At 35.5% G+C, this 72,089-nt stretch overlaps 2 protein-coding genes and 2 pseudogenes across 4 annotated transcripts; 3 read left to right on the top strand and 1 right to left on the bottom strand.

The window, feature by feature from the left end:
- Positions 1 to 7,072: 7,072 nt before the first annotated feature.
- Positions 7,073 to 8,891, top strand: LOC142621977 (uncharacterized). Its single transcript, XM_075795378.1, has 3 exons — positions 7,073 to 7,231; positions 8,172 to 8,260; positions 8,533 to 8,891. Exons 1-3 carry the CDS (start codon positions 7,208 to 7,210, stop codon positions 8,678 to 8,680), a joined length of 261 nt encoding a protein of 86 aa, XP_075651493.1. The 5' UTR covers positions 7,073 to 7,207; the 3' UTR covers positions 8,681 to 8,891.
- A 10,331-nt stretch (positions 8,892 to 19,222) lies between these two features.
- LOC142630950 (protein FAR1-RELATED SEQUENCE 5-like) lies at positions 19,223 to 21,655 on the bottom strand (annotated as a pseudogene).
- A 4,029-nt stretch (positions 21,656 to 25,684) lies between these two features.
- LOC142630939 (PI-PLC X domain-containing protein At5g67130-like) lies at positions 25,685 to 44,595 on the top strand (annotated as a pseudogene).
- Positions 44,596 to 59,509: 14,914 nt separating this feature from the next.
- Positions 59,510 to 65,406, top strand: LOC142621962 (PI-PLC X domain-containing protein At5g67130-like). Of its 3 annotated transcripts, none has more exons than XM_075795357.1 (8): positions 59,510 to 59,645; positions 59,737 to 59,859; positions 61,548 to 61,685; positions 61,839 to 61,937; positions 62,134 to 62,398; positions 63,107 to 63,330; positions 64,082 to 64,168; positions 65,216 to 65,406. In XM_075795357.1, the coding sequence occupies exons 1-8, from the start codon at positions 59,562 to 59,564 to the stop codon at positions 65,267 to 65,269; spliced, it is 1,074 nt and encodes a 357-aa protein (XP_075651472.1). In that variant the 5' UTR covers positions 59,510 to 59,561; the 3' UTR covers positions 65,270 to 65,406. The 3 variants fall into 3 exon arrangements, with proteins under 3 accessions (XP_075651472.1, XP_075651471.1, XP_075651473.1); XM_075795356.1 differs by having other exon boundaries at positions 62,134 to 62,437; XM_075795358.1 differs by lacking the exon at positions 61,548 to 61,685 and having other exon boundaries at positions 62,134 to 62,437.
- The last annotated feature ends 6,683 nt before the right edge of the window (positions 65,407 to 72,089 follow it).

Genomic DNA, 72,089 nt, shown 5'->3' with positions numbered 1-72,089 from the left:
CGTTTCCTCCCTTTGAAGCCATTCTTGGAGATTTAAATAAATGCTTGCCTCTTTACTCAGATTCTCTTGTGTCCCCTTGGATTTTTACTAGCTGCTTCTAGCATTCTTTGATATTGGATTGAATGTTCCCAAGCACTCCCCGTTCCATATTTTGAATTCATTCTTTGTTTCTTTAAGTTTCTTACAAACTTTGAACATTGGGTTCCCCTCATATCCCCTCTCCCATCCTTCTCTACAACAAAATGGCATGATTCATCCCTAGTCCACGCCTCTACGAATTTAAAAGGTCTTTTATTACAACGTTGTTTCCCTTCTGTAAAGAGTACAATTGGTGAGTGGTTTGATGATGCAGCTGGTAAATTGTGAATAGCAGCTTTAGGAAGGATAAGCTTCTATCATTTGCAAAGGCTCTGTCAAGCCTTTCTTTTATATTCGCTAGGCCCTCCCTCCTATTAGACCAAGTGAAAGGGTTGCTAGAAAATTGGAGATTAATGAGCCCACTTTTGTCTATCACTTCATTAGGACTTCTGCTGGACGAATTAGCCACTGGTTTCCCACCTTTCTTATTTGCTGTGAAAAAACATGGTTAGTCTTGAATGCAAAGCCACCCTCCACTAAAGGCTTCTCCCACCTTCTCTACTGCTTCCCAAAAAAGGTCGCTATCACTTCGCTTCGGAGGGCCATACATAAAAGACATAAGCCAAGGCTCATTAATAGGATTAGAGAACATTAGAACATTTTTCATATTAAGGCATTTATATGTGACTTCCAAATCCACCCCTATTTTCCAACAAACAACAAGACCTCCTTTTTTACCCTTTGGATCAACATACTCAATATTATAAAATCCCAACGACTCCAATAATTTTCTACTTCTATTTATGGGAATTTTAGTTTCGGATAGAAATACTATATCTGAACCAATATCCCTTATTAAGGCTCTAAGAGTTCTTTTTGCCGAAACCTGAGCCAAGTCTCGGCAATTCCAAGATAATGTAATCATGGTTGAGGTGGGGGCATGATAAGGCCCACCTCCTCAGCCTTTTTGGATGTAAGGGACTCAACATCAATCAAATTTCTAGAGTTCACATGGGTTACCTCTTTTATTAGCAAACATGGAGGATGTCTAGCTTTCTCTCTGGCCAAAAATTATATTTTTCTCTTCTTATCTTGTTGCGGCTTCAGTGAGCTTAGACAATTGAGCTGTGATTTCAGTTCAAGTAAACCAGAGCCCACCTTGGTTAGTTTAAGGGCTCTACAATGGGTTGGTCTCTCCTCCTCCTCCAACTTCCTCTTTGCTCAAATACTTACCACATTTTGGGCTTTAGATAGGCTCATAATGGCTTGTTGCATTTCCTTGGTCATTAACTTTGATGGGCCTAAGCAATCAAGCCCAATTAAGTGGGGTGGGTCCGCAAGGTTCAGGTTAGTCAAAGGAATGAAGGTATGGTCTTGTGCTACTGATGTGTGTTTGGAGGTGTTATTTGTGGTGGGTATATTTAGTGGAGATGCGGTGTGATGTTCTAGAGATTTAGTTGTGAGGGATCTAGATTTTTCTTGGAGGTCAGTTTCCATAGGGGTTATGGAGTTAAGGGTTGTCAGGTTTAAGAGTTGGTTAAGAGGCTTTCGATTTTTAAGACTTGGTTGGATATCTGGTTGGGATTGGATAGGGATATTGGCTAAGTTTCCAATACCAGTTTGTTTTGACATGACATGAGCAGCCAATTCTTCAAAATTTGACAGAGTCTTTCCCAAGACACTCACTTAGGTCTCACTGGAATCACACCCATTCTCATTCTCTGAATCACCCAACACATGAAGATTACGCACCTCGTCTCTCTGACCCAGGGCCTTACTCCGCCCTTCTCCATCCTCATTTGATGTTTGAGCAGCTTCTGCAATAAATTCAACCCATCTGGTTGTTCTATTATTGATTAGTTCTGCTTTCATCCATGGACCAAATTCATATGGTTCTTTGCGCATTAATTTTTCATTAGAAGAATTCTCCCATGTACATTTAGCTTTTAAGTGCCCTAGCTTGCCACATTGAAAACGAAACTCAGCTATTCTTTCATATTTAAATTGAATCCATAAGTCTAGTTGTGGCTTTTTATCTAGAAAAAAACCACTCCAGAGAGGATTTTCTACTTTTATCTCCACCTTCACCCTTAGGAACTTGCTCATGTATCTTCTCATCTCTCGTGAGATCAACATCTAGAACCTCACCCACAAGAGCCCCAATCTCTTTTACATTTTCCTTTGACATATGCTCAATAGGGAGATCATGAACTTGGATCCAGAGTGGAATACTGGAGAAATCCATATCTTCAATAGCTAAATTCTTTTGCCACTGTTTCAAAATTAGTGGGAATCCTTCAATATTCTAAGGCCCCAATTCTAAGATGCGTTTTTTATCCCCTTCACAGGAAAATTTGATCAAAAAACACATTCTCCCTTAGATCAACGATATAAATCCCTTTTGCTGTTCTCCAAGCTTTTAAGATGATGGCCTTGACTGCTTTTTTGTTGATGATTCTATCCGCCAAAAGTTTACCCAGCAAGCTTGTATTGCATAGATCTTCAGCTGTCTTCTCACTTGCTTTCAATTTTAAAGATTTGCCCAAGCACCTGAGTTTACTGGTATCCACGGTAAACGCTTCTACCAGCTCATTTTGTTTGTCCATTTGGATTCGCACTAAGTGGTTAGGGGCAGGACCCCTAGACCACAACGAGATGGATCAATTAGGATGGGTTTTGTCGAGACTATGGTGGTTGAAGGAATCGGTTTAGGATGGGTTTGATGGAAAATATGATGGTTGAAGGAGTCGGAGTAGATGGGAAAGGCTGTACAAATTTAAAAAGGAAACTTGAGAACCAAACTTAGTGAGATTGAGGAACCTCGAGCAAAGCTCAGGTAAAGGAAACCTTGGTTCAGACCCACAGAGAGAACAGCTGCCAAAGCAATGAGTTTTTGAGGACTCTAACTAATAGTGCGCTCTTATATATTTATCTTTCCTTTTGTATATGCATGATTATATATGTCATATATCATGTTGTTACTGAATTAGTACAGTCTAAACAAGTGAACCATCCATAAGCCACTTGAATATCACTTATGGAGGGATTCATAAGATAAGATTAACCAACCCAAAACAGGAAATGTGAATACCCACTTGCAAATTAACATGCGACAAGACCTAATTATTTGTACCAATTCATGCCCCTTTGTAGCATTTTGGCTAGCTTGGAGGCCTACTCATGCGACGTGTGAATATCACTCGTCCATGGGTCTCTTGGTGTGAGACAAGTATATAAACAACGAGATGTGTGAATACCACATGTACGAATATGTGAATCAAACATACTTTCCAAAATGTTGCAACATTTCATGCATACGCTCCTTCATGCCCTCATCGACCAAACCCATAACTTTTTTCAATTTTTCAATTTTCCTCATCAAGAGTTCTTTCAAATTGTTTTCAAAAACAAAATACAACCAAGTTGACAAATGAGAGTTGTGGTGGGGGTAATAGGAAAGGCTTGCCCCTGAGTAGGGTCTGGCCCATTAGGATTTGGCTATGAGAATATGGTCCATAAAGCTGATTCAACGAAGGCCCTCACCGAGGATGATTAGCCATGTCGAGGACAAAGAATAACACAAGTATGGATGCATTGCCGAGTACAAAATTGGTGTCTGGCACAAATTACTATCTTTCCAATGTCAAGATTTAGGGTCTCACTCTTGATGAATGATTTGATATGCCGAAATAGTATTACAGACTCAAAGATCCACTTAAACCCTAAAAACGGTAGGACCCACAACATGTGTGGAATATTTTGTTATCATGTGGGATCCACCAAAGGGAGGGTATAAAAGAGGGAAGGAAAATCAAATTGGGGGTTGGAACAAAAATTAGGGGAGAAATATACAAGAAATTGAGAACATAGTTTAGGGTTCAGAGGTCTTGCTCGGACCTCAAAAGGGTAACTCAGCAGTTAGGAATCTCCTCAGCTGGGCCCAATACAAAGCAATCTAACAACAAATTGGGCTAGGGTACAATCCACCATTGAGAAAAACCACTCCAGGGGTCTCCCATTGTAGGTTGTACCCAATCAAGAACACAAATAAATTTAGGGGGCCAAATCCCATGAAGCCCAAGGTTTTTTTTTTTTTTTTTTTTGGAGTGGAGCCTCCACAAGAGATTAATGGGGTCAGTTTGGTTAGAGAGATGGAAAAGTTAAAAGATAGAAAATGGAAAGAAGATGGAAAAGTAAAAGGATATAAAAGATTTTAATTTCATTCATTTGTGTTTGGTTGGAGTGGTGAAAAAGTGGAGGGATGAAATTTTTTTTTAGTTTGGTTGAGAAGAAAAATGGGAGGATAGAAAATGTAGTTAGTATAAATTTACTCTTACATCCTTATTTAATTATATATGAAATAATTTTTTAATAAAATATTACTTATTTTATCAATTAAAATTTATAAAAATTAAAACATTATACATATTCTTTTTTTTTTTCTCTTTGTTATTAAATTTATTACATTTTTTTAATAAACCAATAGGGAAATAAAAGGAAAGCACAAAGATTGAGACTAAACAAACTCAAAGAAAGAAAAAGTAAATAAACAACATAAAATAAAATAAACAAAAGAAAGAAAGTGAAAACTGAAAAAGAACAAACCACAAAGAAAGCAAAAAACGAAAAGGACGAAAAAAGTTAAAAAAAAAAAAATCAAAAATTGAAGATATGCATGTTTAACGTTTAAGACAGGTGTAGAAAAGTAACTCACATGGTTACATTTAAATCACTTATGTTTCCCCTCCGAAATGGAGAGATCAATTTTTGGTGGATCAGGGGAGAAAAAACCTGGGCTTCACCAAAATTTTTCCATCCTTTCTCTTCTTATCAAACAACACTCACTCCTATTTTTTCTGCTTTAATTTCCATCCACTGTAGTCCACCTCCAACCAAATATACCTTAAAGAATATCTTGTTGATTAAGTTAAACCCCAAAATGTGACCGCACAAAGTTACGTCAAGATTTTGAGTGCATCATGACACTAGCTATTTGTGGGTTCAAAGATTTTCAAAATGTTTTTCACATGTCACTCTTGATGTCTTGATGCGTGTATGATATCATGGAATGCATTACAAAATTATAGAAGGGCCCAAATGGATGATCATAATTAGGTAGTGATTTCGGTTGGCCGTCATAGGTTGCCTAGGTCCTAACACATTTTTCACAAGTAACCGAACTCCCAAATTTTTGCTATTGGTTTGAGACATTGTTTGACCTATTGTAAGTTTAATAGGACCTAAGGAAAAACCAACTAAATACAGATACTAAATATAGATAGCTAATTATACTTAAAGAAATCCTAGCAATTGGCGGTAACTCCATACACTTTACACATGCACTACGTATTTGGGCACAAGTCATGACAACCCTGCAAGTAAAAGTAGTGTGGATCCGATGTTTGATATTTATAGTATAAAAACATTTGTAGGTTTTTTCTTGTTTCTATCCAATATATTTGGGCATACATGAGATTATAGACCCTAACCAATAATGAAAGTGATAATTTCTTACCCATCAAAAACAAATTATTGCTATGATGCTGTCACTAGTCTCATATAATGGCTTTCACAACAACAATTAAAGCTCAAAACATTTATAGGCAGCCAGTAATGTAAAATACTTCGTTTGATTGGAGAGAAATAAAAATGGAGTGAGTGGTGTTCCACCGGTCCCTTATTTTTTTCACCTCCCAAATATAAGCGAATTGAGAGAGAAGAGAGAGTTATCCAAGGGCTCACTTCAGATTTCCTTTTCCTTTCTTTTTCTCCCTTGAAATTTGCAGACCAAAGGCTTTGAAAGAAAAACTCTGTCTCTGTCACTCTCTCCACTTTGTCAAGCATGGTTTAAGTTAGGAGTTGATCCAAAAAATTGAATAAAAAAAAAACGTTTAGATAGAATATAAGATAAGTGTAGAGAATTTAGACCCAACCCTCCAAAACAAGATAAGTATAAAGTATTATACAGACATAAATGGGTTGCAACTTGCAATGTTTACTCCACATTAATTCCTTATTATTCAACCATTTAAGGCTTAAAGGAGAAAAATTCAAGTGATTTAAAAAAATAATAATAATAAAGTCTTCTTGTTTATAGAGATGTAAAATTATTAATTAAATTTTTATATGTACGTTTTGCTCTCATCTCTTTTTGAATTGATAATAAACAATCAACCAAATATTTTTCCTAATGTTTTATCAATTTCAATACTTAAAAAATATTACAATAAGTGGGCCTTAGGCCTTAAGCTTAGAGTTGGCGTTGTTGTGGCAGGGAATGGGCAAAGTTTTGTTATAAATACAGTAAATTTCATAATTTTTTAGCAACTTGATGAAGTAATAGATTTTGATAAGTTAACATCACTTTTTTTGTTAAAATAAATAAATGCGAATTTTGTTAAAATAATTCGATAATTACAGAAGGGGAAGATTTGAACCTTAAATGTCTTGAGAACATAAGACTCCTAGCTTATTATTATGCTATTATTTTTATTCTTTTTGATCGCCAGCTATGTTAATTTTTTTTTTTTTTTTATGAAATTCACAAGCTTAAGATAAAAAAAGAAAAGAAAAGTCAATTCACAAGAAAAGTCCAATCCATCCACGAAATATATATATATTTTTTTGGATGTGTGTTACACGGTTTAACGGTTATTGCTTTGAATGCGTCATAGTTGGAAAGCATTTTGTCATTACCATATATAACTGTCAATTTGGATATGTTTAATAGGATTAGATCATTGGAACATTCTGGTCATAGAAGCATATGCTCGAAATTACACGGTTATTGCTTTGACTATTAATAGTTTCCAATTAAGTTCCAGCGATGGAAAACAAGAGGCTTAAAGCACCTGGTTTTGGGTGGAGTCAGTCAACTGTTTAATGCAGCCCACTGTAATTTTTTCCAGTAGTTCATATCTTGCTGGTCTCATATCTCTTCCTGGGCTGAGTATTCTATTTTATCTCCCCCTATATATATATACACAAGCATGGTCATAGATATTCAATTCAGTACACTGTTCGGTAAAAATTACATAATCTTCCTGGAAATACAAACCTTTAGAGTTTAGAGTAGCATTGCAAGTTTGCAACACATTTTGAAGGGAATAGAGAAAAGAAAAAATTTCTAATGGGGCGTTGGATGAGGCCAGAGGTAAGTATTTAATACAATCATGTCATGGCCAATAATTAAATCTCAAATCATGGCTATTATTATATATTATTAATATTATTTTGATTTCATTGAGTTGATTTGACCCCTTGACCTCAAAGGCCATACCTGATTGCTGTAAATTGTAATGGCTAATACGAAAATTTTATGTTCTCTTTTTGTTGTGATTTTTAAAAATATTTTATTTTATATATATAAAATGATGGTGCATGTGAGTGAGATAAATAAATTTTCACGGCCACAAAACATCAATGCTGAAAGTTCCATTTTATGAGTTTTTGTATTGAAATTTTAATTTTAAATACATAAATATCACTGGATTCAAAATTTTATTTTTGAAATTTAGAGTATATACTATATAACATCATTCTATACCTTGTCTAAAGAGAAAGAACCAACTTACTGCTCTTTTTCTTCTATCATTTGTAGTACTTTTGATTTAAGTTTATCTTTTGCTGGTTGTGAATTTTATTGGATTAAGAAATCTTTAAATTAACTCGGCACTTATTGTTGCTCTTAAAGTAGGTTTCTCTTGTAATACTCGCAATTTGCTAGCTCCTGTTTTGGAAGCTTGTAAGCATGATTATTATACTGTTCACAATCTCCTAAACCACTATGCATCCTAAATTTTTTTATTTTTTTATTTTTTTGACAAATCAATAATTACAAAATAATAAAGAAATATGGAAGATTTAAATTCTAAATATCTTTATTATAAGTAATTAGAGATGTCAATTTCAACTAAAAAGTTCTTGAATATGCACGTGCTAATAATTGATCCTACAAGCCCTTGTACGAGGTTGACTGTCATGTGGATGTAGTCTATTCGTAGGCTATTCACAAGCCTATATTTTTATAACTTTTTTTCAGAAGTGTATATTAGCCTAAGGTAAAAATAATATTGGTTTGTTTGTGGATTCAGGTTTATCCACTATTGGCTGCAATGACCTTCGTAACTAGTCTGTGCACCTTCCAGCTTGTAAGGAACGTATTGCAAAACCCTGATGTCAGGTACAACATAAATTTTAATTGGATTTTATTAACGTTGTCACTAAGGGCACACAATAACAATAATACACTTTTTTTAAAAAAAAATTTATTGAAAATTGAAAATTTTTTACAGCATTTTTAATTTTTCATAAAATGTTTCAAAATATAGATGGACCCATTTTAATTTGCAAGAATTCGATATCAGCTCCTCAGAATTTTTTACTATATAGGATTAAAAAAAAACAATTGTTATGCAGGATTATCTATTTTCTTATGGCTTTGTTAATTTGCAGAGTGAACAAAGCTCACCGTAAAATGGCAGTGCTTGATAACACAGAGGAAGGAATGAAGTATGCCGAGCATGGCTTCCGCAAGTTCCTTCGTACCCGCCCGCCGGAAATCATGCCTTCCATTAACCACTTCTTCTCCCAAGATAACTGAACACACATAGTTTAATACATACATACAGATGAAAGAAAATAATTTAAGGGGAGATTAATGGATTTATTTGTTTTTGATGCTGATCATTTATACCTCTCTTTATATTGCTTTGAGTGTGAGCTTTAGTTCTTTGGGATTTTATGGCTATGGCCAACCTTTGTACTCGACTCACTCCATAAATAAAATTGAGTCCTGTTTTTTTTTTTCTTTTTCTTTTTTTCGATAGGAATGAGCCCCTGTTTAATTTCTTCATTTAATTTCTTTCTTTAAGCAAGCCGGCTCCACATAATAGTCTAAGACAAAAATTTAAGGGGACATTTTTTATAGCTAAATATTAGCTAATTAAATTTATTTAATAAAAACCAAATCAAAGTAAATTTGATGCATTAAATATATAATTTGATGAATTAATATAAACTAAAATAGATTTAATTATATATATATATATAATTAAATATCATGGTTGAAGCATCAAATTTAACGCAAAAAAAGAAAATTTATTATTTTATAAAAAGAGGCTTACTTTATCTTAGATATAAGATGATGCATATTTAAGTACAATTGTAATATAATTTTCTTATAATTTTCAATTTTATATCTTGGTGTTAAGAGAGAGAGAGAGAGAGAGAGAGAGTTTATTTGGTATGTGTTTATTTGAGAGATTAGATAAATAATGTTGAAATCATGTAGGATATTGATTTGCAAAATTAAAGTTTCAAATTATTTGGGGAGATTAATCATTATTGATGATCTAACACATGTATAATATATTTTCAATTGGGTTAGGTTTTTATTAATTTTATATTTTGGAGGCTTTTTTAGAACTAAGAAAGAAAATGCTAAATCTACTGCAAAATAGTCACAAATTGATATGGTAAAGATTTGGTGTTGGCGTGTGAATGTATTCCCTTATCTCATTTCCTTCCCTTATATATATATATATATATATATATATATATATATATATATATATATATATTTATGTATGTATGTATGTATGTGTGTGTGTGTGTGTGTGTGTGTGTGTGTGTGTGTGTGTTTTTCAAAAAAAAAAAAAAAAAAATTCAACAATTTTTTTTTTATGAGAACTTCAACAATTTAATTAATGAATATTTTTTTAAGAAGATAATTAATGATTTGAATTATTCTTTTTTGTCATTGGTAGCACGTCAATTTGTAAACTTATAGTAAAATTTGTGGAATTTCTAGCATTATTTATGAGAAAAAAAAAGTGTGCAAACATTTTTTTTAAAATTATTCTTATCAAATTTTGGGTATTTTTTTTAATTATATATTTTTTATAATGAGGACTTAGCCTTTTTTTTTTTTTTTTTTCCTTCTGAAAGGAGTATAAACTTTTTGGGGAGGGGGTTGCCTTGGGTTGACCCTGCTTTTAAAAATGTTTTTTTTACTCCGTATGGAGGAGTGAAATTCAAATAATGGTTCTCCACATAAAAGAAAAAATACAATAACAATGTAAGGCTCTTAGCACACAAATTCAAAATTTCAAAACTTTTTTTTCCTTTAAATCAAAACTTTTATTTTTATATTGATAATTTCGAAATTCCTTAAGAGTTTTGGTTTTGAATAGGACTGCAGGACTGAATTATATTATATATATAGAAAAAATTATATATCGAATTATTTAAAATAAATAATCAACTAGATAATTGTTTGATTTAAGAGCTTTGTAATTTTAGTGGTACTTTTTTCAGTGTTCAAATCCCTATTATTTTAATGGCAAAAAAGAAAAAAGAAAAAAGAAAAAAAGAAGGATCGTCCACATTTAGGGGTATTTTTGGTTTGGTCCAGTCAAGAGTAAGAGCGTTTTTTGGACCAAATGAGTTCGGTTGGTTTTGCATTTGATTTGGGCCTTTTTTTTGGACCTAAATGATAGAACGGGTATTTTTGTTTGCGATCTTTTTTTCTATGGGCGTAAATAGTAAATGCAGAATTAAAACCTACTAAAAAATCTTATTTTTTCAAACCCATTAAAATGGGCCTATAGAATAAATCTCCATAAATTTTGAACCTAGAAGCCATAAAAAAATCTATTACAACTCACAAATTTATTACAATAAATTCACAATGACATAAATTTCACAAATTTTACTTGGAATTGGTTGGAGGTTTAGACAATTGTTTGCAACTTACAATTCATGGAGAAAATGAGCCATTAGTCATAATTGCTCAATAATATAGTTAGTAGGTACTGTTTTGAAAGTTAATATAATACTAACATCTCTAAAAGAGTCGATTTTGGGAGCCAAAATCGAGTCTCAAAGACTCGATTTCCATGGTCTATCATGTCTGACGTGACATTTTATCCACGCGGTGTCCACCTGAAAATCGAGTCTTAGAGACTCGATTTATAAACCAAAAAAATTTCAAGTCTCTCCCAAAATTTTTTTTTTTAAAGAAATCCCAGAAACACAATAATCTCAGCACAATCAAATCAGAGCTCATCTCTCAGCACAATCTCACAACAATCAGATCAGAGCTCACCTCACCTCACCTCACTTGGGTAGCGACCTGGGTCGCACGCTTGGGTCGCGACCTGGGTCTCGCGACCTGGGTCGCGTGCCTGGGTCGCGACCTGGGTTGCGACCTGGGTCGCGACCTGGGTTGTGACCTGGGTCGCGTGCCTGGGTCGCAACCTGGGTCGCGACCTGGGTCGCGCGCCTGGGTCTTGCGGCTTGGGTCTTGCGGCCTGGGTTGCGCGCTTGGGTCGCACGCCTAGGTTGCGTGCCTGGGTCGGCGGTGATGGGCCTGTGGTGGCTGAGCTTGTGCAGGAAGCAGATGGAGAGGTAGTGAGGAAAGAGACATGGAGAACAGATGCACAGAGGAAATGAAACTCATAAAAAAAGAAGGAGAAGGAAAATAAGAAAAAACAAAGCGAAAGATATAAATCGAGTCTCAGATACTCGATTTCCAAGTGAAGTCCATGTGAAAAAAATGCCACATCAGACCTGATCCGACCATGAAAATCGAGTCTTTGAGACTCGATTTATAGGCCCAAAATCGAGTCTCTTAGACTCGAGATGTTAGTAAAAAATATAGTTTATAAACAGTACCTACTAATTATAATGTTTAAAAATTAATGTTAAATTTCCATTTTGGCCCAATTCACAATAATGACAGGACATTTGCCAAGATTTTTGTAGTTCAATTCTTTGGCTATTCTACATGCAAGCTAGGGTGGTCACCTTAATTTTCAAAAAATGGCATATATACACTTGCCAAAAAGAAAAAGAAAAAGAAAAGATTATATGTTAAACTAACTTATTGTAATCACCATAATAAAAATGTTGATCACCCTAGCTTGAGAATTACAAAAAGTTTGGTTCAACAAAAATAAGAATAATGCTACATTCATAATATTTTTACAATAATTTTACAGCAAATCTAATGTGATAAACTGTTACTAATTCTAATTTGTGCTCAATACTGATATTATTTTTTACTCACCAATAACAGCATTTTGCATAAAATTTATTGTAAAAATATTGTAGATTTAGCATTACTCCAAAATTAATTCTGCCCCCAAACATAATCCGCATTCCCTTTTATAAAAAAAAAAAAAACTTAAATAACAATAATAAATATTAGCCCAAATTGAAATGAAAACAAACATAAACCAAACAAAAACAAAATAAGATCAAACAACAACAAGTGATCTAATTATTCATCAAAAAGCCTACTATAAAACAAAAATATAAAAAATGCTAAACATTCAAATTTGTAGTTCGTTCAACATATTCAATAAAAATAATCTCTAATTTATTTTTTTTTCTAAAAAATTGTACCAAGAAAAATATTGTGGTTGTCAATTCTTCTTGATGATGATAGCAATTATATTCCTTTTAGTTTTGAAGTCACAACAATTTTACTCTCCTTAGTGACTTGACTCACAAGTATAGCAAATATTTAAGTTATTACTTTATTAGATTTTGTATAATTTAAATTTTTTAATGATCACTCTAATAAAAATTACTAGAGCTGTCACTGGTTTAATTTACACCGTTTGGTGTTTCAACAGGAGAAATCACAGAGACAAATCCATAGAAATAAGAGATAAAAAGATCAATAAATAAATCTATGATAAATGGGTCGACATAGGTGAGAGAAAAGGGGAGTGAGCCATAAAGAGATAAGAGATAAAGGATACAAAGATTAATAAATAAATAAAAGAACAGTATAAAGATTTGGCTGTGTTTGGGCATCACCTTTGAAACACAGGGAGCCGGATATCCGGAATTTATGGACTTGATTTGGTAATTAGTCTTCGTGTAGCACTTTGGAGTTGAACTATTAGAGCTAATCTTTACCATTGTATGGAGTATGTGGCACAATAGAAATGCCACTAGACATGGTACCTCGCGCTAACCTGCAACAACGAGTGTGCAGAAAGCTAGAACAATGCTTGACAAGTTTCAGATTGCCAACCAACCATACAATCAAACAACCCCCATGTGGTGTTGGATGACCTTTGGTCGTGACCACCGGCACCAAGGTATAAAGTTAATGTAGTGGGGCGTTTTTTACCCAAGCTAAGGGGGCTAATGTTGGCGTGGTGATTACGGACCATGAAGGGAGAGTTACAGCAGCTATGAGTAAGAAGATTAATCAACCACAAAGACCTTTAGACATTGAAGCGAAAGCTATGGAAGAAGGTGTTATTTTTGCTTAGGAGGTGGGTATACGATACGTAATATTTGAATGTGATTCTAAGATTATTTAAGATTGCCTTATGGGGGGTCCTGTACTTCCTCTATTGCCATGTCCTGTTAATATTTTTTCCAAGCTCGATAAAAAATTTCAAGATTTCTAGACAGTTCAAGTCTTCCACATGAAGCAACAAGAGGGAATAGGTCAGCATACATCTTGGCAAAATATGCCGAAGAAGTAAATGTTTTGGATAACTTTGTAACTTGGATAGAGAAAAATTCATCACTGATTGAGTTGGCTTTGACTTAAAATGTATTAAATTTATCTTTTTTTTTAAAACAAAGTTTTGACTGAAATGCAAATTGCACTCTTCAAAAATTTCTGGGCCCGATAAAAAATTTTAAGTTTTCAAAACAGTTCAAGTCTCCCATGTGAAGCGACAAAAGGGAATTGTTAGCACACATCTTGGCAAAATATGCCAAAGAAGTAAATGATTTGAATAACTTTGTAACTTGGATAGAGATCCACCAATGATTGAGTTGTTTTTGACTCAGGATGTACTAAATTTATCTTATTTCTAATAAAGTTTTGGCTAAAATGCAAATTTCACCCTTTAAATTTGGATGAAATTAATTTCAGTTTTTTAACTTTTCTTTTGTTCAATTGAGTTCACTAAGTTTTAAATTTATTTGATTTAGGTCTTCTATCCAATTTTGTTAAAAATTTGTCATCAACAAAAATTATTTTCACATAAAAAAATCTATAAAATTAATAAAAATATTATTTTATAGATTTTTATGTAAGAATTAAAAAAAAAATATTTTTTATTAGTTAATTGTATACTTAATGACAAAATTTTTAATAGAATTGGACAAATGACCTAAATTGAATAAATTTGAAACTTAAAAGGATGCAATTAAACGAAAATAAAATTAGAGTACTGAAATAAATTTTAACCAAACTTAGAAGATACCATTTGCATTTTAGCCTAAAGTTATAATCCTTCCATAAAAATAACGGGATAAAGTAGTGGTTTCCTTATATAGGAATGTTGCATTTAACCAAGGACATGTTAATGGGATGAAATTAGAATTTCATCTTTGGGCTAAGGTATTATAAAAGGGTAAACTATGTATTTGGTCTTTATTATTTACATCATATTTCAATTTAGTCTCTAACATTTTAATTGTATCAATTTAGTCCTTAACCTTTAAGTGTGTGTCAATTTAGAAGTTGAAACTCTCTAAAAAAAAAAACCTTTAAGTTTCGTGTCAATTTAGTTTTTATCATTGTCTCTTGGATGAAAAAGTCTGACATTTCCAATAACCTAAATTAAATAATAATAATGAAAACGTCAGTTTTTTTTTTCTATTTTTTGAACAAACACGTCAGTTTTTTTTTTTAAACCAAATCTTTTTAGTTTGATAATAAATTTTGCTTTTTTTATATTTTATTATAAGAAAACAATAGAAAATATTATTAAAACTTCAAAACACAATCAGTAGTATCCCTGAAGAGAAACGAAAAACTAAATATAAAATAAACACCAGCCCAGCACTTTGCAAGAGATAGGCCGCTAATCATTAAACAGGAGCAGACCCATCTAAAACACTATCTCTAAAAATCCAAAATCCCTAAAATCTAAACTAGTAGTTATTGATCTTGACATAGTACCCACATAACTCGTGCCGCCGGCATGTGAAATCAGCTTGATGAGGTTAAACCGCTCCGAGCCATGGTACCCACTGACTATAGCTACCACGGACTCCATGCCTTGAATTGGCCAAGCCATAGAGAGCCTCTATAATCCGCAAATACTTCAGAAACTAAAATTAAAATTTACTACATATTAAAATAAAATAAAAAATCATGTTTGAAATGCACAAAGTTATTGATGAAAACACGCATGGTTAAGTAATGAAAGAGAGAATCTAAGTAGAAACAACAGCGATTCGAATCGAGTAAAAATTTTGCTTATTGCTGGGATTTGAAGATTGAACAATGCGACCAATCAAAAACATAAAACCGTTTGATTTTTTCCAAGAAAAAAAAAATGAAAATGAGAAATCCCTAAAATCTAAAATAGTAATTATGGATTTTAGGGAGATAGTGTATGTTTTAGATAAGGAGAAATGATATGTCCACAACATTTTCACAATATTTTTACAACAAATCCTAAGTGGCAGGATGTTACTGGTTGTTATTGTTAGGGCAAAAAAGTAATCTTAGTGTTAGGTTCAAATTTGAACCAATAACAACTAACCACCTATGATTTGTTGTGAAAATGTTGTAAAAATGTTGTGGACGTAGCAGATAAGTCTGCCCCTGTTTAACAAAATAAGAAAACTTTATTATCAAACTAAAAAGATTTTTTTTTTTTTTTTGAGAATTCAAACTAAAAAGATTTGATGTGGCAAATTTATTATCAAACTAAAAAAAACTGACCTGTTAATCCATGTGCTAGTTGATGTGGCAAAAAAAAAAATTATTTTAATTTACACCGTTTGACACGTCAGACTTTTACATCCAAGAGATAACGACAAAAATTGAATTGACATGGTACTGAAAGGTTAAAGACTAAATTGACACAATTGAAAAGTTATAGACTAAATTGAAATACGATGTAAATGATATAGACCAAATATGTAATATATCCTATATTTACAATTTTACAAGACAAACAAAAGAGAATGTATAAAATAATTGTTTTTCAATATATTTCAATTAATTATATATTAAAATAGAATTCTGACATTCTTTCAAAAATTCCTGAAATAATCTAAGATTAATTATGTACTAAATTTGACAATTTCCTTTTATGAAAAAAAAGAAAGAGTACTTTAATCATCTTCAATTCTTTTGTTCATTTTTTTTAATATATATATTCACGATTGAGGATGTTTGTTGCATAGTTTAGTAAAAAGTAGAAAATAAGCACAAATACAACTTCTTAACAAACAAATTGATAGGCTATGGATATTCTAGTTCTTACCAATCATTGGCTTGAGTAAAAAAAAAAAAAAAAAACTAATTATGAGTAAAACACGTGTGCAATTCAAAATGGTAGTACTAAGATGGTAGTACTACCATCTTCAAAATTTTAACAAGAAAAAAAAACTAATATGAAATATATATATTATAAAATAAAGAATCACCTTAAAAATGAAATATAATAGTAAATTACTCGAAGGCACTTAACCTCTTAACTTAATTTCGGTTTTCCTTTAATTTCTAGGAAATTTTTTTTTTATTGAATATTTTCGCTAAATGAAACTCCAAAAATGTTTATATACATCTATATATTCCCAAGGGGCATCATAAAAATTTTTAAATTGAGGGAGAGGAGGGTGGGGAATTTAGGTATTTGTTAAGGGAGATTAAATTTAATAAGGACGGGGTGTAAACCCTTTGGTTTACACGGTTTACACCAGTCAATAAGTACATGCCACATCAGATTTTTACTTAAACTCATGGTAAAATCAATACATGCTACTTCACCTAATAACGTCTCAACAAACAAATAATCAAAATCTATTTCACGTTTCCCTAAAATCTCATATCACTTTTCAGCTCATGTGTCTCCAGCCCATCCTCGCCCGGACCAACGTTTGCCGCCGCACTACCTCACCGGACCTCCGTTTGCCGCTGTGCTATCTCGCCAGACCTCCATCCGCCGCCGCACTACCTCACCGAATCTAGGTGATTTGTTCTTATTCTCAAAATTTTTTGGGTTTTGCAATATTTAGATTGATTTGGCCGTTGTTATATTTTGATATCTTCACGGTTTGGGTGTGTTGCTCTTTTGAAATAAGGACAAATATGGGTTTGATCCTAGTAGGGACAATTTTTTTTTATTTTTTTATTCATGCTATTTTGGTTTTCCAACTTCATTATTTGAGTTCTTCCATTCTTTGGCTGCGTTGAGGCATATATGGAAATTCAAATTGATAGACATAGGTTAAGGATTGACCTCTTGAGAAACTGCTTACAAGCTGTTTGTCAAAATGCCTGACAGAAATAATTTTGTGACACGAAGACTTTGAAAGTGTATTTTTGGGATTAAACCTACAATATATTTTCTGGTTTAATATCAGTAAAAAAAAAAAAAAGGCTAGTAAAGAAGCCAAATTTCTTAAATTGTTGAGATGACAATGAGCATGCCTCTTACCACACTTGTCAAGCTAGTTGAGCAGCTTATCCTATTGTGAGTCTTTTATGGAGCTTGGATTAAGAGTATTTAGGACAAGGACTCAAGATAGTTGGCCACGACTGGCCTCAGGGTTATTGATTAATTGGAGTTGTTGGTTAGGATCCAAAGTTGAAGGATTGGCCATATAATCTTTCCAAACTCATTGAAAAGTTGTACTAGCATTTTTAGCATGTGCAATGATCTCTTTGTAAATTATAACATCATGTTTACTGTGGGTAATGCAATAGAGTTATATGTTGATAACTGATAGAGGTTGAAAATTCTGGAAATTTTCCCTTTCATCTCTTGTCCTTGGAAACCCAAATTCTATGGATAAGTAAAATAGAATACATTATTTGTTATTTTCCCACTCAAGAATATGTGGCTCATTCTGTTTTAATTTTTTGGTAATTTAGGTAATTTTATGAACAACACACAAAGAGTCTAAAGACTCATGTCAGGACATTACACTCTTTGTTACAACTCACCAGCCAATCTAATGAACAAGACTCAAAGGAGACAATACCAAACAAGGGAGAGATTACAAGCAGAGACAAGCTTGATCACTACTTAGATTAAGACAAAACAGTTATGGTTGAGCAGGGTGTTCAAATGAACCTTGCCATTGTTGTTTGTTCTAAACTTCTAAGAAGAAGAATGCAATTAAGGATAGCCCTTTGAATAAGAATCTTGATACTATTAAAGGCGGTGTCAATAGTGTTAAGGATCTACGTTTATTACAATCTTGTGTAGCCTCCTTGTTGTATGTTCCATTTTAGATTGCTTCCTTGAATTAGCAATGAAAAATTATGTTGCTAAAAAAATCAATGAAAATTTCTGTTCTGTTTGTTGCTAAGATTGTCTTCTTCATTAATTTTTTCTTCTTGTTTACACTTGTTATGACTCTAAACTAAAAAGACCATCTTCTCAAGTATGAGATTCCAAATATTTTTATATTTAAATTTAGAACCCAAAAGCAGTCCCAGTTGTTTCAAAGGCAGATTAGATACCCAAAAGCATTGGCGGATTGAATCTGAGCCAATGCTTCCGCTTCTAGTTCAGCTGCATTGTTCTATGCTTTCTATTTTTTTGCCTTAGATGGCCATTGTATATGATATCTAGTGAAACTAAATTGTTGACTATGTCGGAATGCTTAAACCAATAAGACAGTCTACTGAATTTTCAATGTTAAAGGCGCTACATATGCTGAGATCTTGTCCTGCATTTTGTGATTCTTCCCTTGGGAAATCAACATATACATTAATTAGCATTTCGGCAAAGTAAAGAAATTAATGTTTGGTTGTGTTTCCATTTCAGTTTTCACACCAGAGTAGTTGGCAGAGAAGTATAGCAACACCACATTCCTTCTAAACTGTTTGGTTTTGATCTTAGTTGTTGCTTTAATTTTTCAGGACGGTGTAATATAAAACCTGTCACAATTGAATACAATGTAACTTTAGAATTTTGAAAACATCTCAAAAAGCTTTTAATACATGTCTTCCATGTAATATAAAACCTGTTACAATTTTTCTAAAAGTTTCTAATCTAAAATGCATTCATGTGAAATAAAACCAATCAAATTCAAAATATCGGAAGCTGATTCTCTCCACCACAATTAAAATAGTATATAACCAAAAACTGTTGTTAGGTAATCCATTTTCTTTGAACAAAATCTTGTCTGTACTTCACTTCTCTTGGAATTGTTGGTGAGTGACATCTAACAATCCTGTGTAAAAGAACATATAACCAAATTAAAAACATATTAGAATGAACACAATTAAAAAGAAAAATAACAAAAGAAGAAGATAATTTATACTTTTGTGATAATTAAACAATAAATGGTTATACCATAAAAGATGAAGAGTGGGGACCTTGAGGCATAGAAGTTGACGTTGTAGGAGGATACCGCATAGATGGCAAAGAGTCCTAAGGATGTTTTACAAATAAAAGGAATGAATAAATATTGATTATAAAATCCAATTGAAAAAATATATTAATAATAAAATCAAATACATCTTGTACCTATACAGAACTGATGGATGGACAAGTTCTTCTAACATGGCCCGTTTCCTTGCAAATGCTGCATTTTCTTTTCTTTGTTGGTTGGTTTTCTTTTGGATTCTTTTGTCTTAAAGATTTAGGTCTTTCCTTAGATAGAACATACGGAGGGTCTTGTAAAGCACTTGAAAGATTTGATAATACTTGGCTGTTTAGTATAGTATTATCGGAACTTACTAAATCATCAACATCATGCATGGCTAGAAGCTCCACATGAACCTTTTGTAGAGCAAGGTCAAGATGTTCATATTTCTTCATTGACTGTGACCCTACTTCTGCAACTTCCAAAAAATGAAGCAATAAACTATTTCTCATCAAAGTGGAAGAAATTCGTGGCAGAAATTCGTGGCTCCACCTGTATAACATCACCAGATATGTCATGTATAATATTATTCTTGACCTTGATTGTCTATCTTTCTAAAATATAATACGGAGGAAGAGAGTCCACAAGAGATTTTTTCACAAAAACGGTTAGGATGTGCCTACAAAGAATTCCAACAAATTCAAACATATGGCATGTACAAATAGCTTTTTTCTCAGAAATTTCAAATAACACTTCATAAATTGGACTTTCTTTCCCATGAGGTACCACTTTATATATTTTCTACACTCCTTCACGATATTTGGATGCCTTGTATTTTTTACTACAAAATAACTCTTCTTAAAATTTTATAAACATCTTTCTTGTATAAACTTTTGCCGCCTCTCCTTCCATCTTGTAACATGTTTTCAAAATTAGCATTGAAGTTTTTGTCTTTACATCTTGCTATTTCTCTTTCAAATAACGCACATTTAAGGCTTTCTCATATTGATGCACAAAGTCACTTATCATTGTACTTGAACGAACATAACCTTTAAAGAATTTATTCATGCTTTCATTCCTTTGAGTTGTAGACATCCCAGCACAAAAACTCCTACGTAAATAAGCTGGAATCCATTTTTAATGCCGCATATAATGATTTATAAGCCAATCATTATCCCCCAACCCATACTTCTCTACCAGCTCACTCCATTCTAACTCAAACTCTTCAATAGTGATTGTATCATGAATGCAATGGTGAAATTCTCCTTGAAAAAGTGGATATTTATTATAGATATGAGCCAATTTTTTTGGAACTTTCTGTAAAATATGCCACATACATAATCTATGAATTGTATTTGGTAATATCTCTGCAATTGCCTTACCCATAGCCTTGTCATCATCTGTGATAATTGTAGAAGGAGCACGTCCAAGCATTGCCTCAAGCCAAGTCTTCAACAACCATGTCTAAGATTCTTCTGTTCCATTCACAAGCAGAGCACATCCAAACATAACAGATTGGTGATGGTAGTTAACCCTAGTAAAAGGAACAAAAGGCATCCCATAGCAATTTCTTAAGTAAGTAGCGTCAAAAGTAACAGCATCTCCAATATGTTGGTATGCAATTTTTGATCTAGCATCTGCCCAGAAGCAATTTCCCATGCGCCCTTGTTCATTAACTTGAATTGCATATACAAAACCTGGATTTTTAATTGACACTCAATAAAATGGCTATACATTCTTTGTGCATCTCCATCTTGAAGTAATTTTCTTCTTTTACTACCCAAATAATTTTGAACATCAACCGCAGCACAACCAATATTATAGTCACCACCAGATTCGTTACTCAACACTGACATTATCTTCCTCGTAGGTACACCTGACTTATTGAGTATATCTACAAGATTTTTTTGGCACGTGATATCACTCTATGTCCATGAAGCAAACTTGTACTCTTAGGAGTAAGAAGTTCATGATTATGATTGTCCACAAACTTAGTTACAATCCATGCTTCTTCTTTTTTCTTTAAACTCATCATTGCTTTGCATCCCACTCTAGTTTTTGCAGGTTTTGGAACTTTTCTTTCTTTATTTTCATAACTTTTATGACGAAACCCTTCCCTCCAACAAATGTATTCCACTCCAACCAATGATTTATCTTCTTTGGATGACCGTTTATGATTTATTCGAATGCTAAAACCCTTTCGCCTTGCATATGCTTTATAACATGCATGAGCATCTTCTGAGTCATCGAATACCATATCAAGACATAGTTCCAAAGGTCATTTAGATGCAAAAGAATTATTCAAATCATTTGTAGGCAAGTCTACATCATTTTGATCTTCTACTATTTCTTGCTCAACATGCACCAAGTCTTCTACCAAATCATCACAAAGAGAGATTATTTCAGATTCTTCATTGCTCACACTCATATTTGCAATTTGAGTAAATATTTATTTTCAATGTAACCTAGGAAAAAAGAAAAAGAGAAGAAAAATTCATAAGAACAGTTGAAGAGACATTCAAGATTTGTTCAATTACAATGAAAATCTAAAACATAATAAACTTTCCCAATTTTGGAAACCAATTTTATTACAAAACCAAAATCTAATTGGAAACTTTTAGGCTCATAATAAAATTATCGAAGCTGACTTGGTCCCTTACAGGAGGCACTCTTATTCAATGTACATATCAAAACTGACTTAATCCCTTACAAACTGATTAATGCTACTAGACACTTACTTGTTTCTGATTCATTTGTTATTTTAGATGGTTGTAACTAATACTATTTCTTGGTACAAACTGATACTAATTGAATTACATCATTAAGCCTATTCAATTACACATTGGAAATTCATATTGATGAAGCTGGACACTTAAATGATGTTGATGCATTTGTTACTTCATCAGATACTTTTTACATTAAAGAGACAAATAACAAAAAGAGAATAAAATAAGGATGGATCCACATCGTGGCCAACTATCTTGAGTCCATGTCCTAAATACTTTTAATCTAAGCTCTATAAAAGACTCACAAGAGGCCAACTATCTTGAGTCCATGTCCTAAATACTTTTAATCTAAGCTCTATAAAAGACTCACAAGAGGATAAGCTGCTCAACTAGCTAGACAAGTTTGGTCAGAGGCATGCTCATTGTCATCTCAACAATTTAAGAAATTTGTCTTCTTTACTAGCCTATTTTTTGACTGATATTAAACCAGAAAATATATTACAGGTTTAATCCTTAACCTATGTCTATCAATTTGAATTTCCATATATGCCTTAACGCAACCAAAGAATGGAAGAACTCAAATAATGAAGTTGGAAAACCAAAATAGCATGAACGAAAAAAAAAAAAAAATCGTCCCTAATAGGATCAAACCCATATCTGTCCTTATTTCAAAATAGCAACATACCCAAACTGTGAAGATATCAAAATATAGCAACAGCCAAATCAATCTAAATATAGAAAAACCCAAAAAATTTGAGAATAAGAACAAATCACCTAGGTCCGGCGAGGTAGTGCGGCTGCGGACGGAGGTCTGGCGAGATAGCGCAGCGGCAAACGGAGGTCCAGTGAGGTAGTGCAGCAGCAAATAGAGGTCTGGTGAGGTAGTGCGGCAGCAAACGGAGGTCCGGACGAGGATGGGCTGGAGACGCATGAGCTTAAAAGTGATATGAGATTTTAGGAAAACATGAAATAGGTTTTAATTATTTGTTTGTTGAGCCGTTATTAGGTGAAGTAGCATGTATTGATTTTACCATAAGTTTAAGTAAAAATCTGATGTGGCATGTACTTATTGGCTGGTGTAAACCAAAGGGATTACACCCCGTCCTTATTAAATTTAATCTCTTATTAAGGATAGGAATTGAATGATTCAAACTACATGAAAAACCCAAAATGTAAAAACTAATTATTATCTTTTTTTTTTTTCCCTTTTAAGAAAGATGGGCCAAATCAATAATAATAATAATAATAATAATAATAATAATAATAATAGGTAAAACTGAGAGAAAATCCAATTAGATTTTAAATTAGAATTCAATTAGAGTTTAATTTTGTGTCATGTGTCCTATCTAATTTAAGTTTTTAATTTTTTGTGCCAAGTGAGTTAATTTAATGTAAAAATTGGATTTCAATTAGAGTTTAATTTTTTGACCTGTATCTCATTTAATAAAAAAATTTTAATTTTTGTGCCAAATGAGTTTATTTAGTGTAAAACAAGTAGTTCAATATAAGTAAACCATAAAAAACATAATTTTTGAATGATATTAAATTTTTGAGCCTTTTTTTTATAGAACTAAAAGTAATTCAAATTTATAAGTCATCTATATATATATATATATATATATATATATTAATAGGTAAAACTGATAGAAAATTTAATTAGATTTCAATTTGAAATTCAATTAGAGTCTAATTTTGCGCCACGTGTTCCATCTAATCAAAATTTTTAAATTTTTGTGCCAAATTAGTTAATTTAATATAAAAATTGGATTTCAATTGGAGTTTAATTTTACGGCATGTGTCCCATCTAATTGAAATTTTTTAATTTTTATGCCAAATGAGTTAATTTAGTATAGAAAACGAAGAGTCTAAAATCATATATCTAACACTATATATAAAATTAGAGGAAGCGAGAGTTTGAATAATTTTATATTTATGCGCCTTTTTTTTTTGTATAACTAAAAAACAATTCAAATTTATAAGTCATATATATATATATATATATATTAATAGGTAAAGTTTAGAGAAAATCTAATTAGATTCTTCAATTGAAATCCAATTTTTGCATCGTGTGTCCTAAATTATTTATCTTTAGAGAGTTTTATTTCTCAATTTTGGAACATGGGACCATTTCATAAATATCAATTCAAGTGAGTTATTATGTACAAAAACTAAAGAGTTTAAAATTAATGAACATAAAAATATTTTAAAAATGAACAATTTACATTTTCTACCTAATAACATTCTTACAAGACTTTTTAAAGAGTTAAAAATATATAAAAATAACTATCAACAATATTTAAATTACACATATAAGAATTATACTATGCATCTTAATATTTGAATTATTGCATTCCCTTGACTAATGAGGATAAGTAGGCTATGACATTAATTGTCACATGTTGCTACCAACTACCAAATCTGGTTCTAGGTTTGTGGGGTTTTAAAATATAATGTTTAGAATCAAAAGAGAAAGATGAACTCTGATGCATTCATTCGTAAATATAAATCTTTACCACAAATAATAACTTCGGCTGGTCAGAGTTTATCGCTGAAGACTAACTTTCTGTCACAAGATCATGTTGTAGCTACTCGTTAGTCATTACCTATACAAATAAAGAAGGTAGTGAAGCATGTCTCAGCCTTTGATTTTTTGATTTTTAGTTGTGCCTATTATAATGATTTTCAGCACATAACAAACACTGGAAAACGTTTTCAAACTTATTTTTAAGATTGCAACTAAACAGAAAAAAAAAAAAAAAAAAAAAAAGTTTTCAGAAAACTATACTTTGAAAATTGACTCATTTTCAGAAAACGTTTATGTTGAAATAAACGGAAAACAAATATGACATGTAAATGGACTCAAATAAAAATAAACTACTAATAGGACCTAATAAAAATAAATTTACTAAATATGACAAACTAAATAGTTCTGAATAAAAACAGGACACATAATTTATAAAAAGTAGTTAATTCCTTAATCATTTGATGCTCAAACCTTAATAGCATACTCAGTAAAAAAAAAACCCAAATGCTATATTTAGAACTATTTTTTTTAATTAAAATCATACTAAAATTTAGAAAGCATTCCATAAAAATTATGTACTTTTTTCACAATTAAAATGCAAATTGGGTATTGTCCTTAATTAAGTGATATTTCATTCAAATTCAAGCCTATTTTTGCTCATGACCAGTCAAATTAAAGGGAATTTTATGGTTTTAAATATAGCTCCAAAATTAAAAACTCAACTAAATTTAGTCAAACACGTAAAAATTGATGAAAATAAACAAAAACAAAATAAAAATTAGGGTTTCACTATTAAAATCATGTAATCCTTCATTTTTAGGCAAAAACTTCTGTTGAAATTTAGAGTCAAACAAAATACCCTAATAACACTGAGCATATTCTATGTACTAACCTTTCTATTCCTCGTGAAAGTTCTGTTAAGTTTCCTTTGATTTCTCATACAAAACTGAGGCAAAATTTTTTTTTTTTAATTTTTGGTTATATATACACCTTTGGATTCTGTGTATCATTCTTGGACTTTCGCCACCTTTGCCAAATGGATCTCCGGGAAAATGTGGTTTCGATCACTGCTTCTCTATCCTTTAGTGTTGCCAAAGCTTGCTCCAATGGAGATTGAAGGTCTGTGTGTCCTTCGAATTTTTAGGCTACTTTTGTCTAAAAATCTTACGGTTTTAGCTCTTAATTTTGTACTCGTTTCCATGTGTAGCTACTTGACTCATGCTCATCCGATAGAGATTGCCAAGCTGGGCTCTATTGTTTCTCTTGCCATCTAGAATTTTCAGGCAGTAGATGTGTTAGATCAACCACTACAAACAGTTCAAGCTCCTTGTAATACTAATTCCCTCCCTCCCTCTCTCTCTGCGCATCCGATTATAGTTTTTCCTTTAAGAAAAAGATAATAACCTAAGTTTGATACTCCTATATATTATATAATATGCTCTCAAGTCCTTATCCTTCCAACTTCGTGAAGAAAAATGTGTCTTTCTAGGATGAATATCAAATTATCATTTTTTTTTTTGTTTCTTGTTTGGTTTTTCTTTTTCTTTCCTTGATTATGTATTTATCGATCATTAATTGAATATGACTTTTGGACCTCATCCAAAAAATAAAGAAGAGAAAAAAAATATGACCACCGCACACCCTTGGTGCATTGGTCATTCTACAAATATAAATGCTTGTAGGATGTGGAGGGCAAGGACCGGGGTTCAAGTTTTTAGGAGGGAGTTTCACACACATATACATTTAAATTAGGCTAGAGTATAATTTCTATATTTTATATATATATATATATATATATATATATATATATATATATACATATGACTTTTGGACGGCTCTTGAGGTAATAGCCATTAAAATTTATCATGACCACGTAATCTCAATTATTTGGCAAATATTGGGAAATTTTAAGAAATTGTATTTGGTTGAGTGTCAAAAAATAGTCCATGGCTAATGGCCCGAGCCAAAAGCCCGATGGCCTACTAGTCTAATGGGCGGCCTGATCCGTTGCGATTAAGGCCCATGGGTAGCCCACTAGCCCAATGAGTTAGGTTGTGTGCTAGTCTTTATGCCCAGGGACACCCAGGCACCAAGTGACCTAGCCTAGTAGCCCAGCCTCTTGGCCCAACCCGTTGCCCAGCCCAATAACACATAATTCATAACAAAAAAATATAGGAGTATGAAGGATTGATCTTGAGACATTATAGAGAAATTTATTAAGAGAACTCCCAAAACCATTAAAATTTAAAGTGATTATGTTAAACTTAGTTTACTAAATATATATTTTTCTAGTAGTTTAGCAACTTTGAATTAACCATTTGACTTTTTTTCATTAAAGATAAAAATAAAAAACCATTAAAGCCTTAATAAAAAAAAATCAAATAGGTTTCCATCAACAAAACAAAAAATTAAATAGATTTGACCATATAAATATCTTTAATTAAGTATTAGATTATTTGATTCTTTCCTTTAAAAAAATAGATTGATTATTCCCTCATAAAAAATTGATTCTTTCTTTATAAAATAATAAAATAAGATAATAATACAAGCTCATGGGTAGCCCATTAGGTCCAACTCGATAGCATAGCTCGCTAAAGATAAAATGGGCATTACCTATGGGAAAGGTCATGGACTGAGGTTTTTTCTTTTAGCTCAACCTGACCTGGCTCGTTAACTAGTTAATAGCTCAATATGCCCAACTCATTGTGCCTATGGGCCAAGTAAAAATGGGATGGGCCAGCTCAACTTGGCCCATTGACGGCCCTTATGGCTGCCCAAGGATATAGGACCATAACATGACCCCATTACATTTTGGATTATGGACCTCTCTCTCTCTCTCTCTCTCTCTCTCTCTATATATATATATATATATATGTGTGTGTGTGTGTGTGTGTGTATCATGTACGTATACATATTTTCTATTCTTCTCCAAAAAAAAAGTCGGATTTTCTAAGGTATCATCCAAATTAAAATTTTTATGTTTCAAACCATTTCTCAACAAAATAATAATAATAATAATAATTGCTAAATTATTTAATTCTTTTTGCAATTTTCCTTCTCTTGAATAGAATAATACACTTCCTTTCAATGAATATGCATTCTTGACTACCCATAATGCTTATGCTATTGAGGGAGAGCCATCTCACACTGGAGTTCCTCGAGCTACCTTTAAAAATCAAGTAGACAGCATCACTCAACAGCTAAATGTAAGTTCTTTTTTGTAAGTCTTTTCTTTTACATCTTCCTTCTTTTTTTTAAGTTTATTATTATTATTATTATTATTATTTTTGGTTTATTTGTAGAATGGAGTTCGCGGCTTGATGCTAGATATGTATGATTTTGAAGGAGATGTATGGTTGTGCCATTCTTCTAAAGGACAATGTTATGACTTTACTGCATCTGTATGTATACTTTGCCCCTGCTAAACTAACTTTTTAAGATTATGTTTGGGACAAAGGGAAGGAAGTCAGAATAAACTAAACATTAGTAACCTTCCTTTCTACTCTTTTCTTTTCTCCGTCCATCCAAACGTAAGATTAGATTATGTATTGCTGGGAAAAAATTATTGACATAAATTGCCGTTTGCTTATATTTTATACATAATAGGAACCAGCTATAGACACTCTAAAGGAAATTAAAGCCTTCTTATCAGCAAAAATAACAGAAATTGTCACATTGATCTTAGAAGACTATGTTGAAGCCCCTAATGGATTGACAAAGGTCTTGACCAATGTAGGGTTAATGAAATATTGGTTTCCTGTGAAAAACATGCCAAAAAATGGTCAAGAGTGGCCACTAGTAAGTGACATGGTTGCTAACAACCAAAGGCTACTTGTATTCACTTCAATTATGTCCAAGGAAGAAAGTGAAGGCATTGCTTACCAGTCGAATTACATGGTCGAGAGTCAGTGTAAGAAGCGTTCATTAATATATATATATATATATATATATATTCGATCTCAAGTTTTGTTCTTGTATCGTCATGCAACTTTCAGCCTGTCTTCAATTACCAGATCATTCAATGGACTGGTAATTGTCTATTATTAATATAGTCCACGATAAAAATGGATTTCACTGGTAAATAATTATGATATTCGCCAAGAGTCTTGTAGTTTAATAACACTATCTGTTTTTCTTTATAAGAAGAATCGTTGTTCAAATCTCGATCTCTCTCCCATTATTGTAACTTTTGAATTATTAATGTTGAATAATTATATACTTTACTAGAGATCATATAGACACGTACCTTTGGTGGAATAGATCACCAAATGCCCGGATCTTGTTCTTTGCTTGCTTTACGAACTCCTCACGATCTCCTTTGTTGAACACCTCCAAGTCGCAAGAGAGGCTACTAGAGTCTCTCCTAATTTCCACGCTCCAAATTCTAGGGAACAATTGATGGTGTCCTAGAGAGACGGCTTATTTTGAGAGAGCACTCAAAACTATACGTATGTTCACTCACTGTGTCTATCATCTCTTTTCTAACTGATATAGGAGTATTTTAAATACTAGTAGAGATTCACTTACTATCAGATATATGTGATCCCTAAAAGATCTCATCTGATAAATTTAAATTACTCATCTACTGATATTGATAACTCATTTCAATATCTGTTAAGTTTAAATTACCCCACTACTGATGTTGATAACTCATACCAATATTAGTTAGCTTAAATTTAAACTTACTTATCAGATAATCCATGTGGACGATCCATGGGCCATGGTTTATGGGTTGGGTCAAAACCAGCCCAATTTCTAACAATTAAAAATAAAAAAGACACATTCAATGGTTGGGTATGACGGGTCCTTCATTTCCTTTACTGAGTGTATCTTGTTTTTCTTCCCATTTTTAATCTTTTTGAAATTGAAAATTTGCAGATGGAAATGGTGGAATGCATGCAGGAAATTGTTTCAATAGGGAAACATCATCACCGCTAGATGACAGAACCAAGTCTTTAGTTTTGGTGAATCATTCCCCAACAATTCCCTTCAAGCAAATTGCATGTGAACATAACTCAGCGAATCTGATTAACATGCTCCATACTTGTTTTGTTGCGACTGGTAACCAATGGGCTAACTTTGTTGCCGTTGATTATTACAAGGTATGTTAATTTTCCTCTCGTCTCATTAGGGACAGAGCTAGGATTTAGAGTTAGGGGGGGCAGAAGTATAAACAAAAAAAAAAATTTGAAACTCCAAATAAACATTCATTTAATAAACCATCAACAAAGAAAAATACAAAAAATTATTGTTTTTTAAGATATTACAATGCAATTATTTATGAAAATGGAACTCGCAATTTTTTTAAAACTTCGAAATCATCTATAATTGAATCTGTACTAATTGTCGCAACAATGTCCCTTTCAATGAATAACACCATAGCTTTTGACAAAAACTCATCTTCCACTTTGTTGCGAAGGTCAGTTTTGATGACATTCATAGCTGAAAATGCTCGCTCTGTAGTTGCAATAGAAACGGGAAGAGTAAGCACAAGCTTGACCACTCTACAAATAAGCGAATAGATTTCTGATTTTCTAGTTCTCACCATCCATTGGCACAATTCAGAAATATTTTTCAAATTCTTGAACCCTGAATGCTGAACTACATCATACTTGTAAATATCAAGTTCCTTTTTCAAATCATTCTTTTCATCATCTATGAAGTCTATTGGATAAAAATTATCTACCAATGAACAAATATCACTAACTCGAAAAGATTCATATGCCTCTTAAGGGTCTAGAGCTGAGCTAAGCGTAAGTAACTCCATGACATGCTCACTAAACTGATGATTTAGTTCCTGTAATTGGGAATCTATTCCTGCATTAAAAATATCTACTTTATAATAATGCTCATTTTTAAAGTCCTCTTGTTGATGACGAGATCGACCAAATCTTGCAACATAACGAGCATTCATATCAGGGACATCTATACGACGTTCCATACAAAATGATATCACAGTAGCTAGTAAGTCATCCCATTTCTCATCTCTAAATTGTTGAATAAGCTTTTTAGTGGATTCAATATGAAGTGTCATTGTGTCAACAATCAACACATTACAAAAAGTAAATCAACCCAAACAAGGATTCAATATGAGATGAGATATGAGAGGATACCTTTGCTTCTGCCGCTGGCTACCGAATTCCTCTCCTTTGTGTTCAGCCGTAAGTTAGTTAGGTTTTCCTTTTTTTTTTTTTTTTTTTTTTTTTTTTTTAAATGGGTTAGAAATCCCCTTTCTTTTTTTCCTATGTGAGGTAAGTGGGGTGTTTCCCACTCCTAGCCTAGGTAGATATCTAATTATAATTAGAACCGGCTTTGATTTTTTTGTTTTTTTTTTTTTTTTTGCTTGGGTTTGTTTTGGGGAGTTGTTTGGTGTTTGGGCTTAATTTTTGTTACTGGGCTATTTTTTTTTAGTATTTAAAAATATCAATAATATTATGAAGGGGGGGAAAATGCAATTTTATTGAAACAAATTGCTAAAAATAATATATTATATATATACTAATTTTTTTTTTTGAAAATCTAGGGGGGGCCACTGCCCCCCCAAGTCCAAGAATAGCTCCGTCTCTGCGTCTCATTCTCTTTTGTGTACTTTGTATTACCAATGAATTGAAAAGCATCATACGCAGGTGGAAAAAGAAAAGGAACAAAACTTCTAAAGCAAAAATAGTTAAAAATATGCTCTGAAATCAAATACTAAGTTATATGGAATAAAATATTAACTCTTCGATCAATTTTTGTTTAAGAAAGTAGCATAATGAGATGTGGGTGGTTTCTTTCTTCCTCCAACACTAAATCCTCAACCCTCATTAGTGATGGTAGTAAGTGGCAAAACAAGGATTCAACTTAGGTAACAAAATATATGGTCGTTGTTAAAGAGAGCACTGAAACTCAGAAGCATAGTTTGAAAATAGAAGAGGAAGATGCATAACGGCTAGTTTAGTCTAACGTCTCTTTAGCTAAACGATGTCGTCTTATTTAAGTGAATCTGACTTGATATGGAAACGATGTCATTCAAGTTAATTAGAATGACGTCGTTTGGGTTCATCTTCTTCAATCAAATATTTTAGAAGTGCTCTGTGCTCCACTCCAGTGTGTACGTGAGGCTTATGGTCATGCTCTTCAGTGTTGCAATTAAGACTCCAGCAGTAACTGTCATCCAGGCTGTCACTCCTCAATTCGCAGAGTAAAGATTGCTATTAGTTGTAAATCTGTTAGAGCGGTTGTATTTTTGGAACGTTCTAGTTGTATTGTACTTAAGCTATATAAATAGAGTAGGTGTTAATATATTGAATCAAGCTTGATGAAATAGATTTCTCTTTTCCATTTTTTTCTCTGTATTTCTCTCTCTCTCTCTCTCTCTCTCTGTTGATTGTTCATCTGCCATTGTTAACCATCTCTCAAGCTTCAATTTCTTTCATGGTATCAAACCCTTGATCCATGGCTTCAACACCACCAATAGCTACTGCTCAATCCACACACACAACTCCTATCCATACAGTTTCTACTCCTTCAACCTCCATACAGTCACCATTGTTGTTACTCTCTAACATGTCCAATCTCATGCCGATCAAGCTTGACTACACTAACTACATTCCATGGAAGCATCAATTGCTCACCATACTCGAGGCTTATTCCCTAGTCGAACATATTGATGGCACAACACCAAAGCCATCACCTTTTGTGCTTGATACAGCAGGAAATACAACTTCAGTTGTTAATCTAGATTTTCAATCTTGGAAGATCAAGGATAAGGCATTCCTTTCCTTAATAAATTCAACTCTCACTCCACAAGTGTTTTCACTTGTTGTTGGCATTACTAGCTCAAGAGAAGTTTGGAACACTCCTGAATAGAGGTTCACTTCTACATCAAGAGCCAATATCTTGAACCTTAAGCTTGAACTTCAAGGTATCAAGAAAAGAAATAAATCTGTGAATTCTTTCCTACAAAAGATAAAAATTGCACGTGACAAGCTTCTAGCTGTGGGAGTGGCTGTAGACAATGAAGAGCTGATTTGCATTGTGCTCAAAGGACTTCCTAGAGAATTTGCACATTTTTGCTCTACAATTCGAACTAGGAGTGATCTTATTTCCTATGAGTAACTTGCCATTATGCTACAGAGTGAGGAACAAGCTATGATTGATCATCTTGATTCAGTTTCTCACTCACTTGCTATGTTTGCTTCTAATAGGAAAGCTAGTAGTAGCACATAGAATTAGGCACAAAATCATGGATCTGGTAGGGGAAGAGGGAGAAACAACTCCAATAGAGGAAGAGGAGGTGGCAGATACAATAATTTTGGTGGACAGCAACATTTCTCACCATAGGCACCTCATTTCTCATCACAGGCACCTCATTTCTCTCCACAAGCATCTCCACATTTTACTCCTCAGAACTTTTCTCCTCAAAGTTCCTCTCAGGGCTTCAAGCATGAACGTCCAAGTTGTCAGATTTGTGAAAAATCTGGACATGGAGCACTGGATTGTTATCATAGGATGGATTTTGCCTATCAAGGCAAAAATCCTCCTACAAAACTTGCAGCCATGGCCAGTGCATCTAATGCAGTAATTACCAGTAATCAAGATCCCTGGCTTGCTGATTTTGGTACATCAGATCACCTCATTGCCAATCTCAACAATCTCTCCAATCAATCTCAGTATAAGGGACTTGAGCAAGTCACTGTGAGAAATGGTTAGTCTTTGCCTATTAACCATATAGGTAACACTACCTTACACAATAAATACCATAATTTCATCCTTAAAAATGTCCTTCATGTGCCAAGAATTGCAATGAATTTACTTTCAGTTTATAAATTCTACTTACATAATAATTGTTCTGGCTATTTTGATGCAAATCAAATTAAAATCCAAGATATTCCTATGGGGAGACTCCTTTACAAGGGCATGAGTGAGAATGGGGTTTACCCTATCTACTTTAAGAACTTCATCAGATCCCTTCCACATGTCAGTTCTAAGTCACCTTCAAAACAGCATCATGTTTCAACTGATTCTCTTTTTCCTGCTACTTTTCTTGTAAATAAAGCCAATAAATGGTTGTTGTGGCACCATAGAATAGGCCATCCAAGTAATAAAGTCCTTGTAGCTTTATCTTCCTTGAATATCTCTTGTCCATCAAACAGTGCTAATGGACTCACCCATTGTAAACATTGTTTGAGTGGTAAATTGCATCAATTTTCTTTTCCTACTTCTGATTTTCAAGCTTCAAAACCCCTTAAATTGGTGCATTCTGATGTTAGGGGTCCAGCACCTGTTACATCCACTAATGATTTTCATTATTATCTTATGTTTGTTGATGATTATTCTAAATTCAGTTGGCTTTACTTGCTTAAACATAAGTTTGATGTCCTTGATATCTTCAAGTTTTTTAAAGCAACTATTGAGACTCAACTTGATTCCAAAATCAAGGTCTTAAGAACTGATAATGGTGGGGAATACACTTCTAATGCTTCCTAATTTATTTGTTCCACACAAGGTCTTATTCACTAGTTTTCTTGTCCACACACACCCTAACAAAATGGGGTAGCTGAGAGAAAGCATAGGCACATCATTGAGTGTGCTCTTACCATGCTTTCTCATTCTCAATTACCACCTTCTTATTGGTCCTACGCTGTCTTTACAACTGTTCATGTCATGAATAGGCTTTCTACTCCTATTCTTAAGAATTTGACTCCTTGGGAATTGTTGTTTAAATCCAAACTTGATATCACACACCTAAGATCCTTTGGTTGTGTTTGTTTTCCCCTACTAAAGCCCTATAATTCCCACAAGTTGCAACCACACCACACCTTGTGTCTTCCTTGGTTATCCAACACATACCAAGGGTTATATCTGTCAAGACCCTAAAACATCTTGGATTTACATTTCAAGACATGTCCATTTCAATGAACATGAGTTCTTTACACCTCAGTCATTAACCACTGGTTCATCCACTACACCTTTTGCTTAGTTATCCACACAATGTCCTGTCCTTTTCCCATATACATCTTTTAACTCGCAGCCACATAATTCTAACTCCATACCATCACAGTCTACTCCTACTCAGTCTAATCCCACTCCTATACCTACTTCCTCACCTCAATCTTCTATTCCTACATCTACTGATCAATCATTGTCAAGTCTTGTCCCTCTCTCATCTACCTCACCTCCTCAACCTATACCTGCTACCATTCCCATAGTTGATCCACAGGTTCCTATTACTATCAATGCTCATCCTATGATCACTAGGTCCAAGGATGGAAATTACAAGCCAAAAGCCCTTCATGCCAAGGCTGCTACTACACCATTTGCTCCTAGTGCTACTGCTACACCATCTGCTTCTAGTCCCACAAATTGAGTTGTTACTAAGTGTACTAAGTCTAGTCCATTACAGTGCTCAAAGCCCACAAAAGCAGGTTCCTCTTTTAAACATGATTACACCACTACAGACCCACCAACTTATAAAATTGCAGCTTAATATCCCCAATGGTGTTCTGCCATGGATGATGAATTTGCTGCTTTCCAAAGGCAGGGTACTTGGGTTTTGGTGCCACCCTCTCCTTCTCAAAATTTAGTTGGTTGTAAGTGGGTATATAGGCTCAAATAACAGTGATGGGACTATCAACAGATATAACGCCAGGTTAGTGGCCAAGGGGTTTCATCAACAATTTGGCATTGATTTTGAGGAGACTTTCATTCCAGTCATCAAACTTCCAATTGTGAGGATTATTCTCTCTCTTGTTGTACAATTCAATTGGCCTCTAAGATAGCTTGATGTGAGTAATGCATTTCTTCATGGTTTTCTAAGGGAGGAAGTGTATATGGTTCAACCACCTGGCCATGTTGACTCAACTCATCCTAATCATGTTTGTAAACTTCTTAAGTCTCTATATGGTCTCAAGCAAGCCCCTAGAGCTTGGTTTGAGAGGTTCTCCACTCAATTACTCCATATGGGATTTCAGGCTTCTCTTTCAGATTCTTCCTTGTTCATTCTTAGACATGGTAACTTGGCGGCATAACTTCTTGTCTATGTTGATGACATAGTCCTTACTAGCAACAATCCTCAGTTTTTAACCTCTCTAATTGCACAACTCAGTGAAGTTTTTGAGCTTAAGGATCTAGGTCCTCTAAATTACTTTCTAGGTCTTCAAATCACCAGAACTTCTAAGGGGTTGCTTGTGACTCAGACTAAGTATGCTCAGGATTTGCTTCTCAGAGTCAATATGCACACTTTTAAACCTGCTCGTACACCTTGTGCTCCTAATACTAGATTAACTCCTACTGATGGTTCCTTGCTTTCTAACCCTCATGAGTTTAGGAGCTCAGTTGGTTCACTACACTATTTAACCTTCACTAGGCCAGATCTCAGTTTTGTAGTTCAACAAATTTGTCAGTTTATGTCTAATCCTATTGATGTACATTTAATTGTTGCTAAGAGAATTCTGAGATATGTGAATGGTACCTTGCATCATGGTGTCTTTGTTCAGCCTGGACCTTTCTCCCTTTCTGCCTTTTCTGATTTGGATTGGGGAGGAGATCCATATGATAGACACTCCATCACTAGTTAAATAGTGTATCTTGGTTATAATCCTATTACTTGGAGTGCAAAGAAGCAGGACACCATCTCTAGATCCTCCACTGAGTCCGAGAATAGAGCTTTGGCCACCAATGCTGCTGAGCTCTATTGGCTTCACCAGGTTTTAAAAGACCTTGGGGTTTTCCTTCCTGTCCCTCCTAAGCTCTAGTGTGACAATGTGTCTGCCCATGCCATTGCTTCAAATCCTATATTTCATGCGCGCACCAAACATATCGAGGTAGGCTACCATCTTGTTCGTGAAAAGGTGTTGCGTAGGGATCTTCAGGCCAAGTACATTGCCACAGGTGATCAGCTCGCTGATGTGTTCACTAAGAGCCTATCTACTTCACGCTTTGCCTTTCTTCGCTCCAAAATCATAGTGTCTACTGACCCCATGGTTTTGAAGGGGGATGTTAAAGAGAGCACTGAAACTCAGAAGCATAGTTTGAAAATAGAGAGGAAGATACATGATGGCTAGTTTAGTCTAACGTCTCTTTAGCTAAACGATGTCGTCTTATTTAAGTGAATCTGACTTGATATGGAAACGGTTTCGTTCAAGTTAATTAGAACGACGTCGTTTGGGTTCATCCTCTTCAATCAAATATTCTAGAAGTGCTCTGTGCTCCACTCCAGTGTGTATGCGAGGCTTATGGTCATGCTCTTCAGTGTTGTAGTTATGACTCCAGCAGTAACTGTCATCCAGGCTGTCACTTCTGAATTCGCAGAGTAAAGATTGCAATTAGTTGTAAATCTGTTAAAGTGGTTGTATCTCTAGAACGTTCTAGTTGTATTGTACTTAAGCTATATAAACAGAGTAGGTGTTAATGTATTGAATCAAGCTTGATAAATTAGATTTCTCGTTTCCATTTCTCTCTCTCTCTCTCTCTCTCTGTTGATTGTTCATCCGCCATTGTTAACCATCTCTCAAGCTTCAATTTCTTTCAGTCGCATGCAGACAAGGTACTGTGGTTGCAAGCATTGCATACACATACTATTAAAAGTACAAGCAACATCTCACAACAGAGTTGCATAACCCAAGCCACATAGGTAACAAGTGGTGTAGCAACTGCTGATGAGAGATGCACTAGCCAAGCCACAAGAGTAGTAGGCAGTGCATCAGTTGCTAATGTTAGATGCATTGGTCAAGCCACAAGGGCAGCATGCAATGCAGCATTTGCTGATGAAGAGTGCATTGCTCAGAGCATGAAGCTTGCATCAGATGCCTTAATTAGCGCAGAAGTATTCGAACTGATTGAGGCTGTGCCACATCATGAATTCTTCATCCAAGTTCATTGAAGGAGTTAGTTCTGTGAATCAAGGAGGTTGTTACTCAAAGACTGACACGTGTAAAGTTTCTAGAAGTTTTAAATAACTTATTTTGGTGCCTTAGGGAGTTATTTATAGTTTTCTGTGTATATAAAACAGAGCACCTTATGTATTGATTTCTTTCTTTTTCAACTCTTGTAATTCATTTTCTCAATCAATGAAATCCTCTCAATTCTATTTAGATTTCTTAGTTTTTACATGGTATCAGAGCAACTAGCACAGTTCATACTGATTTCCTAGTTTCGTTTTTTATTCCAAAAGTTTCTCGCTTTCCAAACAAGAATTTCCTCAAGAAAGTTCTTGAACTCTGATTCACGGAGTCTTGATTCATCCTTGTTGATACTAAATCTTAAAGAATTTCTTGTTTTTCTATTTCAATTTCATTAGAAGCTTCATTTAAGCTTGTGATTAGCATCAATGGCTTTTGCTGAAGGAAGTGACTCTGATCCTACGCATACTCAATCCACACAACCATTCTCTAATTCTAACATAGAGACCAATTTTCCCAATCCATTTTTTCTTAGTGCAAGTGAGAATCCAGGGAATATCTTGGTCACTCAACCATTGTTGGGAATGAAGAATTATCAATCTTGGTCTAGGGCTATGATTCTAGCACTAACTGCCCCAAAGAAAATAGGATTCATGAATGGCAAGATTGCAAAGCTTGATATTGATTCTCCTTTGTATAAAGATTGGGAAAGCTGCAACACAATGGTGCTTTCTTGGTTAATCAACTCTATTCATGTTGATGTTTCAAGTAGTATCACGTACTGTGAGATTGTGAGGGAGATGTGGCTTGAGTTGCAGCGTGTGTTTTCTCATGAAAATGGTCCAAAGATCTATAATCTTCAACAAGAAATCTCACAGATAACTCAAAGTCAATTGTCAGTGACTGAGTATTACTCCAAGTTCAAGAAGCTTTGGGATCAATTGCTTCATTATGAACCATTACCAGCTTGTACTTATGGAGCAATGAAGATTCTGAGTATTGCACATGAGAAGGCCTATGTCATGAGGTTTTTGATGGGGCTCAATGAGAGTTTTGAGACTGTGAGGAGCCATATTCTCATGCTTGAGCCATTTCCATCAATGAGCAAGGTGTATGCTTTGGTTCTTCAAGAAGAGTCTCATAAAAGCATTGGTCATGGTGCTTCCTTCACACCAAAACTTGATTTTGTGGCAATGTATGCAAATACTAGAGGAAATTCATGCAATAAGGGTGGAAATAAGAAGGAGAGGCCTTTGTGCACTCACTGTAACATGCTTGGACACACTGTGGACAAGTGTTACAAGCTTTATGATTATCCACCAGGATACAAGCACAAAGGCAAGCCAAATTCCAATGCTAATCATGTTTCATATCCATAAGGCAATGCTGTTGAGGTTCCTACCAATGCTTCTTCTCAGTGTCCTATTTCTAAGGCACAATGTGAGCAATCGCTTGCCTTTTTCAATCCTGGAGCTAATCAAGGTACTAATCACCGTGTTGCAATTATTAGTCCAAGTGGCGCTGTCCCTAGCTTGATTCCTAGAGCTCATGGTGTGCTTGCTGTAGTTGGTGTGACTTCCACATCCATTTCACCTTCAAACACGGACCATTCCACTTTTGTTGACACTATGTCAGGTACCAATTCATTGTTTCCTTTCATTCCATCCTTAAGGCGTTCCATTTTCTCTACCAAAATAGTTGATAAAGAGGTCTTTCATGCCACTGATTGGGTCATAGACACTGAGACTACTGATCACATGGTCCATTCCATTACATGTTTCACTTCCATTACTGCTACTTTGAACACTTGTGTAAATTTGCCTAATGGAGAAGTAGCTTTAGTCACCAATATTGGCATTGTGAAAATCTCAGAACACCTTACGCTGCATAATGTTTTATGTATTCCATCATTTAGTTTCAATCTCATTTCTGTCAATTAATTAGCTAAGTCCACTTTCTGTTGCCTTATTTTCTTTGGAACCTTGTGCTTTATCCAGGACCTTGCTCCTTAGAGCACACTTGGTCTGGGTAGAGAGTGCAATGGACTTTACTTGTTAGACAAGAGCAGCTTCACTACACCTTCTATTTCAGCTTCTATACATAGCTCACAACTTCATGTCTGGCACTCCAGATTAGGACATCTGTCCAATGCCAAATTGGCTTCAATAAAACCAAATAATGTACCCCTTTTTACTTCTGTTGAGAACTTTACTTGTGAAGTTTGTCCACTTGCTAAACAAAAACATTTTCCTTTCAATAAAAGTTCTCATTTCTCTAATTCTTGTTTTGACTTGATTCATTGTGATTTGTGGGGACCTTTCTCAGTGTCTACTTTTGATAATTGCAAGTATTTTTAACAATTTTTTATGACTACTCTAGGTGCACTTGGGTGTATCTGTTAAAGTCTAAGTCCCAAACACAGTCAGTTTTAGAACAGTTTTGCACTATGGTGGAGACTCAATTTTCTAAGAAAGCTAAAACTTTAAGGTCTGATAATGGTACTGAATTTTTCATAAAAGATTTCTTTGCCAAGAAAGGCATCTTGCATCATTTAAGCAGTGTTAAGACCCTACAATAGAATGTCATTGTTGAATGTGGCAAGAGCTCTCACGTTTCAATCTCATTTACCTTTGCATTTATGGGGTCATGCTATTCTTGCTACTGTATATTTGATCAACAGAATCCCCTCATCTGTCTTATCCAATCAAATTCCTTTTGAAGTTTTGTTTGGTCATCCACCTAGTTATTCTCATTTAAAAGTCTTTGGTTGCTTGTGTTTTGCTTCCACACTTGCTAATCACAAAACTAAGTTTGCACCTAGAGCTATTAAATGTGTTTTCTTGGGGTATCCTTTTGGGGTTAAGGGCTATAATTTTCTTGATTTGTCATCTAATAGGGTGTTCATTTCTAGGGATGTCATTTTTCATGAACATTCTTTTCCTTTTGCTTCTGTTTCACCTACTGTTGCAGACCCTTTTGTTCCTTCTAGTGTTGAGGTTGCTCCTTCCTGCACTACTAGTATTGATTCCTTTGTTACCCCAATTAGTATACCTAATTCTATTTTTGTTGATTCTAATGATGCTTCTTCTCCTTCCTTTGTTCATCCTGCTTCTATTGTTTTACCTTCTAATGATACTTATCCTAGTCCTGATCAGGTGCCTAGTACTTCTCCACCAATTGTTTCAGCCCCTCTAGTGCCTTTTAGGAGGTCATTTAGGGACAATAGACCTCGTGCTTACTTGTAGGATTATGCCTGTACTACAATTGCAGCTGGTGCTCCTTATGATCTTGCTCAGTGCCTCACTTCACCTATTCCCATTTGGAACCTGGTTACCATTCTTACTTGCTGGCCATTAGTTCTAGTCCTAAAGAACCTCAAAGTTTTTTCCGGGCTATTCAAGATCCTCTTTAGAGGGCTACCATGGACAAGGAAATCCAAGCCCTTGAGTATAACCACACTTGGGATGTGACTACTTTACCTCCTAGTAAATTTCCCATTGGCTGCAAATGGGTATACAAGGTGAAGCTTAATCCTGATGGCAGTGTTGAGAGGTTTAAGGCCAAGCTTGTTGCCAAGGGCTATACCCAAAGGGAGGGCCTTGACTTTTTGGAAACTTTCTCTCCTATTGCTATGACAGTTTCAGTGAGAGTCTTGCTTGCTCTTGTTGCTGCCAAACAATGGCCTTTGCACCAATTAGACATCAATAATGCCTTTCTCCATGGGGATTTGGATGAAGAGGTTTATATGACTTTGCCTCCTGGTTTTCACAGTAAGGGGGAGTGTGTTTCAACCTCTTCTTCTTCTTCTTCAGATGCTCGTAAGGTGTGTAAGTTGGTTAAGTCTCTTTATGGCTTGAGACAAGCCTTTAGGCAATGGTATACAAAGCTGTTAGCAACAATTAAATAGCTTGGTTTTGTTCAGACCCAAGAAGATCACTCATTTTGTGTATAGCAAAGGCTCTTTCTTCACTGCCCTACTTGTCTATGTTGATGATATGGTATTCACAGGTAATGATCATGCTTGTGTTGTCACTCTCAAGTAAATTTTGGATTAGAAGTTTGGGATTAAAGATTTGGGATCACTTAAGTATTTCTTAGGTTTAGAAATTGCAAGAAATAAGAGTGGGATCAATTTAACCCAGAGGAAGTATGCTCTAGAAGTTCAAAAAAGAAACTGGTATGAGAGGTTGTAAACCAATTGAAACACCAATGGAACAACAGTTGAAGTTGTCCAAAGGAGGTGGGGATAGTTTCAAATCCTGGACAGTATAGAAGACTTATTGGGAAGCTCATGTACTTGACCTTGAGCAGGCCAGGTATCACATATGCAGTGCATAGGCTTAGCCAATTCTTGGCATAGCCTAGAGCACCACATATGAAAGTAGCCACAAGGATACTTCAGTACATTAAAGGAACACTTGTGATGCGGATTGGGCAGGATGCCCAAACACAAGAAAGTCTTTACAGGCTATTGTGTATTTCTTGGTGATGCATAGTGTCTTAGAGGTCTAAGAAGCAAAGCATGGTGTCTAGGTCCAGTGCAAAAGCAGAATATAGGGTTATGGCTACAAATACTTGTGAACTGACTTGGATTTTGCATTTGTTGCAAGATTTACATGTCAAACATGATAAACCTTTGCTGATGTACTATGACAACCAGGTAGCACTTCATATAGCAGCAAATCCAGTGTTTCATGAGAGATCAAAACACATAGAAGCTGATTGTCATATTGTGAGAAACAAGATTATTGATGGTGCACTTAAAACCTTTTATGTCTCAACTAAGAATGAGTTAGCAGATGTGTTCACAAAGGCTTTAGGAGTGGAAAGTTTTTTGAGATTGATCAAAAGGCTAGGTGTTATTAATATTTTTGCTTCTATAGTAAAGTATCCTCATACAGTCTTGCCAGGTCCAAAGGCAAGAGCTGTGCTCTTGAGGGGGAGTGTTAAAAGTGCAAGCAACATCCCACAGCAGAGTTGCATAACCCAAGCCACAAAGGTAGCAAGTGGTGCAGTAGTTGCTGATGAGAGATGCATTAGCCAAGCCACAAGAGTAGCAGGTAGTGCATCAGTTGCTAATGTTAAATGCATTGGTCAAGCCACGAGGGTAGCACGTAGTGCAGCATTTGCTAATGAAGAGTGCATTGCTTAGAGCATGAAGCTTGCATCGAATGCCTTAATTAGCGCAGAAGTATTGGAACTAATTGAGGCAGTGCCACATCATGAATTCTTCATCCAAGATCATTGAAGGAGTTAATTCCATGAATCAATGAGGTTGTTACTCAAAGACTGACACGTGTACAGTTTCTAGAAGTTTCCAATAACTGATTTTGGCACCTTAGGGAGTTGGTTATAGTTTTGTGTGTACATAAAACAGAGCACTTTATGTATTGACTTCATTCTTTTTCAACTCTTGTAATTCATTTTCTCAATCAATGAAATCCTCTCAATTCTATTTACATTTCTTAGTTTTTACACATGCACTTTGTAATTGGACCATAAGGACATTTGTAACCTGTATCCTTAAATACTTTCCCAACTAATACCATCTCTCAGTACGTCAAGGTCAAGAACCGTCCCCAATTGATGAAGGTCATGCTCTCAAATCCAAAAAGATACACTAGTGAATTTCATACATGTTGAAAGAGTCAAAGTAATGGCTTCTAAAGAGCCAAGTACTACCATCGATCACTTTGAGTTTGTCCAGTTCAAGTTTAATTACAAAAGGTAGAACAATCTCCCGTTCATCTTTGGGTTTATTAACTTTTATTATTATTATTATTATCTGTTTCCTAATTTAATGCAGAGAAGCAACGGAGGTGGAGTATTTCAAGCTTTGGACAATATTAACGGAGAATTGTTGTGCGGTTGTGATGATGTCCATGAATGTGTGGTAACTGGTAAGAGATATTAATGGCATCATCATCATAATCATCTTTAGTATTATTAACAAATGTTTCGACACATTTTCTCACTTCAAAAACTTTTAGATTCCATTCTTATGTATCAACTTGGTAATCAAACCATTAAGTGCTAAATAAGTGGCGTCTTTTTTTTTTTTAGAAACAAGTGGCGTCTATTAAGTTAAAAAACTTATATAATGCCACGTGTCATCAAATTGTTAACCAAAGTAAATGACATGGTTAATATAAAAAAGGAATTAAATATGAATTGTCAAAATGAAAATTTTGAAAAAGTAAATGGTCAAAATAAAAACAACCTTCAAATTTAAAGGTCAAAAGTCTAATTTGGTTTTATATATATATCTAGAGAGAGAGAGAGAGAGAGAGAGAGAGAGAGAGAGAGAGAGAGAGAGAGAGTTAAGTTCAAGTTACCCCTGGTGTAATTCTAAGCAATGGTACACTACCCAATAATTTGTTATTAAATTCATATTTTAAGAATCCCACCGTTGAATTACGTGTTCTATATGTGCTTAACATGCATGCCAATTTTCATGCCAATCGGATATTATTTACCATGTTATCCATAAACTCATCTTCTAAATTATTTTAAACTACAAAAACTTGAATTCAAACAATTGTTTGATAATATGACTACTAATTTTTTATCACCGTGAAATTTTGCAAGTATGGAGAGTATATGAATATAATGTAATCCAACGTTAGATTTGTCAAAATTCACATTTAATAATAAGTTATTAAGTGTTGTAATATCGCTTAAAATTACACCAAGTGTAACTTAAACCCAACTCATATATATATATATATATATATGTGTGTGTGTGTGTGTGTGTATAGGACTATTCTAAAACAATCTTGCTTTGCCCTTTGAACTACTAGTCTACTACCTTTCTAAGAAAATATATCATGCATTATGTGCATGTATCTACCCCATGTGAGAGGGTGGTTATACACACGCACCAAATGCATGTAATAACACCTCAAATCTAGGAATTGAACCCACTTGTACTACTTTACATTGACAGTTACATATCCGATACATGGTGGAAATTCTCACAAGTTTGATTTCCTTCGTTTTGCAGAATGGATCAACTTCATCAGCTTGCAACCATGAGATAAACGTGGACCACCATAAGATTTAAGTTCCATCATGAAGTTTATGAGAGATGAATATGTTATAGAAAAAGCCTATATGCTACCTCGTTATGTTGTTTATTATTATTTGGGGTAAAAGCATTTGCACCATGTTTGGGTTATATAATAATTAAATGTAAATATGCATTATGTTTCCTTAAAAAAAATTCTTTCAAAATTAAAACACTTTCAAATAACAAATACAAACAGCTTAATTTAGAAAATCTAATATATCGTACTAACTGTACTTTATTAGAAAATAATAACATCATTTTAAAAAGGGTTTAGGACTAGCACTTATAAATCTTATAAACTATTTTCATTTTTTTACTTAACAAAAAAAAATAAATCGTCAAATTTTTTGTGCATCTTGCAAGTCTATGACTAGTTGTAATAAAAACAGAAACCCATATGAAGCATTCAAAATTCGATTATAGGGCTTTTAAGTATCTTTGATAATAATGAGAAAAAAAAAAGTTATAAAGAATACCTTGCAATAGATTGGAATTCTAATGCCAACTTATAACATGTATGTTAGAGATATATTAGCCCATTAGTATAAGCCCAAGCCTAATTCTACTTTGTGTGCAAGCCAAGTCTCCTACTTGTACTAGAAGTCTATTAGTCTAGGGTTTAGTCTACTATATATACACATTGTCGGACCGTGAGTTATGTCATTCCACCTCAAAACCAATTGGTGATGAGGAAGACACACTCAAATTTTTTATGGCATTTGACATCACCCCACGCGGACCTGTTTTTAGAGTGGTTGTAGGGAGTCAAATTGTGGTCCCCCCAACAATCCCTCCCTCATAATAACTCTCCCGTGACTCAAACCCATGACCTTAGCTCTGATACCATTTGTAGGATCGTGAGCTGTACCATTTCACTTCAAAACCAATTAGTGATGAGGAAGACACTCAAATATTTTATGGCATTCAACATCGCACCACGTGGGCCTGTTTTTAAAGTGGTTGTAGGGAGTCAAATTGTAGTCCCCCCAACACACATGTTATAGTTCATTGTAATACATAATTTGTACTACACTCTAATATATTATTGATGAGCCATTTAGGGTTTCTTCCGTGGATGTAGGCCGTTAGGCTGAATCATGTGATCCTCGTGTGTTATTGTATTCTATACTTTATGCTTTCGCTTCCGCATCCATACTAGCATATTCAACATGGTGTATTAATGCTAATATTTAACATGGTATTAAAGCCACCTTTTTGTGGCCATGGTTTTCTGTCCTTACGGTATATTAAGAGCAATCTTTGTCTTCTTCGACGTTTCTTCGCTGCATTCATCTTCTTTGGTTTCCCACTGCTGCCACCAAAACTCTTCGATATAGTCATGCTACCGATAGAAGTCACATCAACACTGCAAGACCATTACCTTTCTCAAACCACCGTCACAGTGTCAAACTTCATTCAATGGATCTTCTCAACCTTATCAAATCTCAAGGTTTCATCAAGCTTCCATTTTGAATTTGAGAAGGGGTGTTAGAGATATATTAGCCCATTAGCATAAGCCCAAGCCTAATTCTACTTTGTGTGCAAGCCAAGTCTCCTACTTATACTAAAAGTCTATTAGTCTATGGTTTAGTCTACTATATATATACACATGCTATGATTCATTGTAACACAGGATTTGTACTACACTCTAATATATTATTGATGTAGCCTTTTAGGGTTTCCTCCATGGATGTAGGCCGTTAGGCTGAACCATATAATCCTCATGTATTATTATGCTCTATACTTTATACTTTCGCTTCTACATCCATACTAGCATATTCAACATAGTGTATCAATGCTAATATTTAACAATGTAATCTAACGAGGATTTTAATTAAGCATGAGTACACAAATTATAAAAATTAGAGATAAAGTAATATTTAGACAAGGTAAGCCCATAAACCAGGCCACAAATGAGATTTTTTCTAATCATGAAGAAGAGACCATAGATTTTATAGTTGGTTAGTGTTTTATAGTATAATTAATTCATCTATATAGTATTTAAAAGCTTAAATGTAACATTTATTGCTATTATGTTCTTATTGAGTCACATCAGTGTAACATTTTAATCCATTCGAGCTACTTTGGTACATTTCAATTGTAAAATCTATTAGTAAATAATAAATGATTTAATTTAATGATTTTGTCCAAATTCATTAGTACATGAAGTCTGTAGGGGTATTGGGCCCAGTAATTTATAATGGACGGCCCAACAAGGTCTTTTGGGCTAGAAACCCAAATCCGAAAACATCGAAATGATCGTGGAGTATTTAAGTGTCCCATACCGTCCGAGGAGTAGATTTGTCCTCGGAATGTTAAGCCGAGGATACACAGTATACGTGGAGGATAGTAGAAAGAGCGGTGGAATGTCTAAAGTAAAGCTGCTACCACCGCCCATATATTAAAGACCCTGTAATTGATACGCTGACAATATAGATGGAAGGATGGGACCTGAGCATAGAGCTTGGAACTTGGTCCCAAATCCCAGCGGGCTTTAGGGAAGAATGGATGGGACAAGTATCCAAAAATGAGGGTCGCGGCCATAAAGTGGAAGATGATGAAGAGAAGAGGAGGAGTATAAATAGGAGGGAAGGCATACGAAGAAGAGGGAGGCTTTTTGAGAAAGAAAAAGTGTATGATAATCAATATTTGTATCCACACTTGAGAAATACTATTAGAAACTATCCTCGGAAACAGTCCGAGGAGGAATTCTCCATCTTACTCTTTGCAAACGATTCTTTGTTTTGTTCCATTGGGCCCAAAGCCCGTTCTTTTTGTGATTGTCTAAAGCCATCCTTGAAATCTAAATTATAAACCCATCCTCTACAAATTCATTGTGAAGAAAGGCCTTTCAAGCCCATTTTCCTCCTAGTCGTGGTTTGGGAACCTGAATTGTGTCCTTACAATTGGCGTCGTCTGTGGGAATTTAGTTTTTAAGGAAGTTTAGGGCATCATGGTAGGATCGGAACCACCACGCAGTGCAGAGTCCGTCGGCTCCCAGCGTGAGGATCACTCCTTACATCCTGATCATGGAGAGAACCGAGAAGGAAGTGTACATACTACACACACCATCAGAAGTGCTAGTCATTCGCAAGGAGGAAGTAGAGTTCCTTATGAGAGGAATGCCAGGGCCATGCAGAAAGAGATTGACGGCCTAAAGAGGAGACTGCGTCACGAGAGGAGAAGGAGAACTCCTCCGGTCTCTAACCCCTCTTCGGAAGGATCCGAGGATGACAATTACGAGCGGAGATCCAGAACTCCCCCAGGTGAATATGTCTCTTCCGAGGAAGACAATCTGCATGGAAGGCGTGGCAGAGACTACCCCCTAGGGGCTTGGGAAATGACGCAATGGGAAGAGCGTTACACCAAATCTCCAGATCACCCTTCGCGCGCAGATTGGAGGAAGGGAGGTTACCTCGGCGCTTCACACAACCGGCCTTCACTCTTTACAATGGTCGGACGGATCCTGTGGAGCACGTAAGCCATTTCAGCCAGAGAATGGCAGTGCATTCCAGGAATGAAACTTTGTTATGCAAGATTTTTCCTTCTAGCCTAGGGCCCGTAGCCATGAGATGGTTTGACGGCTTAAGGGCAGGCTCCATTGATTCTTACAAAGAGCTTACTAGAGCATTCGGTTCTCGCTTTATCACGTGCAGTAGAGTTCCTCGTCCATTGGATTCTTTACTATCCATGGCCATGAGCGAAGGGGAAACCCTGAAAACTTATTCGGACCGATATTGGGAAATGTTCAACGAAATCGACGGAGACTTTGACGATGTAGCCATAAGGACCTTCAAGGTCGGCCTACCAACGGAGCATGACTTGAGGAAATCCTTGACGAAGTAGCCTGTAAGAAGCGTACGTCGGCCGATGGATCGCATCGACGAGTACAAAAGGGTTGAGGAAGATCGGCGAGCGGGAAAAGGCAAGGCGAAGGTTATCCCACAAGAAAGGAGGGATTTCGGGTCGGACCGATACAACAACAATAGGCCTACGCGGGATTTTTCCGGGCAGTGGTCACATACCCCCACAAGTGGTCAACACCGTCTTCGGGGAGCCGGTGCAACGTGTTGGAGAAAATAAGGCATGAGCCTTTTTTCAAATGGCCGAATAAAATGGCGGGAGACCCTTTGAGACGCAACCAAAATCTCCGCCATTATCACCGGGAGAGAGGTCATACCACCGAGGATTGTCGCACTTTGTGGAATCATCACGGAACAATTGGTTAAAGAGGGAAAGCTGAAGCGGTTTCGTACCAACCCAACGGGCGAGGAAACCAATCGGGAGTGGCAAACCACGACGGTCCTTCATCCGGACCTCCTCTAGGTACTATCAATGTCATTTTTGCAGCACCTGGTAGGGCCGGCTCGGCTCCTTTCGGGGTAATGTCGGTTGCTCGAACATTTGCCGAGGAGTCACGGGATCGGCCGAAGAGGATTAAGGCAAGTATCCTGCCAGTCCTAAGTTTCTGCGAAGAGGACAAGATGGGGACCATCCAGCCTCATGATGATGCCTTAGTGGTAACCCTCGGAATAGGGAACTATGATGTAAAGAGGGTAATGGTTGATCAAGGTAGTGGTGCGGATATCATGTACCACGACCTATTTAGAGGCTTGAAGTTAAGAGTTGAAGATCTTATGCCATATGACTCACCCTTGATAAGCTTCGAAGGGAGAGTTTGTCGTTCCAAAGGGACGATTAGGCCCCTGTGCAATCAGTCGGAGGTGGTAGACGTAGATTTCATCGTGGTCGATGCTTATTCTCCCTATACGGCTATTGTGGCAAGACCTTGGCTGCATGCGTTAGGGGCTGTTTCCTCAACCTTGCATGTCAAAATCAAATTTCATTACGGAGACTAGGTGGTGGAGTTACTTGGGAGTCGATCGTGGCTCGACGGTGTGTCACGCGCAGTGCAACGTCGACCGAGAACCGGACTCCCCGTCCTCGGCTAACGGTGAAGCATAGCAATCAAAGTCTCTTCCCATAGCCGAGGTAGATGAGGCGGTATGTGAAGAATTGGAGAAAATTATCATAGACAATGATCTGAAAAGTTCTTCCGGTTGGAGTTCAATTGCCACGGGAAGAGAAGACGAGCTGATTTTATTTTTAAAGAAAAATATGGATGTGTTCGCTTGGAACGCGTATGAGGCCCCGGGGTTGATCCGAACTTCATATGTCATCATTTAAGGGTCAATCCAACCGTAGTGCCGAGGAGGCAACCACCTCGGAGGTCCTCGAAAAGAACATTCCGAAGCCGTAAAGGAGGAAGTGCTCAAACTCAAAGCGGCGGGGGCTATCAAAGAAGTGTTTTATCCCGAATGGTTAGCCCATACGGTGGTGGTGAAAAAGAAGAATGGGAAGTGGAGAGTTTGTGTAGACTTCACGAGATTTAAACAAAGCTTGCCTAAAGGACTCATTCCCGATGCCTCGAATTGATCAATTGGTTGACGCTCGTTGGACATCCTCGGATGAGTTTTCTTGATGCTTTCCAAGGTTATCACCAGATACCTTTAGCCATTGAGGACCGGGGAGAAGACTGCATTCGTCACTCCTACGGGAAATTATCATTATAAGGTAATGCCTTTTGGTTTGAAAAACGCGGGGGCTACCTACCAAAGGATGATGACGAGGATGTTTGAGGCACGGCTAGGAAAAACTATTGAGGTATACGTGGACGATATGGTGGTAAAGAGTAAAGAAGTTTCGCACATACCGGAAGATCGAGCAACACTTTTCGAAGCTAAGAGAGTATAAATTGCGGCTTAATGCCTCTAAATGCTCTTTCGGTGTGGGGTCGGGCAAGTTTCTAGGATATATGGTGACTCACCGGGGAATTGAAGTGAATCTTGCTCGGAGTTAAGGCAATAAACAACTTACACCCACCTCGGAATCCTAAAGAAGTGCAAAGGCTAACGGTATATTGCCTTTGCTCTCAACCGATTTATATCTCGGTCCGCGGACGGATGTAGGCCTTTCTTTCAATTATTAAATAAATGGAAGGGTTTTGAATGGACCGAGGAGTGCGCGGTAGCTTTCCAACGGCTAAAAGAATATCTCTCGCGACCACCGAGTTATGTCTCGACCGAGAGGTTGATGAGATTCGTTTGCATATATTGCGGTGGCTAACCATCTTGTTAGTTTGGTTCTTATCCGAGATGACAATAACATCCAGAGACCGGTTTATTATGTAAGCAAATCTCTGCATGAGGCCGAGCCGAGTTATTTGCCCTTTGGAGAAAGCTATCTTGGCGGTGGTACATGCTACACGAAGACTTCCCCATTACTTCCGTCTCATACGGTTGTTGTTCTTACACAACTCCCTCTTAAATCAATTCTGCAAAGTGCAGATTATATGGGAAGAATTGCCAAATGGGGAAGCTGTCCTAGGAGCTTTCGATATCAAGTATATGCCCCGCACCTCGTAAAGGGACGGTCATCGCGGACCTTGTGGCGGAATTTGCCGAGCCTTCGTTGGAAGACTATCAAGAAGGCATGGGTAAAAAATCGTAGACATGATTTCGTGTGAAGGGCCTCCATTATGGAAAGTCCATGTTGATGGAGCGGCAAATCGAGAGGGGATCGGGTATCGGACTAGTTTTGATATCCCCGGAGGGAATTACTTTTGAGAAATCTTTGAGATTGGGATTCTCGGCCACCAACAACGAAGCGAGTATGAAGCCGTCCTCGCGGGGATGAACATGGTTCATAAAATGGGAGGAAAGACGGTGCGGATGTTCTCGGATTCACTATTGGTGGTAGGCCAAGTAGAAGGCAAGCTAGAAGCAAGGGATTCCAAAATGCGAGAATACCTAACCCGGGTCGGGTATATGCAATCTAAATTTGAGTCATTTCTACTATTGCATGTATCCGGATGTGGCAACACCCATGCCGACTCATTAGCCACGCTCGCGACGTCCTCGGCACAAAGTCTACCACGAGTTATCCTCGTTGAAGATACGTTGAAACCTTTGGGACGGATGGTAACTCCACTCAAATTCTTCAAATTAGGACGGGGCCTAGTTGGATGGATCAAATAGTAACATTTCTCGAAATGACATCCTGCTGGAGAAAAGGCTGAAGCGAGATAAAGTTCGCGGGGAAAGCCACTCGTTTGGTTGTCAGAGGACCAAAAATTGTACAAACGTTCCTTTTCGGGACCATATTTGCTATGCATACACCCCGAGGCAACGGAGCTACTTTTGGAAGAGTTACACGAAGGGATTTGCGGAAGTCACACGGGAGGAAGGTCTTTAGCTCACGGGGCCCTTACTCGGGGCTATTGGTGGCCAAATATGCGAGAGAGAGAAGCGCAAGATTATGCAAAGAAATGTGACCAATGTCAAAGGTTCGCTCCAAATATACATCAACCGGGTGGAGTCTGAATCCTCTATCTAGCCCATGGCCTTTTGCCCGATGGGGCTTGGACATTGTTGGACCCTTCCCCAAAGCAAGGGGAAACGGACGGTGGCTTCTCGTGGGAGCAGTTACTTCACCAAATGGGTTGAAGCCGAGCCATTATCAAACATCGAGACACGGAAGCAAAAAAGTTTGTATGGAAGAATATCGTTACCAGGTTCGGCATTCCTCATACTCTCATTTCAGATAACGGTTTACAATTTGATAGCAAAGCCTTTCGAAAATACTGCTGTGATCTTGGCATTACGAATAGATATTCCACTCCGGCTTATCCCCAAGAAAATGGGCAAGCCGAGGCTGTCAACAAAGTAATAGTGAGCGGACTCAAAAAGAGGTTGGGTGACGCCAAGGGGAGGTGGGTGGAAGAACTGCCACATGTCTTGTGGACGTATAGAACTACACCATGAAGATCCACAGGAGAAACACCCTTCGCCATGACTTATGGGGCCGAGGCAGTAATCCCCTTAGAAACTGGGTTCCCAACCCTGAAGAAAAGCTCCTTTATTCCGAGATAGCAATGATGATACGTTAATGAGAAACTTAGACTTAGTTGAGGAACGGCGAGAAAGCGCCATGGTTCAACTAGCTTATTATCAACATAAGCTCAAGCGAGGGGTATGATTCTCATGTGAAACTTCGACCTCTTGGACCGAGGTGACTTAGTACTAAGGAAAGTTTTAGGCACGATGAAGAATCTGCGTGGGGAAAATTGGGGCCCAAGCGGGAAGGACCTTATCGTATTATTTCGGTAGCGGGAATAGGGGCCTACAATCTGGAGGATTTGGACGAAAATGTTGTACAACGTCCACGGAATGTAAATAATCTACGAAGGTACTATTACTAAATAAAAGGCACTTCGGCCGTTCTTTGTTGTAAACTACATTATATTCGTTATCTTCATTCGTCGAAGTATCAAGCCGAAACTTGGTATGCACGGATCCTCGGACCACATACCTCGTCTAAATTGATATTCTTTACTAAGTGTTAAACGAGAACCTAAGTTACGTACGGTCCTCGGATCACCTACTTTAGGAAAATTAACATTTTTAAATTTATTCGTCTAAGTATCAAGCTGAAACTTGGTATGCACGGATCCTCGGACCACATACCTCGTCTAAATTGATATTCTTTACTAAGTGTTAAACGAGAACCTAAGTTACGTCGGTCCTCGGATCATCTACTTCGGGAAAATTAACATTTTAAATTTATTCGTCTAAGTATCAAGCTGAAACTTGGTATGCCTGGATCCTCGGACCACATACCTCGTCTAAATTGATATTCTTTACTAAGTGTTAAACAGAACCTAAGTTACGTCTGGTCCTCGGATCACCTACTTTGGGAAAATTAACATTTTAAATTTATTCGTCTAAGTATCAAGCTGAAACTTGGTATGCCTGGATCCTCGGACCACATACCTCGTCTAAATTGATATTCTTTACTAAGGGTTAAACAGAACCTAAGTTACGTCTGGTCCTCGGATCATCTACTTCGGGAAAATTAAAATTTTTAATTTATTCGTCTAAGTATCAAGCTGAAGCTTGGTATTGTTGGATCCTCGGATCATTTACTTGGGAAAAATTAATACATCAGATATTTGCATAGACCATATGCCTTATCTTTACATAGTTCAAACTAGAGATCCAAAACGAAGAAACAAATACTCAAAATGCATCACTTAATGCAGTTCTCGGCATAATTAAGCCTTCCTGGAGTATCAATTTCAATTCAAGCTGTTGTTAATAACTTTGGTAAAAGACAAAGAGATGATATTTATGGAATGATATGATCAGAACAGAGCAAAAAGTAAGAATCATCCAAACAAGTAAAACAAACATTCGTGCTTATATTAAATTCAAAGTAAGTACTTTTTCAATCACATTTAGAAATTACACTTAGAGATAAAACAAAATAAAAAAAAAGGGGGGGAAGGAAGACAGCAGGCGTTCATTGTTTCAGCTTGATCTTCAGAGGGCCTTTGGGGTCTTTAGGAGATAGAAGTTGGACCGAGGACTCAACGGCAATTCCTTTGCCTTTGGGATCATCTGTCAAGGGTATTGGATTAGCTTGATCACCCAACTCATCCTTCGAAGATACCTGAAGGTCACTTGAGGGCTGTACGTCTTCAAGCGCCTTTTCTTGTACTGGATCAGCTTGCTTAGAAGCATCTTCAGGAAGAGTTGAATCCTCAACCAAATCAGCCCCCTTATCCTCAGATGATCCACAGGCGGCTTCTTGGGCAACTTCAGGAATGGAAGAAGCGCGAATTGCGGGAGGATAGTAGACACTCTCTGCTTTCCAAAGAGTGGAAGAGGCATCAACCCCAGCTTGGGAAAGTGCCTCATTCCACACTTGGAGGCAGTAATGCCTACATACCTCGGGAACCTGAGCCTTGAAGGTTTCAGTAACCTCCTTCACGCCTATATCATAACCGTCTTGTTCGGCTTGGTCCCTTGAGATCTCGGCCTCTTCTTTTGCTTTCTCGGCCTTTTTCTTCTCCTCAATGGCTTCCTCTTTGCCCTTGATGGCTTCCTCTTTGGCCTTCTCACACTCGTCCAGATCTCTCTTGAGATCCTCTACGAGCACGCGTCTTTGTTAAGAGGTTGTTGTCGGCTTCGCGGAGCTTTAGGCGCTGATCCTCGGCTTGATTAGTCGTAGTCTTCAGATCAGCCTCCAAGCCTGCCTTATCACTCTCTGCCTTGGCCAACTTTGCTGTGACCTCCTGCAGTTTCTTCTTATGAAGGTCCGAGATCTTTTGGGCGGTTTCACGCCTGGATTCTTCGGCCCTCAAAGATTTATAGGAGTTGATGGCAATCTCCTCTGCCCTATGGGCAGATTGAACGGCCTACGAACAAAACATATAAAAATCAGACATATATATATATAGGAAATAAAAACAAAGGCCAAGATTTTAGAGAAAGAAAACTTACCATTGCAAGCTCCTTCTTCAAAGTCATGAAGACGGTATGGTCCCTTTTCTTTCTCAGCTCAACCATATCCTCGGGGAGTAACAGCGCTTGCTCCAAAGCATCCGCGACGCATGCAGCTGTCCCTTCATCGGAATTCCTAATGGACGCATCCACAGTAATGGCCTCGTCATCCATAGACATATCAGGGAGCCATAAAGGGGCGCGCACGGCCACCTGTTGGTCAGTTCTTCTCTCCGACCTAGGTACGTATAGTGCGGGCTGCTTTGCACCCTTTTCCACCTCGGGCTCCTTGGAAACAGAGCCCTTCCCTGCCTCCACCACTTCCTTTCCTTTCGGCTGATCCCTTTTTCTTTTGAGATCAGCTATGTTGGTGCGTTGGGTTTGGGAGGATAGGGGAGGAGGAGGAAGCCTAGCTTCAGGGCCTTTGTCAGCACCCTTTTCTTGAGTCCGAGGGCGCACCTCTTTTGGTGGTTCTTGGACTCGGGGGGCCTTATCAGTGCCCTCAAGGACATCCTTTAGACTGGGCTTAGTCTTTCGTTGAATGCCCATAGTGTCAAGTTCTTCAGTAGTAGCCTTTAAGATATGGGTAGAGGTGCCGAGGATGGAAGTTGAATCTTCAGGAGAGTAGGGTTGATTAAAAACCTCAAAATCGTCCTCGGAATCTGATACCTCGACTATTTCTTCTTCTTCTTCCTTTACAGTGGAGTGAGAAGGCGCGGCTTCACCAAATGTTAATTTTGTGGAGAAAGGAACTGTGGGAATCCCAACCGGAACGAATTGTGGTGGTTGGATTGGTTGGGTGACCAAGGTGCCTTGAGGAATGGCAGTCCCCTCCGGTAGCAAAAAACCCTCAACAGCAACACTGATCCGAGGAAGATGAGGATCGTGGGCTTTGATCACGCACTTCGGCGCCTGAAAGGCTTTGGATATTGGATTGTAGCCGAGGATCAGATGAGCTGCTCGGAGTTGACCGTCAGTATGCACAAAAACCTCAGCTTGTAGGATCCTATCCAACCGTCCGAAGTCAACGAGATTGGGATGACGATCCGCGGCGTGTGGATACGTAGAGTTGTCCAAGTAAAAGAGGGTAAGAATAAGTAAAAAGACGAGAGGATAATAGTATGTAAAAGAAATTTCACCTGGAGTCCCTTCCCTTGTCGGACGGGGAGGCCGTCGTGCCAATTTCTGATATGATCGGGAAGTCGTTTTTTAGGCCCTTATTTGATTCGAGGCGGACATTGAATTAGCCTAACCTCTCGGGTATCTAGATTTTAGGTAATACTCATCTTTTTTGCTTAGGTAATGGAGGTTGTAAACCCGGTTCACGTCGTGGTGAGTGAGCCCTAAGTTCATCTTCTCATTTAAGGCATCTATGGAACCTAGGATCCTAAAGACATTTGGGGCGGGGTGGGAGCTAATCTAAAGGCCCTAAAATAATCCCTAGTCACGGTTCCCATGGGGATTTTCATTCCCCCTTCGATGAACGCAATCATCGGGATTACGACTTCCCCCGTTTTTCTTTTTGTATAATACTCTTCCTCGTTACAGTACGTAATGGATACATCCGAGGGAATTTTGTACTTAGCCTTAAGCGCTCTATTTTTTCGTTCGAATCTACCAAGGACGCGAACCTACCCATTCTTTTTTGAAAAAAGGGGGTGGGAAGAAAACTAACTACGCCGAGGATGAAAGACACGGTGAAAAGGAGAAGACGGGAAGGAAAAGAAACAAAAGAAACAAAAAGGCGATAAGGAGGGGAAAGAGTATTGTCGAACTCACTTTTAAAAGAAGAAAGCACGTCACCTCGGACAGAGTACTTGATAGAAAGAGAGAGTACGGGGAGATGGAAAGTGTGGCGGGTACGTTATCGAGGTTTACGTAGTGTGAGGAAGTTTGAAGAAAATTAGTATTTATATGTCAAAAGGTGTTTTGAAGCGGGCGAATTCCCGCCTCAACACAGGAATCGCTCTCGACCGTTGGATATGTGTCATATCAATGAAACGTGGGGGACATAGAAGCGCCAATAATAAATTCGGGGGCGTTTCGCATACCGAAGCATCGGGAACACGCGATGGGTAATTCAGAAGTTATTTCCGTTAGTAATATTCCAGGATCCTGCAGGGTGAAAAGGTCTTTTAAATCGAGATCCTATTTTCCTCCCGAGGTGAAAGAAAAATAAAGAATCTCGAGGGGTTATTGTAGGGGTATTGGGCCTAGTAATTTATAATGGACGGCCCAACAAGGTCTTTTGGGCTAGAAACCCAAATCCGAAAACATCGAAATGATCGTGGAGTATTTAAGTGTCCCATACCGTCCGAGGAGTAGATTTGTCCTCGGAATGTTAAGCCGAGGATACACAGTATACGTGGAGGACAGTAGAAAGAGCGGTGGAATGTCTAAAGTAAAGCTGCTACCACCGCCCATATATTAAAGACCCTGTAATTGATACGCTGACAATATAGATGGAAGGATGGGACCTGAGCATAGAGCTTGGAACTTGGTCCCAAATCCCAGCGGGCTTTAGGGAAGAATGGATGGGACAAGTATCCAAAAATGAGGGTCGCGGCCATAAAGTGGAAGATGATGAAGAGAAGAGGAGGAGTATAAATAGGAGGGAAGGCATACGAAGAAGAGAGAGGCTTTTTGAGAAAGAAAAAGTGTATGATAATCAATATTTGTATCCACACTTGAGAAATACTATTAGAAACTATCCTCGGAAACAGTCCGAGGAGGAATTCTCCATCTTACTCTTTACAAACGATTCTTTGTTTTGTTCCATTGGGCCCAAAGCCCGTTCTTTTTGTGATTGTCTAAAGCCATCCTTGAAATCTAAATTATAAACCCATCCTCTATAAATTCATTGTGAAGAAAGGCCTTTCAAGCCCATTTTCCTCCTAGTCGTGGTTTGGGAACCTGAATTGTGTCCTTACAAAGTCATTTAAGAATTTATTTTTTAATTAATATTGATCAAGCAATAAGATATTTTTAACAATGCATCTTATGAATGTTTTCATTTAAATGTTTAATAGTAAAAGAATACATAAACAATATCGATTACTAACTAAAGCATATACAAAGTGACATTATTGGTTAGTTTCACATCAACACCATGAAATTGGATGTTATTTACCACTCGATCCATAAAATTAATTTCCATGCATAATTTCATATTAGAAAAACTTGAAATGTAATTGTTTAATTGATGACATAATTATTGATCTTTGATATTCTAAAAATTTTGTATGCATAGATGATATAAGAAAAAAAAAAAGTAAGCATTAAAGGTGGATTTGTAAAAATTCACATCTAATAAAAAGTTAATAAGTGGAGTTGTTAGACTTGTAACCATTGGCTACAACCAAGTTCATAGCCAAACTTTGTCCAATTTTTAATTTCTTTCTTAATTAATAGATTGTTTTTGGAGGAAATTAGGTAATAGAATTCTAATTAAATTAAACCATTCTTTTATATAAATATGGATAAATGATAGTTACAACAATGGGGGTAAGGGGATTTTAACTCTAGTTGATCTTGTGGAAGTATTAAGAAATGCCAATTGAGTTACAAGGTTTTTGGTTTCTAAAAATTAACAAAATTACAACTTATAAGATCCAACGTTGGAAATAAGATTTTTTTTTTTTTTATACAAGATATAATTCTACTCTAGCCTAATCTAAGTGTATATGTGTGTAAAGCTCCCTCCTGGAGACTTGAACCCCGGCCCTTGCCCCCCACACCTCACAAGCACTCATACTTGTGGAGTGACCATCGCACCAAGGGTGCACTATTCTTTATGAGAAAATTATTGAATACTCCACGAGTACCATAAATTCATACTCTTCCCTCTCACGTGAATTATAGGTTCTACTATTAATTTAATTAGTGTGACCCACAATTATGTGAGAAGAAAAAGTATATATTTATGGTACTCCAAAAGTATTCTATAAGTACCCTTATTTATGATAAGGTTTTTATACAACCTGGATTGCAGAAATTTTTATTGAACCCACTACATGACGGTTCAAAAAACCATTCACAAATATTATTTAAGCAAGTCAAATAAGTCATTAAAAATGCTAAGTAACTATTACCCCAAAAAAAAAAAATGTTATATGACTATAAGAAGTACATGTAAATGATTTTTTTAACCTTCACATAGTGGTAGCATAAAAAATCCTGCAACTTAGATCACCATAAAATTATTTTCCGTTATTTATACACCAGTTATTTTCATAATTTTTTTCTTTTCACAAATAAATGGGAAGTTACAATTGAAAATGAGTCTCAGGTGTACTTACAACTAACACACTTTCCTTTAGTGTGCTGTCATTCCCAACTTTACTTGTAACTTATATTTACTCAAACGTAATTGTTTAATTGCCTTGTGTGGATAGCCAACCCAAGGTTCCCATTTTTGTTGCTTCTGAGCATATTCTATGTACGTACCTTTCTATTCCTCATGAAAGTTCTATTAAATTTCCTTTGATTTCTTAGACAAAACTGAGGCACATCATATTACTATTTTGCTACTTGTCGAGGAACACCATCTTATACATACACGGATACACCCTTTGGATTCTGTGTATCATTCTTGGACTTTCGCCACACCTTTGCCAAATGGATCTCCGGGCAAGTTTGGTTTTGATCACTTCTTATCTATTCTTTAGTGTTGCTAAAGCTTGCTCCAATGGGGACTGCAAGGTTTGTGTCTCCTTTCAATTTTTTTAGACTACTTTTGTATAATAAAAGTCCTACGGTTTTTGTTCTAAGTTCTTTACTCGTTTTCATGTAGCTACTTGACCCATGCTCATCCAATGGAGATTGCCAAGCTGGGCTCTATTGTTTCTCTTGCCCTCTAGAATTTTCAGGCAGTAGATGTGTTAGATCAACCACTACAAACCAATTCAAGCTCCTGGTATTGTAATTCCCTCTCTCTCAAACTGCACACACATCCAATTTTCGGTTTTTTTTTTTATATATAAATATTAAGCTAAGTTTGATGCTCCTATATGTATTATGTAATAAGCTCTCAAATACTTATCCTTCCAATTTCGTGAAGAAAAAATGTGCCTTTCTAGGATAAAAGTCTCTGTCAATATCAAATTATCATTTTTCTTTGTTTCTTGTTTTAGTGTTTATTTTTCTTTTCTTGATTATTTATTTTATCGGATCATTGAATATGACTTTTGGACCTCATCCAAAAAAAAAAAAAAAGAATATGACTTTTGGACAGCTCTTGAGCTAATAGCCATTAAAATTTATCATGGCCCCGTAAGAGCATCCGCATCAAGAAATGTTATCTCATCCCATTTTACTATCTTAAAAAACTATTTTATCAATTATACCATACCATTTTATCAAACACCCAACATCCCAAAATTCTATTTTTTCCCATTTTATTTAAATATTATATTTTATTCTTTTTTTACTATTTCTCTTTTTCTATTCATTTTCCTCTCTTTCTCCCTTAACCTCTAGCATCGGTTTCAACACATAGAGCCACACACACACACACACACACAGACACACACACACACACACACCCATGATACAACGATCCACCTATCCAAACCCATCACCACACACACACACAAACACAAACCATCAACTGAGCCACATACACACAAACCATCAAACCAATTGGAGCTAGCAACAGCCACCACACCCACCAATCGGAGCCAACAACAGCCACCACACCTCCAAAGAAACCCACCACCGATGCCTCATCGAAATCCATGCCAAAACCCAGCTCGCCACCCACGACCTCGCCACGACCCACCTCCACGCGAGTAAACCCACAACCCATGCCATCACTTGACCCACGCCCACAACCCACACCGTCACCCTCAATCACCCATCCCCACCACCACGGAAACCCTCCATCACATCAAACCCATCTGCCACCACATCAAACCCTTGATTCAAGGGAAAATAGAGAGGAAAAAAAAATGAAAGGGAAGAGAGGGACAAGAGAGGGGGAGGGATTGAATGAATGAACTGAAAAAATATATATATTAGGTTTTTTTTTTTTTTTTACAATACTGCTTCAGTGCAATTCTAAAGGTAGAATTACACTGTAGCGGTATTGCAAATTTTTTTGCAATACTTGATTTTTACTAGTCCGGATGTGGGGGTTTATTGGGCTGAATGCTAAAATAAACTTATATTTGGCATATGGCCTTTTTGCTGTTCATGCTCTAATCATGATTCTTGACCCGTTTCTCAATATATATATATATATATATATATATATATATATATATATATATATATATATTCCTGACCCAATTATTTGGCGAATATTGAGAATTGGTAAGAAATTGTATTCGGCTTAGTGGGCCGTAAGCTGGTTAGGGATATAGGACCATAACATGGCCCATTTCATTTTGGATTATGGACTATATCATGGCCCATGTATATGTAGATACATCATGTACGTATATATTTTCTGTAAGCTATTAAATTCTAAATTCCAATCAAGTTGGATGTTCTAAGGTATCATCCTAAATAAAAATTTAAGTTTCTAACCATTTCTCAAAATAATAATAATAATTTCTGAATTATTAATTTAATTGTTTATTTTTGTAATTTTCCTTCTCTTAGAATAATACACTTCCTTTCAATAAATATGCATTCTTGACAACCCACAATGCCTATGCTATTGAGGGAGAACCATCTCACACGGGAGTTCCTCGAGTTACCTTTACAAATCAAGAAGACAACATCACTCGACAGCTAAATGTATGTTCTTTTTAAATTTTAAGTCTTTTCTTTTACATTTTTTAAATGAATGATAATTTATGCAAATCTTCCTTTTTATTTTAATTTTTTTTTTTTTTTTTTTGGGGATTGATTCAACTTTTGGACTGCCAAACTAGCATTCTTTATTTGTAGAATGGAGTTCGCAGCTTGATGCTAGATACGTATGATTTTCAAGGAGATGTATGGTTGTGCCATTCTTCTGGAGGAAAATGCTATGACATTACTGCATTTGTATGTGCACTTCGTCCCCACTAAACTAATTTTTTAAGGTTGTGTTTGGAATGAAGGGAAGGTAGTCGGAATATACTAAACATTAGTAACCTTCCTTTCTTCTCTTTTCTCCCACCATCCAAACATAAGATAGATTATGTGTTAGAGGATAAATAATTATAGAGACATAAATTGCCTTATATTTTATGCATAATAGGAACCAGCTATAGACACTCTGAAGGAAATAGAAGCTTTTTTATCAGCAAATCCAACAGAAATTGTCACAGTGATCTTAGAAGACTATGTTCAAGCCCCTAATGGATTGACAAAGGTCTTCACCGATGCCGGGTTAATGAAATATTGGTTTCCTTTGAAAAACATGCCAAAAAATGGTCAAGATTGGCCACTAGTAAGTGACATGGTTGCCAACAACCAAAGGCTACTTGTATTCACTTCAATTAGGTCCAAGGAAGAAAGTGAAGGTATTGCTTACCAGTGGAATTACATGGTTGAGAATCGGTGTAAGAAGCGTTCATTAATATATATTTTCAATCTAAATTTCTTTTTCTTGTATCATTATGTAACTTTCAACCTTTGAGGTCATAGACACTCTTCAATTACTGGATCTTTCAATGGACTAGTTGTTGTCTATTATTAATATTAATATATATAGTCCACAATAAAATTGGATTTCACTTTTAAATAGTTATAATGTTCTCAGACTCTTATAGTAGTTTAATGGCATTAAAGAGAGAATAATAAGAGTATGTGTTTTAGTTTGCTTCCTTGAAAATATTTCAGAAGCTGCTATTTTTATATTTATATATTCAAACGTACGTACATATTTAGATAAAAGTTTGTTTATAAGATATTATATAATTATACTATTGTATTTAGATTATATGAAAACTCCTAAATACTATCATATTGCTTTAGTGATTGATGATCATCAAATGTCTTAATTTTAGCTGTAGATAATGTTATCTTAATAGGCATTATATATTTTCCTTTATAAGAAGAACATAGTTCAAATCTCTCTCTCCCATGGTTATAGTTACTATTTTATAAAAAATAAAAAAGACTCATTAATTGATTGGATAAGACCCAAGTCCTTGATTTCCTATACTAATGAATGTATCTTTTCTTTTCTTCCCTTTTTTTTATTCTTCTTTCAAATCGAAATTTTGCAGATGGAGATGGTGGAATGCATGCAGGAAATTGTCCCAATAGGGCAGAATCATCACCGCTAAATGACAGAACCAAGTCTTTAGTTTTGGTGAATTATTTCCCAACTATTCCCTTCAAGCAAATTGCATGTGAACATAACTCAGCGAATCTGATTAACATGCTCCATACTTGTTTTGGTGCTGCTGGCAACCGGTGGGCTAACTTTGTTGCTGTTGATTTTTACAAGGTACGTCAATTTTCCTCCCTTGTTTCATTCTCTTTTGTGAACTTTGTATTACCAACGAATTGAAGCTACATGTGCATAGGTGGAAAAAGAAAAGGAATAAAACTTCTAAAGCAAAAATAGTTTTTTTAAAAAAAGCTCTGAAATTAAATACAGAGTTGTATGGAATAGAAAATTAGTTCTTCATTTTAGTTTAAAAAGGTAGCATAATGAGCTGTGGATGGTTAATTTCTTCCTCCAACATTGAATCCTTAATCTTCATTAGTGATGGTAGTAAGTGGTGGGTACAAAGTTTGTGTATGTAATTGAACCGAATCCAGACACACAGCAAATTAACCTTTGGTAATATCCATAAGAACAAATACGTCAAACACTTTCCCAAATAATAAAACTAAAACCATCTCTCAATACGTCAAGATCAAGAAGCTTTCCCAATTGATGAAGATCATGCGCTCAAACCCAAAAAGATACACTAGTGAATTTCATGCATGGTGAAAGTGTGTTACCATATGTTAGATCTTCCAATAGAATTGAGCCGCTTGCGCCTATACACATAAACCCGAAACCCCTAACACCATCAAAGTTCTTGAAGTTAATCAAAGTAATGGCTTCTCAAAGAGCCAAGTACTACCAAGTACCATCGATCACTTTGAGTTTGTCCAGTTCATCTTTGATTACAAAAGGGAGATAAATCAAAGTTCATATTTGGGTTTATTAATATTTAGTTTTTTTTTTTTTTCCTAATTTAATGCAGAGAAGCGATGGAGGTGGAGCATTTCAAGCCTTGGACACCCTTAACGGAAAATTGTTGTGTGGTTGTGATGATGTCCATGCATGTGTGGTAAGAGAAATTTTTGGCATCAGAATTATTATTATTATTCTTACACAAATTTTTTGACTTCCGACACATTTTCTTACTTCAAAATATTTTCAAATTCCATCGATCTCCAGCAAAAGTGCTGGTTGTGGGGATGTCTTGACCTTGTTCGTTTGTTTGCTTTATTTTATTTAGTTATTTTAACAAATAATAAAGACTTAAAATTAGAGTTTAATTAATTAGGAGGATGTAACAAATTTTTATTAGTGGAACAGAAAAAATTGGACAGAAGATTTAGACTCATAATTTATACTAGCCTCATCACACGCGCTCCACACGTGAGATGAGGCTCTTTTTTATTTTGAATTTAATGTAATATTTCAATTTGAATTATCTATTATTAGCAAGGTTAGACCAGAATAGATTTTTAAAAAACTAAAATTTAAGATTTAAAATGAAGTACACTGCTGGATTTAGAGTGCTGGTTTTTATGGGAAAAAAATATATTAAATGTGTGACATATATTTATATAGAGAGTATGTTAATTTTGAAGAAAAAAGTTTCACTGGTAGTTTTTTTTTTTAATTTTGTTAAATTATAATTTTAAATTTATTTTTTTATTTTTTAAGAATAACGATTATCTAATTAAATTAAATGCATTTTTGACATTTTTTGAAATCATAACTAATTTTCTGAATCCTCTTAATATATAGAAGAAATAATGTCATATGTCACCATGTTGTTAAAGAAAATTAATAATATGGTTAATATGAAAACAAAATCAAATATAAAATTTTAAAATTAAAATTTTAAAAATTAAATGGTCAAAATAAAAACAACTGTAAATAGGTCAAAAGTTTACTTTGGTTTTTTAAAAAATCGAGTTTGTCACTGATTTTCTAGGACTACCCCGAAACAGTCTTATTGGCCCACGTAACTAGCTTTCTAATGTTTGGGCCGCCTACCCAGGGCCGAACCCCACTACTTTACATTTTGAAGTCCATAAATTGACAGTTTTGTATCCAATGCACAGTGAAAATTCTCACTATTTTGATTTCCTTCGTTTTGCAGAATGGATCAACCTCATTAGCTTGCAACAATGACATAAACGTGGACCACAGTTAGGGGCATTTGGTTGCTTTATACTACATTTCATTGTAATGTTCCATTCCATTACTGTAATATTTGATCAATAGAACCACATTGCAATAATATAATTAATATTAAAGTGTTTGGTTCATTAATTACACTAACTTGTAACTCCATGCATATGCATAGATATATTTAAAAGATATACATTAAGATGTATAGTATAATTTTTACATATATAATTTAAATATTATTAATAGTCATTCTTATATTTTTTTTAACTCTTTAAAATGTTGTTGATACCTATTTTTGCGACACATTTTTACAAGTCCAACTCATGTATTGTATTATATTTTATTCTTTTAAGCATGGTCTAAGCCTATGCGACATTTTTGGGAAAATTGAGTGTGATTTAGAGGGTATGAGCTGGTTCCTTTTGGACTTTGCATAAGCCCAGTCCTTGCGTGCTACCAAGTGAGCAAGGGACACTAGTAGCACCTCTGGCTCATAGAGGAGGCCTTGTACCCGAAATTTCCACCCCAAAAGAGCTTTTACGCTCTAGCTATATGTGACCCAAAGTTTCTACCCTAAACCATTTTTGCCTTTAAAACATGGTTGGCTCTCATTGGCCAACTTCAGCTGTTAGCCCTCACTTAGATGAGTTTTCCAATAATCTAAAATGACAAACAAAAGGCAGCCAATTAGAGCCAAACCCCCTTTATTTAACAAATCATGTTAAAAGCGTGTCAAACTCTTCCCTAAACAAAAGCAACCCAAGCCAAGACACCAAATTAGTGTCATGGGGGATAAAAGCCTCTTCTATTACCAAAAAACCAATCATTAGCAACACTCCAAACTCTATATAAAACTCTCTCTTTAGCTCAAAATTGAAAAATCCATGTTTTCCCCATGAAGCTTAAACTTGAGACCAAAAGTCCATTCAACCAGCTAACATCCTCACAATTTTGAAGTTTGGGGGTGGACATATAGATACAGGGGAACATTTCCTCTCTTCCTCACAACCTCTCTCAATTTCCTCTTCTCGCTGACTGTGGATAGAAGTTTCAGACATGAGTTTTTTATGCATTTTCAAGTATTTTAGTTATGGCATTTTGATTTCTCTGTTGTTAAAGCACCATAGCCTTGGGCTTGATTATCTACAAATAAAAAATTCTAATGAACCTATTGGGGGCGTTTTTCATCGCCCACATGATGTTAGGAAAGTCAAGACCAAGTCTCGACTTTAGACTTGAAACATGGCCCAAAGGCTATCGGTAAAGTGTGAAAGGCCTATTTTGCTAAAGGTCTAGGTTACATCCAACAAAGATTATAATAAGGCCCCAAAAATATCTCCTGCAAAGATAAGCTAGCACAAAGGATGGCCCACCATGACAAGTGCTTAAATAATAGTCTAGTAGTAAACAAGAAAAACGTCCAACTGTAGATGCTTGGAAAATTAATAAATGTATTTGCATAGTAAAAATTATGCATTTCCTCCATAGTCAATTAATATAAAAATGGACCCGTTATAACAAATACACGAGAAAAAATGGTCTAGCAGTAAGGGAAAACTTCCATAGTATCCAAAACATTATGGCTTTCATTATAAGAGCAATAAGAGAGGATTAAAGGCAATTACAAGTAAAAGATGAAAAAATAGGATGGAATGAAGGGAGAGAGATTCCAGCTCAGTACAGTAAATGTTGAACTAAGATTCTTGGGGAATATAGATGTGGGGCATGAATAGGGTAGTATAGGCTATTTTGAGTGAGTGGATATGTAAGCTTGTGATGGTATGATAGAGCTAATGCCGAAACTAAGTCTTTAATGGGTAAAGGGTTGTTTATGACTAATTAGGAAACATTTATGAGCTGCGAATATACATAAAAAGAAAGAGAATGTCTGAGGCTAAGTGTGTGTGGGCTAAGGGGAATAATTTATGAGCTTGAGGAGAGTTGAACTACAAGCAAAGTGACAAGAAAATCAGAAATTTCAAAGGGGTGGTGTGAGTCTTGTGGGCTGGTGTGCTTATCCTTTAATAATGGTGTTTAGGGAGGTATTAATTAACAAGAGTCCAAAAACGTAGGACTGATCAGGGGCAGAGTATCAAGCATAATTATCCTAGGATTTGGCTATAAATGAGAAATTTGTTTTTGGGGTTGCTTTGCTTCTTTGGGTAATATGACACATGGTGAGTATTTGGGGTAATCTTGCATTAAATGCTAAACTTTCTGAGATTGTGTTCAACCAATGGGATTAAGGCCCGTATTAAGGAGAAATCCTAGTGCTGCAACTAAAATTTGGACCCTAGGAAGTAGGATTCAACACCCCAAGGCAAGTGTCAAAATTTAAGTCCACTTTAGAGGGTTTCGCTGGAGATCCCTTTATGCCCTCCAAACCATATGTTCCCAAATTTTCCCCTTTAGGATTCATGGGCTTGGTTCATGAATAAATTACATACATTTTTAGTAATAAAATAAACTATTTAGTTGAGAATTTCATGAACTTGGAGGTCTTGGTTATGACTTCCTTGAGTTGTGACCAAAACTTAGAGAAGATGGGTATTTATTGCCCATTAACCTTTAGGTGTCAACCTCTGGTACTGTTCACGTCAAATTTGGTAGTGGGATAGGTGGCCAGCTCCTAATTTGGTTTAGGAGCTTAATTACTTTTTAAGGTGACCTCCAACGTAAAGCAGAACTGAATAGAGTTCTCCAATTGGGTCAGTTTGTACACATGAGCTGTTTTGGCCGAAACTTCATGTTAGGTTTGGCCATGAGGGCTGAGTACTTTGATTGACCTACGACTTGGTGGTTTTCTCCACTTGGGCCTATTCTTTTGCTTTCTAATTGTGAACCCTACAAAATGGCTAAAGTTACCATATATTGCCATGGATTTTTATTCTACATGGGCTTTAGTTGTTAGTGAAAATGAAATGCATTCATAAACTTTAATAAATATTTATGATAGGTTTTGAGTATTAATTTCTATGGGCTTTAAATATCAATTTGTATAGTTTCTCATAATTTTGTCATCGATTATTCTGTAAATGATATTTTCTTTGGGGTTTTTAAATTATGACCTTCAATATTTCTTGAGAATAATATTTACCATGGGTTTAAATAGAGGCAATATCCATGGGTTTCAAATAAAATATGGTAACAACCATTATAATGGAATAATGTGATATTTTTATGAGTTTTTCTATAGATAACTATAATGGGCTTGTAGGATAAATAATTATCATAAGTTTTGGAAATAAATATTATGAATATTTTGATATAAGATAAATAGTGATCATAAGTTTATAATATGATATGAAATAAATAAATAAATATCATGGGTCTCAAATACATAATCATAACTTTTCATGGGCTTTTATAAGATGATTGCCATGGGTTTTGAGAATAGATAATTGTCATAAATTCCATGAGCTTGTAATATTATTGTAATAGGTTTAAGAATCTAAAGTATTGTTCATTATTGGACTTTTAAGTGAAATAATTATGATATAGTATTTTGCCAAGTATTAATAACCTAGGGATTTTGATAAAATAGTATCAAGTAGTTAGCTTGGGCTTTTAATAGTGTCAACGTAAATTGAGCTTTTGATATTGTCAATGAGAATTGGGTTTTGATATTGCCAATGAGAATTGAGTTTTAAATATTGCCAGCAAGAACTGAGTTTTGATATTGCCAATGAGAATTAGATTTTAAATATTGCCAGCGCGGGCTTTCATATTGCCAATGAAAATTAGACTTTGATATTGCCAATGAAAATTGGGTTTTGATGTTGCTAATAAGAATTAAGCTTTGATATTGCCAATGAGAATTGTACTTTTGATGATGTTGCTAATGTGAATTGGGTTTTGGATAAATAAATTGTCATGGGTTTAAACCATGGGCTTTGCTTTTGGGATTTGAATTCCATTGATAAAATTGTCATGGGTTTAAACCATGGACTTTGAATATGGATTTGAATTCCATTGATAAAATTCTTTTCCTATGGACTTGAATCATGGGCTTTTCAAATATTGTCAAGTATAAGTATTCTTGGGTTTTAAATAGAATGGGATGTGTGTATTGGGCTCATAGGGCCGATTTTGCTCTTAACTAAATAATAATAGTAAAGTTTGATAAGATATAAGTTTTTTGTACTTTTTGTGATAGTTTATATCGTAACTCAATTTAGATAATAAAATATGAAATATTTGTGATTAGCATAATAATAGGGGAAAAATATTTGTAAAAGCCCAATAACTTATTAGTGGTGTTTGAAAATAAATAGTGATACTTAAATAAAATTAGGTGTACAAAAAAATGTACCTTAACAAAACCCAAGGGGAGATTTGGGCTAATCTTGCATTTTTTGCCCTTATTGCAAAAACATCCCTGACAAAAGTCTTATAATAATATTATTAAGTAGAAAATGTAATTTGTCTATTTTTTTATTTTTTTAAAAATTTTTTATGTTCAATAATTCTAAATTCTTTGATTTTTATACGCAATAACTCACTTTGATGAATTTTTATGATGTGATCCCACATTTGACTCTAAAATTAAGAAATAAAAATCTCTCTAAAAATAAATAATTTAGGATACATGACGCAAAATTATACTTCAATTATAGAATCTAATTGGATTTTATCTAAATTTTACTTATTATATATATATATATATATATATATATATATATATATATATATATAGATTTCCATCATTATCCAAGAATGTAATAATCCTATACTTAATTCATAAAAATTTTTAGAAACAATTAAAATTATTATGATAAAAAATTGATTGAAAATAAGTAAATAACTTCAACACCTAAAATTCCAAAATTACCCTTGAACCACAAAATACCCTTAGAAGACCAAAAATGACCAAATTGCCTTTAAAACCTCAAAAATACAAATGAAACCTTCAATATGACTAAAATACTCATGAATGAAACCTTTAAAATTACCAAAAAATACCCTAAATTCACCGAACATAAGCAAAATATCTCTGAAACCTCAAAATGACCAAAAATACCACGAAAATCTCTAAAATAACCAAAATATCCCCGAAATTGCTTGAACGTCCATATAGGGGTGGCAATTCGTGTTCGCGTGTCGGGTTCGTGTCGTGTCAAGTCATGAGTATTCGACTACATAGGTCAACACTAACCCGACATGTTTATTAAACGGGTCAAGATTCCTCAACGCTAACACGACCCATTTATTAAACGGGTTAGTCGTGTCGACCTGTTTATCAGATTTTATCAAAATGAAAAATAAAAATTAATGAAAAAACAAACAAATAAATATTTTTAATATAAAATTCAGAACTAACGAGTAACTGCATCACAAATAATCATTCAAAATTAAAGCATATCCCAATATCACAAATAATCAATCACAATATGTCAAAGAAAATAAATCACAACAACTAATAAGTTTATATACCTAGAGTTTGAAGGGTATATTGGTAAAAAATCATTTAATTAAACGGGTCAGACGGGCCAAACGGGTTCTATGTATTCAACACTAACCCAACCCATTTATTAAACGGGTTAGTCGTGTCAACCCGAATATGACACGAACTCGTTAAGCCTCAACCCATAACCTGCTAATTTCGTGTCGTGTCGTGTCGGGTTCGCAAGTCGTGTCAAATTTTGCCACCCCTACGTCCATAATACTCTCAAAATCTAAAAAATGACCAAAATACCTCTAAAACCTCCACAACAACCCAAAAAAAAAAAACCATAAAACCTTTAAAATGACCCAAATAGCCCCAAATCTTTTAAAAATATCTCAAAACCTTTAAAATGACCAAACTACTCCAAAACTTTTAGAATGACCCAATACCCCTAAATTTTCTAAAATGACCAAAATACCCCCAAACCTCTAAAATAGCCCAAATACTTATGAAATCTATCAAATGAAATTTATTGGAAACAAATTTGTTATAGTAAAAAACATATATGCTACCTCATTATGTTGTTTATTATTATTTTCAACCATAAATCAATTGTGTAATTTTTATATCAAAAATTAATAATTTTGAAAAACTAATAATCACAATCCAGTATAGTAGTGAGGAAATTAAGAAAATAAGTATTCTAGGAAAGCGTTAACACTATGGGGTTCTTTTTGCACTTTCACCAAATTATTTCAACAATAACAGCATCATAGCATACTATATTATATGTTTTAACGATTTTTCTCAAATATAATATACATTATTAAGAGTGTTTAAATGTATGCACTATGTACTTAAATTCCATGTAGCTTTGTATATGGGTTACAAATTAAGAGTGTTTAAATGTCAGGTTATTAGAAAATTAAAAGAAAATACCCAACTATCTCTAGGTTGATTGTCTGGTTTGAAAAGCCATGACTATTATGTGATATTACAACATATTCTTCTAATTGGGTTGCAAGGGTTTGTAGATAAAGACATTAGTACTGTATTGTTTGAGTTGGACAACTTTTTCCATGACTTATGCTCAAGGACCCTAAAGCTTAGTAAATTGGAGAAATTAGAAGAACGTATAGTTCTCATACTATGCAAGCTTGAGAGGTTCTTTCCTCTAACATTCTTTGATGTTATGGTCCATCTTGTTGTTTACTCGCCTCGAGAAGCAATTCTAGGAGGCCTGGTACAATATCAATAGAAATACCCAATTGAAAGATAATTAGATCCTTTGATGCATCCATTGTATCTTTTCCATATGGTATAAAATCACATACTCCCAATACTTTTTCCTCGTAGGTACCTTGAAAAATTGAAAAGATACATTTCCAACCGAACCTAACCGGAAAATTCGATTGCAGAGGCTTACATTCTTAAAGAATGTACTAGCAACTGCTCT

This window comes from Castanea sativa, chromosome 1, assembly GCF_040712315.1.
Source record: "Castanea sativa cultivar Marrone di Chiusa Pesio chromosome 1, ASM4071231v1".
NCBI classification, from domain to species: domain Eukaryota; kingdom Viridiplantae; phylum Streptophyta; class Magnoliopsida; order Fagales; family Fagaceae; genus Castanea; species Castanea sativa.
This window is presented reverse-complemented; position numbering and strand designations above follow the sequence as displayed.

What these genes read in the sequence shown, in the direction of transcription:
- LOC142621962 (XM_075795356.1), top strand. Translation starts at nt 59,562, where the DNA reads ATGGATCTCCGGGCAAGTTTGGTTTTGATCACTTCTTATCTATTCTTT. An exon ending in CAAACCAATTCAAGCTCCTG is followed by an intron (nt 59,860 to 61,547) that starts GTATTGTAATTC and finishes TCCTTCTCTTAG; the next exon opens with AATAATACACTTCCTTTCAA. An exon ending in TTACATGGTTGAGAATCGGT is followed by an intron (nt 62,438 to 63,106) that starts GTAAGAAGCGTT and finishes GAAATTTTGCAG; the next exon opens with ATGGAGATGGTGGAATGCAT.
- LOC142621977 (XM_075795378.1), top strand. Translation starts at nt 7,208, where the DNA reads ATGGGGCGTTGGATGAGGCCAGAG. An exon ending in GGCGTTGGATGAGGCCAGAG is followed by an intron (nt 7,232 to 8,171) that starts GTAAGTATTTAA and finishes TTGTGGATTCAG; the next exon opens with GTTTATCCACTATTGGCTGC. An exon ending in TTGCAAAACCCTGATGTCAG is followed by an intron (nt 8,261 to 8,532) that starts GTACAACATAAA and finishes GTTAATTTGCAG; the next exon opens with AGTGAACAAAGCTCACCGTA.